Source organism: Salvelinus fontinalis, chromosome 35 (assembly GCF_029448725.1).
Source record: "Salvelinus fontinalis isolate EN_2023a chromosome 35, ASM2944872v1, whole genome shotgun sequence".
Classification (NCBI taxonomy): domain Eukaryota; kingdom Metazoa; phylum Chordata; class Actinopteri; order Salmoniformes; family Salmonidae; genus Salvelinus; species Salvelinus fontinalis.
This window is the reverse complement of record NC_074699.1, coordinates 20,433,835-20,505,923: the sequence shown is the minus strand read 5'-3', so window position 1 is coordinate 20,505,923 and position 72,089 is coordinate 20,433,835. Positions and strand designations below refer to the sequence as shown.

The 72,089-nt window shown below is 41.7% G+C and overlaps 2 protein-coding genes across 3 annotated transcripts; both read left to right on the top strand.

The window, feature by feature from the left end:
* The first annotated feature begins 12,037 nt into the window (after positions 1 to 12,037).
* On the top strand, positions 12,038 to 43,389 carry LOC129834490 (tyrosine-protein kinase Fes/Fps-like). 2 transcript variants are annotated; one of them, XM_055899528.1, is made up of 19 exons: positions 12,038 to 12,265; positions 14,006 to 14,282; positions 15,357 to 15,530; positions 19,946 to 20,042; positions 21,924 to 22,107; positions 24,156 to 24,293; positions 24,405 to 24,524; positions 29,537 to 29,659; positions 31,401 to 31,596; positions 35,737 to 35,814; positions 36,774 to 36,983; positions 37,089 to 37,211; positions 38,451 to 38,504; positions 38,627 to 38,745; positions 38,836 to 38,930; positions 39,027 to 39,150; positions 39,987 to 40,144; positions 40,593 to 40,715; positions 41,366 to 43,389. In XM_055899528.1, the coding sequence occupies exons 2-19, from the start codon at positions 14,058 to 14,060 to the stop codon at positions 41,515 to 41,517; spliced, it is 2,493 nt and encodes an 830-aa protein (XP_055755503.1). In that variant the 5' UTR covers positions 12,038 to 12,265; positions 14,006 to 14,057; the 3' UTR covers positions 41,518 to 43,389. The 2 variants fall into 2 exon arrangements, with proteins under 2 accessions (XP_055755503.1, XP_055755502.1); XM_055899527.1 differs by having other exon boundaries at positions 12,039 to 12,265; positions 14,022 to 14,282.
* A 17,369-nt stretch (positions 43,390 to 60,758) lies between these two features.
* Positions 60,759 to 66,924, top strand: LOC129834489 (ammonium transporter Rh type C-like). Its single transcript, XM_055899526.1, has 11 exons — positions 60,759 to 61,036; positions 61,854 to 62,046; positions 63,019 to 63,169; positions 63,362 to 63,509; positions 63,695 to 63,861; positions 64,031 to 64,168; positions 64,434 to 64,570; positions 64,886 to 65,010; positions 65,149 to 65,222; positions 65,483 to 65,568; positions 65,807 to 66,924. The coding sequence occupies exons 1-11, from the start codon at positions 60,811 to 60,813 to the stop codon at positions 65,844 to 65,846; spliced, it is 1,485 nt and encodes a 494-aa protein (XP_055755501.1). The 5' UTR covers positions 60,759 to 60,810; the 3' UTR covers positions 65,847 to 66,924.
* The last annotated feature ends 5,165 nt before the right edge of the window (positions 66,925 to 72,089 follow it).

Genomic DNA, 72,089 nt, shown 5'->3' with positions numbered 1-72,089 from the left:
CCCAACTCACGCCCTGACCAACTAAAACAAATACATAACAAAGGAAAACAGGTCAGGAACGTGACAACACCAGTCTGTCGGATTTCCGGTCATTCCAATTAATTTAGTACCCCTTGATCTTCAAGAATAGGATTTGGAAATATAGATTAGCCAAATTGTTTTACCTCAGCATAACCCCAAAACTAAGGACTAATTAGCCTACTCTGTTGTTTATGATTTATTGTGATGTCATGGAGAATTGATTAGGCTCATTGCTTTGAGTTGAAAAATAAATGCTGCTCTCGGAATGGCATGCTTTAAACACTCCCGAAAAGCGCTTTTTTGCATGTGAAAAATGGAACCGAGGTAAAGACAGTTTCAAGTTGGATATTCACGCTTTCAAACCTCAATAGCTTTCAAACCACTTGAGCCACAGACTCCAAATTAGTGTCATGATGTTGGAAAAATTGCGCACAACTTTGCACAGGTCTTATTTTCACGATATGGACATTAATTCGCATTCCAAAGCTAATAAACATGGAAATGTGAGCAGCATTTTGTATTCCTAGTTGAATTAGTTAGGGAGCGTAAACAAAGTACAAACGTTTTATACATTCGAAATTCAATAGCTCCTTGGTCATGTGACCTACTTGACTCAAACAAGGTTTAGAATGTACACTGACTATCCTATATTGCACACCCTTTGGCTTGTTCATTTTCATCTCATGTTTTTACATGAATTTTTCAAACTTTAAAATATCAATAGCTCCTTGGTCATGTGACCTACTGACTTCAAACAAGGTTCAGAATGTCCACTCAGTGGGCCTACACATTGCACACGCTTTAGTTTGTCAATTTTCATCTCACTCGATTTTACATTAATTTTTCAAACTCTAAAATTTCAATAGCTCCTTGGTCATGTGACCTGACTTTAAACAAGGTTCAGAATGTATGCTGACTACCCTTATATATTGCACACCCTTGAGTTTGTCCATTTTCATCTCACTCGATTTTACATGAATCTTTCAAACTTTAAAATGTCAATAGCTCCTTGGTCATGTGACCTACTGACCTCAAACAAGGTTCAGAATGTCCACTGACTATGCCTTCATATCGCACACTCTATTGTTTGTCTACTTTCATCTCATGCTATTTGACTTAAATCTGTAAGCCTGAGACCCAGTGGGTGTGGACATTGCTGTACAGTGGACACCCACACTCAGAAGTCATTTGGTGAAAAAGAGAGTATCTGACTGATAGAGCTGTTAACAGTGATTACTATTATCTGTCTGACCCCCTTGTACCCTCAAACCCTTCCAGGATATTACAATCTCACAACGCAGGATATTCGATGGTCCCTACATTCCTTTCTAACAGTCCTCAAGCTTCAATAGGATAGTCAATGACTGTGTAACTGTTGAAATTCAGAGTCAATGTTATCATTTTAGTAAGTCTTCTGGTCGGGCATAAAATGTTGTCTCCAGTTTTTTGCTTTCTCAGGTCCTGCTGAGTGGAAGGTATTGATGCCTTTTCAGTCTAGCTTCAGTTAGGTGTCATTATATTATAAGCGCCACACCACTCCCGTTTCATAACACCCTCAAACCTTCTACCATTTGTCTTCACTCCAAGAACCATGAGGGCCCTCTAGCTGTAGACGCCCCAAGAACCATGACAACTGAGATTCCCATATCCATAGCTTTCTTAGCTTGTAGGTCTAAAAGCGTTTTTGTCCATACTATGTTGAAATATCAAAGACCAAGCTTTTAGTGTGACTCTGGAAAGTCAAAGCCTTGTTTTCCCTGGTACATAAACGTATACTACTAACTAGTTCTGTTTATTTTGACTTTGCAACATAAAAATCTTGTTGGGAGCTGTAAAAACACTTTCACAGATGTATGTTGATAAAGAAATACTACAGCTCAGTGCAATGGTAAATGTTAAGTCAGCTGTGGGATATGGACAGTAGTGGAGGATGTTGTTGTAGTGACAGAGTCATCACTATTTTCAGGACTTTTTTTTATCAGGGTCACAGCACTGGAGAATAACCTGGTTGTGATCCAGATGTACCGGACTCATTTGCCTGAGGGTGGCTCCTAAAATAGTAAATACAGTTATGTATGCTTGTACACTGGTCAACCTTAGGCACTGCATGCAATACTTGCTGTTGTTTGTAATAGTTATTGTCATGTTTTTGTCCACATTTGTTTGGAAATACGTGTAACTGTCCTTTGTAGTTGGCATACAGCTGCATGGTACTGTGACATTAGTTGTCATATTGTCACTAAGCTGGTTGTTGTTAGTCTAAAGCATACTTTACAAAGTTTGTTTAATATTTGCATTTGTCACCCAGCTCTTTGCCTCAAGAGTCCAGTCTGCCTTTCACAGCCCTTATGAAAAGACAACATTGTAATTAATTTGGTGTTCGAACAGAGGTACTTAAAGGAAGGCGCACGGGTAGGCCTCATGAAAAACAATGTTTCATATGCTCTTTTTAATCACAGTAATAGGCAGTGATTTGTCAGTCAGAGTGAGCTTGATAATGTGAAATAATCCTTTTCATAGCATCACTTTCATACACTGTACATTAAGACAAATCCTTCTACGTTGAGTATTAGAAGCAATTTACAGAACCTGATAATGACTTGATTTGAGTGCATTCACAACAAACCACCTGCAGACAACTTACAAAATGCAATAGTGCATTTGAGGGTTCGTTTTTATGATAAATAGTTATGATGCATGGCCTACTATTTGTAACTGGAAAAATGAATTCGCACATCTTTTGTGTAACACAAATGTATAACATTCACACCACAATTACACGTTGAAACTACAGTTCTTTTCCTGTGCAGTGATCAACTTAGATTCTGATAGCTTTTGTATTTCTGAGTGACGTAAAGCTATCGACATAGTGATGAATTAAGTTTTAATGTCATTACAGAACACATAAAACAAAATGATCGAGTTAACACATTAGAAACAGAGCATGTCATGAAACTGGCAAATAAAGATGACAATGGAAAGGGAAATATTGATGATGGCCAGAAATTCAGTCAACACCAACTAGACCATTACTCCAGAGACAGAGGGACAGAATGTGAGGCAGAGGCTCTAGAGGACAGGAAAGATGACATACAAGCACAAAGTGATGAAGAGTACTCCGGAGACAGGGACAGAACAAGTGAGTGATGCTAAAAGAATGACCAGACCAGGGGCAAAGTCATTTTACATTTATATTAAGATGGACAGGTGGAAGAAAATAAAGCCCTTACCAGGTACCTCAAATCTACAACAGATGTGCTTTATTCTGAATTTAATAAGGTCAATCCATGCTGCACCTTGGCATTCAAATACCAGCAAATCAAAGCTAGTCACAGCCGGAAAAAAGACTTGCCTTACTTCTGTACCTCGGCCACCTGCACCTTTCAGTTGTGTAAAGCGTAATACATGTTTAAACAACAAAAAAGGCCTAGCAAATATGTCAACATCATGGTATTCAGATTTGGTGAGGTGACACACCAACGAAGTGGAGAGAAGATGTAGGCCTGTAAGATATAATCGCAGAGGTGCAGTAGCAAAGGCAGCACAAAAAGGTGCAGCTACCACTACAGACAGTTAAAAAACACACATACAGAAGAGATTTTGGCAGGCAACATTACAAGAAGCCCTTCAAAATATATTCTCAAAGTGATTGGGGCTGAAATCAGAAAGAGCACAAGGCTGCACGATGACATGATGCTAGAGCTCATGCTTGCACAAACGGTTTTGAAGGAGTGTGCCACAACTTCAGCTACTACATCTGGATACATGCAGCACCTCCAAGTCGAGCCGTTTGGCATTCACTTGTTCACAGAAGAGGGTTTGAAGATCCTAGTTGAACATCTGAGAAAGCGCAGTCCAGTGACTCTTCATATTGATACCATTGGTGGGGTTGTGTCTAAGATTAGCAATCAAAGTAAAAGAGTTCTGTACTATGCTCTGGTTCTTCCCGGAATGGGCAAGGATAAACCCCCCATCCCCGTATCCGAGATGATTAGTGTTCAGCCCTCTATCCCAACAATAATCTTTTGGTTAATGGAGACAGTATGCAAGGTCTCACAAATGGCAAGCTGCAAGCTGAGACAGGTGGAGGCTGATTTCAGCTGGGCGCTGATTGGAAGTGTATTGCTCTCATTTAACAAAGAGTGCATCACTTCTTATCTAAACAGAGCCCACAGCAGAGTTTCTTTGGAGGAAAAAGAAGATTGCGAAGACTTCACAGTGCTCTGCCCACATACGCCCAGGGATTTGGGAAGAAAACAAATGACAATGGGCTCAAAGAGTATGAAACTTTTTGGTTTGCCTTGTTGCTCAACAGCACCTCTTTCTTCAAGGCACTCAATGCGTTTAGACAAGTGTGTGCTTTTCAAATCACAACATAAAAGTAATCTTGTGGATGAATCACAAAAGCATTTAGATGAGAGTATTGAAGTCCGAGAAGGTGAAAGTGGAGGACGTGATGAGATTGCACTTTTTTCATAACTCATGTCAGCAAAAAATAAAAGAATATGTGGACAATCTCCCTTCACACGTCAATTCACGTCAGTTCTTAATCATTTGCAGAGTCTTCTGCAGGAGACACAGACAGGGCCTAAAAATAGTTTTTTCTGCCATGGGATAATCAATGTAATAATGGACACTTAGATGGCCATTTTCCCCCTATGGAGTGGGATACTGCTGGGTGACCTTACAAGATATTGTAATGTGACCAACACAATATTGCAATCAATGAAGTCACGGGACACCAACTGCTATGTGGAACAATGGTTCTGGATCCTGAAGCACTACATTTTGCAAAAGAAGAAATTCCTCCGTCCAGCTGAATTCATTTTTAAAATGCATGCCACCCTTCAAGGAAGGTATAGGGAGCACATAATAAAACCTTCCAGAATCACTGTACACTAAATCCCCCTACCGCAACAAGTCGTTGGACCAGGAAGAGGAGCAGTGGGCCAAGAGACAAAGAAAAGACTCACCTCACAAGTCCAGGTCAAAGTATTTCCAGCCTCCCAGACAATTACCTGAGCCAAAGAAGAAGGGTAAAAAGAAACCAGCAGGGAAGGCACACCACAAGAAATATGAAAGCAGGGATGAGGCAACATCACTCCAAGACAACAAGGCTGCAGGCCAGGTATGTTTTTTTTTCAAATGTTAAAGGATTGTGATAGTTTGTTTTCAGTTCTTGTTTAAGCGGACAATAACTCTTCTAAATGTGTTTAATTTGCATATTGCAGGTCACAGCTCTGTGGCGAGGAAACAATTGCGAGGTGGTGGTTGCTGTTGTGAGGTCTACAGACAAAAAGTCCTCTTTCCTTCTCCATCATTCAGAGTTTAAAACTCTGCAGCCCCATAAATGGCTTGTGGGTGAGGTAATAAATACTAGTCATAACATGACATAAGCATTTTTCCAATCACAATTCTAAACATATCGTGGGGAAAAAAATCATACAGTATGAAGGATGAACATAGAAGTACATTAGATTATGGGTGGCAGGTAGCCTAGTGGTTAGAGCGTTGGATTAGTAAGCGAAAGGTAGCAAGATCGAATCCCCAAGCTGACAAGGTAAAAATCTGTTGTTCTGCCCCTGAACAAGGCAGTTAACCCACTGTTCCTAGGGCGTCATTGAAAATAAGAATTTGTTCTTAACTGACTTGTCTAGTCAAATAAAGGTAAAAATAAATAAATAAAGATGTGCACCTAACCAAGTCTAAGGACATGTAATATCATTATGTAGTTAATTGGAGTTGAATGTTTCTGATGACGTACACTAATATTTATGGCCATTATTCTGTCACTTTAAAGTAAATAGTGAAGATGTGTCATCACGTAAACACAGTATTGTCAGCAATAACACACTTTTTTGACTACATAACACCTTATGATACTTAATCTCCCTAAAAAGGCATATATATGTGACCATGACCCATTAAATTGCATGTAGCCAGAATATATTAGACAAATAAAAACAAAGGCAAATGTAATTGTTTGTTTTAAATCTTGATTAACAATCCTTCTAACCAACCAATATTCTCTGAAATGTCTATGTATTTTAGTTTATGCTTAATTATTTGCGGAATTTTAAAGGATTAACTATTGATACATTTGTGGGGGGCTTAGTGGCAAGCATGTGAAATTATTTATTTCAGGTGAACTTCGGTAACTACAATGCTGTCATGAGTTTCTTGAATGTGAACCAGAACTACTGGATGTTCATTGTTAGTAAAATCCTTTTTCAAAAATTGATTTAGGTACATTTTTGTGAAGAGGTATGAGGGTTGTGATATGGGTGATTTGGGAAAAAAACGTTCCCAAGGTAAACTGACTATTTCTCAGGCTCAGATATTAGAATATGCATACAATTGACAGATTGGGATAGAAAACACTCTAAAGTTTCCAAAACTGTCAAAATATTGTCTGTGAGTATAACAGAACTGATTTTGCAGGCGATAACCTGAGGAACTCCAACCCGGAAGTGCTTTTTAAATTTATTTTAATCCTTGTTCCATTGCTTGCCCCTCCTCCATTTAAAGGCGTATCAACCAGCTTTAGACATAGTTTCAGGCTTTTATTTTGAAAAATGAGCGAGATTTATCAAAACGCGTCAGTGGATGACCAGGTGTCCTTTGATTGGTTCCTGCGCAGGAGAGATTTGGCTCGACATTTTCTATCTCTGTAGAATTGAACAGTTTACCGTCTGGTTGAAATATGATCGATTATGTATGTTAAAAGCAACCTGAGGATTGATTATAAAAACCTTTGACATGTTTCTACGAACATTACGGATACTTTTTGGAATTTTCGTCTGCCCTTCAGTACCAGAACGAGCTTGTGGTTTTCTGAACATAACGCGCAAACCAAATGCCGATTTTTGGTTATAAAACAAATCTTTATCGAACAAAAAGAACATTTATTGTGTAACTGGGAGTCTCGTGAGTACAAACATCCGAAGATTATCAAAGGTAAGCGATTAATTTTATTGCTTTTCTGATATTCGTGACCAAGCTAATTTAAGGCTAGCTGTTCTAGCAGTGATTGATACACTCACAAACACTTGGATTGCTTTCGCTGTAAAGCATATTTTCTAAATCTGACACCATAGGTGGATTAACAACAAGCTAAGCTGTGTTTTGGTATATTTCACTTGTGATTTCATGATAAATATTTGTAGTATTATTTTTGAATTTGATACTTTTTGGAATAAACAATTTCTGTTAAATTTGTTAATATTACATTTTTATTCATTTTCTGGCCACCATTACTGGTTACATGTTCAGTATATGTATTGACCAGCAAACCCACTGCAGCCTACCTCACTAGCTCACTCTCCATCCCTGCTTTGGACAATTAATAGCATGACTCTCGTACTTTGGCCTTTTCCTTTATGGTTGATATTAACGATGAAAGTAGATATTATCTGTCTCTCTCTTATTGTGTAAATCAAATTTATTTATATAGCCCTTCGCACATCAGCTGATATTTCAAAGTGCTGTACAGAAACCCAGCCTAAAACCCCAAACAGCAAGCAATGCAGGTGTAGAAGCACGGTGGCTAGGAAAAACTCCTTAGAAAGGCCAAAACCTAGGAAGAAACCTAGAGAGGAACCAGCCTATGAGGGGTGGCCAGTCCTCTTCTGGCTGTGCCGGGTGGAGTTTATAACAGAACAGTGTACCGCAGTGTACCAGAACAGTTTCCCCCCACAGTGTATACTGTGGGGGGAAAAAACAGGGACAATAAGTACTTAGAACTACCAATTATTATAGATAAATATTAAAGAAAAGGGTAAACACAACACTGGGCTAAACCCCTAATTGTCAAACTAATATTAATGTACAACAATATAGAAGATACATGACTAGAGGTTATGCAATATGGGTGTATATCCACTGCATGCTTCTTAGGTGTGTAATTGACATGACCAAGGAGCTAGTGAAATTTAAAACTATGAAAAATGTACGTTACTCCATGTGATTTTACAGTACACAAACAAGAGTGTGCAATATATACAGTTGAAGTCGGAAGTTTACATACACTTAGGTTGGAGTCATTAAAACAAATTTTTCAACCACTCCACAAATTTATTTTTAACAAACTATAGTTTGGTAAGTCGGTTACTTTGTGCATGACACAAGTCACTTTTCCAACAATCGTTTACAGACAGATTATCTCATTTATAATTCACTGTATCACAATTCCAGTTGGTTAGAAGTTTATGTACACTAAGTTGACTGTGCCTTTAAACAGCTTGGAAAATTCAAGAAAATTGTCATGGCTTTAGAAGCTTCTGATAGGCTAATTGACATTGTTTGAGTCAATTGGAGGTGTACCTGCGGATGTATTTCAAGGCCTACCTTCAAACTCTGTGCCTCTTCGCTTGACATCATGGGAAAATCAAAAGAAATCAGCCAAGACCTCCGAAAATAATTGTAGACCTCCACAAGTCTGGTTCATCCTTGGGAGCAATTTCCAAACGCCTGAAGGTACCACGTTCATCTGTACAAACAATAGTACGCAAGTATAAACACCATGGGACCACGCAGCCGTCATACCGCTCAGGAAGGAGATGCGTTCTGTCTCTTAGAGATGAACTTACTTTGGTGCGAAAAGTGCAAATCAATCCCAGAACAACAGCAAAGGACCTTGTGAAGATGCTGGAGGAAACAAGTACAAAAGTATCTATATCCACAGTAAAACGGGTCCTATATCGACATAACCTGAAAGGCCGTTCAGCAAGGAAGAAGCCATTGCTCCAAAACCGCCATAAAAAACCCAGACTACGGTTTGCAACTGCACATGGGGACAAAGATCATACATTTTGGAGAAATGTCCTCTGGTCTGATGAAACAAAAATAAAACTGTTTGGCCATAATGACCATTGTTATGTTTGGAGGAAAAAGGGGGAGGCTTGCAAGCCGAAGAACACCATCCCAACTGTGAAGGACGGTGGTGGCAGCATCACGTTGTGGGGGTGCTTTGCTGCAGGAGGGACTGGTGCACTTCACAAAATAGATGGCATCATGAGGGAGGAAAATTATGTGGACATATTGAAGCAACATCTCAAGACATCAGTCAGGAAGTTAAAGTTTGGTCACAAATGGGTCTTTCAAATGGACAATGACCCCAAGCAAACTTCTAAAGTTGTGGCAGGATGGCTTAAGGACAACAAAGTCAAGTTATTGGAGTGGCCATCACAAAGTCCTGACCTCAATCCTATAGAAAATTTGTGGGCAGAACTGAAAAAGCGTGTGCGAGCAAGGAGGGCTACAAAAATGAAATAATCTGTTTGTAAACAATTGTTGGAAAAATTACTTTTGTCATGCACAAAGTAGATGTCCAACCCGACTTACCAAAACTAGTTTGTTAACAAGAAATTTGTGGAGTGGTTGAAAAACGAGTTAATGACTCCAACCTAAGTGTATGTAAACTTCCGACTTCAATTGTAAGTCAGTGATTGTGTTCGTAGCTGTTTGTATGAATTTACATACAATACATGTTAACAGCATGGAGAGAGAGAGAGACTGTTGCTGTACTCCCACGTAAGGCCCCTGCTTCTGGTACCATTGAAGGTCAGTTGTCAGGCAGGCAGCTTGAAGATGTCACCATCCAGGTCCATGCCACAGCATGCAGTGACCTGATAGGGAGATGACAATAAATGGATTATGTACCTTTCATCACCAAAGCCATGTTAGCATTTACTGCACATGTTGCTGAACAATTTAACCCTTTTGTTAGTGTCACAGATATGGAAATTCACATACAGTATTCAGTTCATAGGCATTGATTAATTTTTTTTTTTTTTTTTTCACCTTTATTTAACCAGGTAGGCAAATTGAGAACACGTTCTCATTTACAATTGCGACCTGGCCAAGATAAAGCAAAGCAGTTCGACACATACAACAACACATAGTTACACATGGAGTAAAACCAACATACAGTCAATAATACAGTGAAAATAAGTCTATATACAATATGAGCAAGTGAGGTGAGATAAGGGAGGTGAAGGCAAACAAAATATATATATAAATAAATAAATAAAATATAAAAAGGCCATGGTGGCGAAGTAAATACAATATAGCAAGTAAAAAAATAACACTGAAATGGTTGGTTTGCAGTGGAAGAAGGTGCAAAGTAGAGATATAAATAATGGGGTGCAAAGGAGCAAAATAAATAAATACAGTAGGTAAAGAGGTAGTTGTTTGGGCTAAATTATAGATGGGCTATGTACAGGTGCAGTAATCTATGAGCTGCTCTGACAGCTGGTGCTTAAAGCTAGTGAGGGAGATAAGTGTTTCCAGTTTCAGAGATTTTTGTAGTTCGTTCCAGTCATTGGCAGCAGAGAACTGGAAGGAGAGGCGGCCAAAGGAAGAATTGGTTTTGCGGGTGACCAGAGAGATATACCTGCTGGAGCGCGTGCTACGGGTGGGCGTTGCTATGGTGACCAGCGAGCTGAGATAAGGGGGGACTTTACCTAGCAGGGTCTTGTAGATGACCTGGAGCCAGTGGGTTTGGCGACGAGTGTGAAGCGAGGGCCAGCCAACGAGAGCGTACAGGTCGCAGTGGTGGGTAGTATATGGGGCTTTGGTGACAAAACGGATGGCACTGTGATAGACTGCATCCAATTTATTGAGTAGGGTTTTGGAGGCTATTTTGTAAATGACATCACCGAAGTCGAGGATTGGTAGGATGGTCAGTTTTACAAGGGTATGTTTGGCAGCATGAGTGAAGGATGCTTTGTTGCGGAATAGGAAGCCGATTCTAGATTTAACTTTGGATTGGAGATGCTTGATGTGAGTCTGGAAGGAGAGTTTACAGTCTAACCAGACACCTAGGTATTTGTAGTTGTCCACATATTCTAAGTCAGAGCCGTCCAGAGTAGTGATGCTGGACAGGCGGGCAGGTGCAGGCAGCGATCGGTTGAAGAGCATGCATTTAGTTTTACTTGTATTTAAGAGCAATTGGAGGCCACGGAAGGAGAGTTGTATGGCATTGAAGCTCGCCTGGAGGGTTGTTAACACAGTGTCAAGAGAAGGGCCAGAAGTATACAGAATAGTGTGTATACCTCTAGGGCAGGCCGCAAGTACTTCATGTTTTCAATTGAACCAACCTGGAAGACCAGGTGTATTGAATTTAGGCAATCACTGAACCCAGTTGATCAGTGCTGTGTTCAGCATATAAAAACCTAATAGAACGTTAAATGGAACGGAGCTCTACCGAACGACCAGTTGAAAAAAAGGGAGGGGTTGGGTTGTGGGTTCTAAACGCACAGCTGCCATTTAAGTGTCACTCATTGCTTCAAGCCACACCCACTGAACGGCACAAACGTATCAGTCTGTTCAAAAATGTTTTGCAAACGTTCAAGTGAACTGAACGCAACTCTGGTGTACGGCAATCCAGGAAGAGGTTTGCGTCTCACAGTAGGGATAATGATGTAGGACCTCCCCCTTGTCAATGTAAACTTATCCTAAAATCAGTTCTCTTTGTGAATATGGGCCCTGGCCTGTCAGTAATGTCCCTTCACCCGAAATACAACAAAAAAGTCACCTTTTCCTAGAGAGATTTACACAGTTATCAAAACGTCACGCCAGGGAAAACCTACACGAAATTCCCTTCTAAAATTCCCTATGGGAAAATGAATGGAGGAAAACGATTAGAACAATTTCCCTGTTTGCCCGCTAGGTTTTATGGGTATTATGACTTATACTGTGGTCATTAACAAGTCCTTTTATTTATATTTATGGTGCATTCTTATGCATGTACATTTCATACTAAGACATTTCATTGTGCTGTAGGCTGGTGTTCTGTATGTGTTGCATGTGTTCTACAGCATTTTCAGAAAGTATAATTTTGGATTATGAGTGTCACTAGGGCAAGTACTGTAGGCCAACCGCTGCTCAAGCTAATGATGCGTTCCAATTTAGTCACCTGCTTACCTCAATTATTGTCCCAGTTTATCCACCCAGTTAATGAGACGTTATGTTCTTGAACTGTGCTGTACCAAGCCTTCCGTCCCGAAGAGGACGCAGTCACTCACCTCCCCAGTCAGTCCCGCTGTGGTAGGACAGCGCTAGCTTCCTGCTTTTATGTTTCTGATGCAAGTATGGTCGCGGAGCCAGACCAGTGATATCAGTACTAACTCACTGTAACAGTTTCTGTCGGCACAATTAATGCCTCCTCGATAAGAATCGTCATAGCCTTACATATGCTATAAATCCTTGAAACGTAGGAGTGGACTGCTTGCAATAACCTGAGGTGAGAATGTTTTTTCGGACAACGTAAACTCATAGTACACTACACTGCAGTATACTGTCATTGAACTCTTAATGATAGCCTACATGGGCTATTGATAATGATACAATTTGTATCGGATTCAACAGCAAGCTACACATGCACATCTCCCTATGTAGTTAGATAAAGGATTTTGTGTAATCGAATTTCGATCATGGTAAATTCCTCAGCAGGGCGGGTTTAACATGTTCAGTTGTAGGTTTCGTCAACATATTACTCATCCCTGCTGTATGTACGCAGAACAAATGTATAAATTCAACGTGCAACAATTTCAAAATTTTTACTGCGCAACAGCTAATATAAGGAAATAAGTCAATTTAAATAAACAAATTAGCCCCTAATCTATGGATTTCACATGACTGGGAGTATAGATATGCAGCTCTTAGTCACAGATACCATAACAAAAGAAGGGGCGTGGATCAGAAAACCAGACAGTATCTGGTGTGACCATAATTTGCCTCATGCAGTGGGATACATCTCCTTCAAATAGAGTGTATCAGGCTGTTGATTGTGGCCTGTGGAATGTTGTCCCACTCCTCTTCAATAGCTTTGTGAAGTTGCTGGATATTGGCTTGAACTGGAACATGCTGTCATACACGTTTCTCCAGAGCATCCCAAACATGCTCTATTCGATAACATGTCTGGTGAGTTTGCAGGCCACGGAAGAACTGGGACATTTTCAGCTTCCAGTAATTGTGTACAGATCCTTGCGACATGGTGACATACATTATCATGCTGAAACATGAGGTGATGGCAGCGGATGAATCACATGGCAATGGGCCTCAGGATCTCGTCACCATATCTCTGTGCATTCAAATTTTCCATCAATAAAATGCATTTGTGTTTGTTGTTCATATGCCCATACCATAACCCCACCACCACCATGGGGCACTCTGTTCACAACGTTGACATCAGCAAACCGCTCACCCACATGACGCCATACACGTGGTCTGCGGTTGTTGAGGCCAGTTGGACTTACTGTCAAATTCTCTAAAACAACATTGGAGGCGGCTTATGGTAGATAAATGAACATTCAGTTCTCTGGTTACAGCTCTGCTGGACATTCCTGCAGTCAGCATGCCAATTGCACGCTCCCTCAATTCAAGAGATCTGTGGCATTGGGTTGTGTGACAAAACAGCACATTTTAGAGTGGCCTTTTTTGTCCTTGGCCATCAGGTGTATGGATTATCTTGGCAAAGGAGAGTGGTCATGGATGATGCCAGAGTTCCACAGTAGGCTGTATTATGTTAAGCCTCATGTCCAACTTATTTTAACGTTCTTCTCTGTAATAGTATAATAACTCACTTAGTAAAATTATACTGAAATGAAAAAAACAGTTTAGAGCCATGTCCCACTTCTCAGCACTTCTGTATTTCAAGAGGAAGTGCTGCCTAAATGTTTTCTCCCTTTGAAATAAATCACCCAGAAGTGAAACCCTCCACATGCCACATTTGCTTAGTTACACAAATAAAACTTGTTTAAATAATCAGTTGTGTAATCTTGGAATTAATATTTAAACACCTTGGCCTCACTAAGTTTAACTAATTCAAATGACTCTACAGTCCGGTAAAGAAAGTACACCCAAAGTCCAGAGTCTAGACTGAGGATAAATCCCATGCATTCTCATTCAGTTTTTCTTTTCATCTTCCTGCACCTTATTAGCCAGGTCACGTGTGTGGTTTATTCTCTCGCATCCACTCCAGTGTCTACTGTCTACAGTTTGACTGGGTTCCCACTGCTCTGGATGCAGATCTGATGGGGTTTGGGGAGTACCTGTGGTGTCCCCAGGCCAATGCGGCCCTGATGCGGCTGCAAGACTCAGAGCTACGTCTCATGGAGGTGATGAAGAAGTGGATGAGCCAGCGGTCCAAGAGCGACCGGGAGTTCTCTGTTCAGCTGCACCAGATGGCTGCCATGGTTGAGAAACTGGAGGGGCCCCAGCCTGGGGGAGGACTGGACTACATCAGCCAGCTCAACCAGGTTCTTTACGGGTCCTTCCATTTGATTGACATTTTTTGTTGTTGACCACACCTCTTTTGTTTTGAATGAAACTTTTTATACATATTTACCCATCATAGAAGTGGTCAGAAAGTAACTTTTTGGACCTGAATGCCAAAATATTTAGAAGATAGAAGTGCTCAGTGCTGACCCATTTTGCATACCCCACCCCAACATGAGACATCCATGTCTTCATCACTGGAAAATATAAACGGTTGGGTTTGATAGTGACAGTTGTTTTAAATTATACTGTCAATCTTCCATAGAAAACATATTGAATATAGATCATAGAATAGCCATTCCTATTTAAGTTGACATTCCACGGTGGGTGGATCAGTGGCCATCTTTGTGGTTGTAATAGGAAGTAAAAATGTATATTATATTTCATTGATGTACCATCTAAATTGCAGTGGTCTGGGATATGTCCATTCTATAAATTCTATTTCTATAATTGAAATGACACCCACCCTGTATTCAAAAGTATACTGCTTCTCAACCGATGACGGGCACAATATAAACATCTCAGATTCTGTAAAATAGGGTCTAAGCTACAACATAAGCCAAAACAAAAAAACAGCGTCATTTACTTGTTTGTAGGTAATTGATGTTAAAGGGTTTGACAACCCTGTTTAAATGTTTTAATTATGTCAAACTCAACCGTTTCTCTTTTCCAGTGATTAAGACATGTACAGTATGTCTCATGGTAGGGTGGGGTAGGCAAAATGGGTCAACTTTGAGCACATCCCCTAAATATTTTGGCATTCCGGTCCAAAAAGTCCCTTTCTGACCACTTACTTCTACCATGGGCAAATATGAATGGGAACTTTCATTCAGTGATTGAAATCAAATGGAATGACCCCTACACTATATCACTGGTTTTAGCAAGCTCACTGGTTTAGACATTAGACCACATCCACCCCCAGCTGCAAAGTGGACTTGACATTTCAACAGTATTGATGATTGAGCATGACGTTTGATCAGTATATAGCGATACACAAAGTATTCTCTTTATTAATTCTGTCTCTTTCTCTCTCTCTGGCCTCCTTCCTCTTTCAGTCGTGGGGTGTGTTGGTGGCTCAGACGGAGAGTTTGAGTCGTGTGATGCGGCGGCAGTCTGAGGACCTGCAGGTTGGGCCTCTCAGCAAACTGACCCTGCTGATCAGAGACAAGCAGCAGCTCAGGAAGACCTACGCAGAGCAGTGGAGCCAGCTCAGCCAGGAGCTCAGCAGGGTAAGACACACACACACAAACAGATGAACATATCACTCTGTAAAACTCAATTTGCCCTGATAATTATTACCAGGCACTTTGTAGTCCTCCACCAAACACCTCGTCAGTTTGCTTTCAAAATGGGAAGTAGTTTCCACTTTCACATGCTGGCTTTCAGCTATATGCTTGTGCTGGAGAAATATGCAGTAGCCTACAGTGTTGAAAAAAATCACACAAATTTACTGAGAGTGGTGCTATTTCTGAGTCTTCATATTTTGTTGCATTACAACCTGTAATTTAAATATATATATTTTGGGATTTCAGGTAATGGACATACACAAAATAGTCCAAATTGGTGAAGGGAAATGAAAATAAGTATTTGTTTCAAAAAGTTCAAAAAAATTAAAAACTGAAAAGTGGTGCGTGCATATGTATTCACCCCCTTTGCTATAAAGCCCCTAAATAATAGCTGGTACAACAAATTACCTTCAGCAGTCACATAATTATTTAGATTGTACACAGCTGGACTTTATTTAAGTGTCACATGATCTCAGTATATATACACTTGTCCTTAAAGGCCTCAGAGTCCGCACCACCACTAAGCAAATGGCACCATGAAGAATGAAGATCAAGGAGATCTCCAAACAGTTCAGGGACAAAGTTGTGGAGAAGTAAAGATCAGGGTTGGGTTATAAAAAATATCTGAAACTTTGAACATCCCACGGAGCACCATTAAATCCATTAATAAAAAATGGAAAGAATATGGCACCATAACAAACCTGCCAAGAGAGGGCCATCCACCAAAACTCACGGACCAGGCAAGGAGGGCATTAATCAGAGAGGCAACAAAGAGACCAAAGATAACCCTGAAGGAGCTGCAAAGCTCCACAGCGGAGATTGTAGTATCTGGCCATAGTACCACTTTAAGCCGTACACCTCACAGAGCTGGGCTTTACGGAAGAGTGGCCAGAATAATCCATTGCTTAAAGAAAAAAAGAAGCAAACAGGTTTGGTGTTCGCCAAAGGGCATGTGGGAGACCCCTAAACATATGGAAGAAGGTACTCTGGTCAGATGAGACTAAAATTGAGCTTTTTGGCCATCAAGGATAACGCTATGTCTGGCAAAACCCAACACCTCTCATCACCCCGAGAGCACCATCACCAGATGTTTTTCATCGGCAGGGACTGGGAAACTGGTCAGAATTGAAGGAATGTTGGATGGTACTAAATACAGGGAAATTCTTGAGGGAAGCCTGCTTCAGTCTTCCAGAGATTTGAGACTGGGATGGTTCACCTTCCAGCAGGACAATGACCCTAAGCATACTGCTAAAGCAACACTCGAGTGGTTTAAAGGAAAACATTTAAATGTCTTGGAATGGCCTAGTCAAATCCCAGACCTCAATCCAATTGAGAATCTGTAGTATGACTTAAAGATTGCTGTACACCAAGTTATCTGTTTTTTGTGTTATTTTTTGTTTGTTTCACAATAAAACATATTTTGCATCTTCAAAGTGGGATGTTGTGTAAATCAAATGATACAACCCCCCAAAAAAGCCATTCTAATTCCAGGTTGTAAGGCAACAAAATGGGAAAAATGCCAAGGGGGTGAATACTTTCCCAAGCCACTGTAGCTCATACTGTATTTGGTTTGTTTGTTATGAGTGTTGATGGTTTCTTTGGTTACCACTCTATTTTAGAGACAGTATACATCTCTATGTAGAGCCTTTTGCCACTGATCTTGTCAAACCGGAAATGTACGAATAACAATGATCAAACATCCTGTAGCACAAAGGGATATTACTGTAAGACTATTAATATGACTATTATTAAGGCTTATTGCGCCGAAAGACCTTACGTAGGAATACTGTTATCACCTTAAACAAACAGTCAAAACAGACGGTCACCTTGTACTAATCTCTGTAATATGATGTGCTTCATTTGAAGATCGTGGCATAGGTTGCAAAGAAAGCTGTTTTAAACTTTGGGCTTGAAATAGTTAAATTAATCACAAATGTGTGAATTTAATGCATTCCCTTTTCACCAGTGTGGATATGCAGCAGGCGCTCCTCTTTGAGATGCAGAGCTGCACAGTTATTGTAACTTCATTAACAGACAGCACTCAGTTGAAATGAAAGCCAATGGGCTGTAACTGAGTTTGGCCATTGTTGTCTAATTGAGAATTGCTCTTGCATAGCAAATGCATTTTGATGAACAAAAGCCATCGGGGACTTTAATATGACAATAGTTTTTGCCCTTGCCGTGATTTCTATCATTACCATATTACGGCGAGCAAATTGTGTTCATCTTTAATGAATTCCTGGGTTTATGGGTTGCAGTTTGTACATTTCCTGGGTCAGGTTTTGCCTTAGTACCTTGTACAGTGCACTACAAACAAGTCACAGGCCTAATGCAGACATCCTCTGCACTTTGGTAGTGCAAGGTATAATTAACCTTTTGTGAACTTTTGTGAAGCATCACAGCACAGTTGAAAAATATATGGCAAATAGAAATCAACTGGATGGTGTTCAGAGATAGATGGGAGGGGTTGAGTGGAGTTGAAGGATGGGATTAAAAACAAACAAGATAACTATTGTAAAATATACTGTGTCCGTAAATCAATCAATAAAATGTATTTATAAAACCCTTTTTACATCAGCCAATGTCACAAAGTGCTATACAGAAACCCAGCCAAAAATCCTAAATGGCAAGCAATGCAGATGTAGAAGCATAGTGGCTAGGAAAAACTCCCTAGAAAGGCAGTTATCTAGGTAGAAATTGGAAATGATGCAGACAATTACATTGATGGAAGCTACAATCTATCTGCAATATTAAAGCTGATCTACCCCCTAAAAAATAAAAAATAGTTATAATTAACCTTAGGTCAGTGGTCACCAACCGGTCGAATGGCATTCCTCGTCGATCACCAAACAATTCTGTAAATAAAAGTACGATAAAGCCTTGTTCCTATTTTTTTTTTTTTTTTCGTGCTGTTGGCGGTAGGTGCACTTCATTCAGCAGCCCCAGTCCCGGGAAGGCAAAGTGTTCCCATTTTGAGCCATTTCATGTCTGAAGGTAGAACTCCGCCTACCCGGCGGACCTAGAGAGCAAATCAAGTGCACCGGCGTCTTCACAGCAAAGTTGATAGCGTGAAATTTAAAAACATTTTAAATGATGGCTATGAAGACTCAATTGAGTACAGCAAAGAGCTGCTGTTTTCATGATTAAGTTCTTGTTTAAGTTGTTATTCAGCACTGTCAACACTTTTATAAGCCATAAAATACACTTTCTCCCTACTTCCACTCATGCTACAACCAGCACTGCAGCTGCAATGAATGAGTGTAGAAAATTTTCGATACACTTGCATTGTTGTTGTTATTAGCGGCTTGTGTCTTTTTTAATATCAAGGAATATTTCACTTTCTCTGGTCATAGGAAGAACAACATGAATTGGTACATGAGGCAGAAATAATGCAGTGTGACTTGAGTTTTGCCATCAGCTAGAAGACTGTCCTCTTTTCTAAGTGGAGGGACTGCTGCTCCCTCCCTCTCCTCAGACTGACCATCAGATGCAGGCCATCAGTCCAGTAATAAATATATAATAATATTATGTTCACTCAGCTCACTGCCTCACAAGTACTATAATAAATGATCTATTACCAGCGTGATCATATAACTACATTTTTTAAATATAATTTCAACATTTTCTGAGAAGAACATAATTGGCAGGGCAATTCAAGCATAGCCAATATGCAGTGATAATGTATTGGGCATCCAAGCCTACTGCACAAACATCATTGCTACAGCACTGTTTTTAATTGGTTAATGTTACGTAGGCTTATGTTTTTTAAGTCATGTTTAAAAAAATGTTTTAACATGCATGCTCAACTTGCATTTTGACTCAGAAAGTGATCTTGACTCAGAAAAGGTTGGTGACCACTGCCTTAGATGGTGGCTAATGGAAATGCTAAGGGTAAAGAATTGCAGTCAAACCAGTTTCTGTTACAGGGCCTCTCTGACGTCACCGACCACTTCCTGTGTGCTTCTACCTCTGAGTTGAGAGGTGTTGGGATACAGACCAGTAGGGTCTGGGTCTTGGTCTTTCCTGTCTGGTCTTTCTACTCTCTCTTGTCTGTCTGTGTTGTCTCAGAGGTGGCAAAGCTGGGGTCAAACAAAAGCCTGCATTGTGAAGGCACTCCCGCTTTTAACAAACCTCACCCGTATCACTTGTTTGTACAGTATCACCTCCGCTCCTTTTTAAGTACATTTATGATCCCCTCCTTTCCCTCTCTGATGACGGTGCTGTGTGGTTAGATCACAGGACGAGTAGAAATGTATTTGAGAGAGTGGCTGAATATCTCTCTAGGCATCCCATTTGTTCTTCAATTTATGTACCTTGTTTGGATGAGGTAACATTAATATACCCTTTCCATTTGTCAGGTGACCCAGACGGAGCTGGAGAGGCTGAAGGCCAGCTACAGACAGCTGGTGAGGGATGCAGCGCAGGCAAAGAGGAAGTACCAGGAGGCCAGTAAAGGTGGGGAAGCTCACTCTGTCTGGTGCCGTCTCAATTCTCCAAACAGCACAGAGACACTCTCACTTTGACTGACTGAAAGGATTACATTCTGGACAACAGATGATCATTACCTCCTGATAGTTCTGTTTAGACTACTGGTGTCCTAATGATTCACCAAATCAACACAGTTGATCATATTAGTAGTGAATCTTTGTCATGTGTATTGTTTTTCCATTCTATGCTACATTTGTGTGTGTTCTACTGATATACAGTGGGGAGAACAAGTATTTGATACACTGACGATTTTGCAGTTTTTCCTACTTACAAAGCATGTAGAGGTCTGTGATTTTTATCATAGGTACACTTCAACTGTGAGAGACGGAATCTAAAACTAAAATCCAGAAAATCACATTGTATGATTTTTAAGTAATTAATTTGCATCTTATTGCATGACATAAGTATTTGATACATCAGAAAAGCAGAACTTAATATTTGGTACAGAAACCTTTGTTTGCAATTACAGAGATCATACGTTTCCTGTAGTTCTTGACCAGGTTTGCACACACTGCAGCAGGGATTTTGGCCCACTCCTCCATACAGACCTTCTCCAGATCCTTCAGGTTTCGGGGCTGTCGCTGGGCAATACGGACTTTCAGCTCCCTCCAAAGATTTTCTATTGGGTTCAGGTCTGGAGACTGGCTAGGCCACTCCAGGACCTTGAGATGCTTCTTACGGAGGCACTCCTTAGTTGCCCTGGCTGTGTGTTTCGGGTCGTTGTCATGCTGGAAGACCCAGCCACGACCCATCTTCAATGCTCTTACTGAGGGAAGGAGGTTGTTGGCCAAGATCTCGCAATACATGGCCCCATCCATCCTCCCCTCAATACGGTGCAGTCGTCCTGTCCCCTTTGCAGAAAAGCATCCCCAAAGAATGATGTTTCCACCTCTATGCTTCACGGTTGGGATGGTGTTCTTGGGGTTGTACTCATCCTTCTTCTTCCTCCAAACACGGCGAGTGGAGTTTAGACCAAAAAGCTCTATTTTTGTCGCATCAGAGCCATTGGAGTTCTCCCATTCCTCCTCTGGATCATCCAGATGGTCATTGGCAAACTTCAGACGGGCCTGGACATGCGCTGGCTTGAGCAGGGGGACCTTGCGTGCGCTGCAGGATTTTAATCCATGGCATAGTGTGTTACTAATGGTTTTCTTTGAGACTGTGGTCCCAGCTCTCTTCAGGTTATTGACCAGGTCCTGCCGTGTAGTTCTGGGCTGATCCCTCACCTTCCTCATGATCATTGATGCCCCACGAGGTGAGATCTTGCATGGAGCCCCAGACCGAGGGGGATTGACCGTCATCTTGAACTTCTTCCATTTTCTAATAATTGCGCCAACAGTTGTTGCCTTCTCACCAAGCTGCTTGCCTATTGTCCTGTAGCCCATCCCAGCCTTGTGCAGGTCTACAATTTTAGCCCTGATGTCCTTACAGAGCTCTCTGGTCTTGGCCATTGTGGAGAGGTTGGAGTCTGTTTGATTGAGTGTGTGGACAGGTGTCTTTTATACAGGTAACGAGTTCAAACAGGTGCAGTTAATACAGGTAATGAGTGGAGAACAGAAGGGCTTCTTAAAGAAAAACTAACAGGTCTGTGAGAGCCGGAATTCTTACTTGGTAGGTAATCAAATACTTATGTCATGCAATAAAATGCTTATGAATTACTTAAAAATCATACAATGTGATTTTCTGGATTTTTGTTTTAGATTCCGTCTCTCACAGTTGAAGTGTAGCTATGATAAAAAATTACAGATCTCTACATGCTTTGTAAGTAGGAAACACTGCCGATTTTGCAGGTTATCAAATACTTGTTCTCCCCACTGTATATATATATTGTGTCTTATGTTTGTTTAGATAAAGAGCGTGAGCGTGCAAGGGAGCGCTATGTGAAGGCTACTCTGAGGCTCCATGAGCTTCATAATGAGTATGTGCTGTCAGTCAGAGCAGCCCAGGTGTACCATCAGCACCACTACAGCCAGGCCCAACCTGCCCTGCTCATGGCACTACAGAGCCTACAGCAGGAGATGGTACTCGTACTGTAAGTGTGTGTGTGTGAGGGAAAAGCACAACTCTGTCAGTGAATTCCCAGTCAGTGATTAGATCATATTGCGTGTGTGTCCAGCGTGGTAGGAAAGTACTGTGACTATGGTCATCCCATTGTTACTCTGCATGGTTTTGTATCTCACCTAATATCCTTCCCTTTTGATAAGAATTCAAGCACTCTCATGGGAAGTTTGATATAATCGTTTTTGGCTGTTGTCCAAACCCACGTAATGTAATCAATACTGGCCCTGGAGACCCACAGGGTGTTTCAGCCCAGTACTATACGTACAGTGCCTTCGGAAAGTATTCAGACCCCTTGACTTTTTCTACATTTTGTTACATTACAGCCTTATTCTAAAATTGATTAAATAAAACAATTTCCTCAACAATCTACACACAATACCACATAACGACAAAGCGAAAACAGTTTTTTATACATTTTTGCACAATTTAAACAAAAAACTGAAATACCTTATTTAGATAAATATTCAGACCCTTTGCTATGAGACTCGAAATTGAGCTCGGGTGCATCCTGTTTCCATTGATCTTCCTTGAGATGTTTCTACAACTTGATTGGAGTCCACCTGTGGTATATTCAATTGATTGGACATGATTTGGAAAGGCACACACCTGTCTATATAAGGCCACACAGTTGGCAGTGCATGTCAGAGCAAAAACCAAGCCATGAGGTCGAAGGAATTGTCCGTAGAGCTCTGAGACAGGATTGTGTTGGCACAGATCTGGGGAAGGCTACCAAAACATTTATGCAGCATTGAAGGTCCCCAAGAACACAGTGGCCTCCATCATTCTTAATTGGAAGAAGTTCGGAACCGCCAAGACTCTTCCTAGAGCTGGCCGCCTGTCCAAACTGAGCAATCGGGGGAGAAGGGCCTTGGTCGGGGATGTGACCAAGAACCCGATGGTCACTCTGATAGAGCTCTAGAGTTCCTCTGTGGAGATTGGAGAACATTCCAGAAGGACAACCATCGCTGCAGCACTCCATCAATTAGGCCTTTTATGGTAGAGTGGCCAGACAGAAGCCACTCCTCAGCAAAAGGCACATGACAGCCCGTTTGGAATTTGCCAAAAGGCGCCTAAAGACTCTCAGACCATGAGAAATAAGAAGATTCTCTAGTCTGATGAAACCATGATTGAACTCTTTGGCCTGAATGCCAAGTGTCACGTCTGGAGGAAACCTGGCACCATCCCTACGGTGAAGCGTGATGGCAGCATCATGCTGTGGGGATGTTTTTCAGCAGCAGGGACTGGGAAACTAGTCAGGATCGAGGAAAAGATGAATGGATCAAAGTACAGAGAGATCCTTGATGAAAATGTGCTCTAGAGAGCTCAGGATCTCAAAATGGGGTGAATGTTCACCTTCCAACAGGACAACAACCCTAAGCACACAGCCAAGACAACGCAGGAGTGGCTTCGGGACAAGTCTCTGAATGTCCTTTAGTGGCCCGGCCTTGAACCCAATCGAACATCTCTGGAGATACCTGAAAATAGCTGTGCAGCAACACTCCCCATCCAGCCTGACAGAGCTTGAGAGGATCTGCTGAGAAGAATGGGAGAAACTCCCCAAATACAGGTGTGCCAAGCTTGTAGCGTCATACCTAAGAAGAATCGAGCCTGTAATTGCTGCCAAAGGTGCTTCAACAAAGTACTGAGTAAAGGGTCTGAATACTTATGTAAATGTGATATTTCAGTTTTTTTAATTTTGATGATTTAGCAAAAAATGTCTAAACAATTGTTGCTTTGTCATTATGGTGTATTGTGTGTAGATTGATGAGGGAAAAAACGATGTAATACATTTTAGAATAAGGCTGTAACCTAACAATGTGGAAAAATTTAAGGGGTCTGAATACTTTCCGAAGACACTGTACCTATTTAATAACGGATCATCAAGCCTTTGATTAGATGATGCAGGTGCGTTAGTGCTGAGCTAGAAAAAAGCCTGCACACCCAGTGGGTCCCCAGACCAGGGTTGAATAATGCTGCCCTGACCTCTACCTGACCTTTGACTTTTTCCCTGTAACCCAGGAAGGAGATCCTGCAGGAGTACTATGACATGTCCAGTATGCTCCAACAGGAGGTGGTATCTGTCCACGAGGAGATGTCTACTGCTCTGAAGGCCATAGAGCCACACAAAGAGTACGAGAGCTTCATCCATCAGAACAGGTATTCAGCTGCAAGTTGCTCTGGATAAGAGAATCTGCTAAATGACTCAAATGTAAATATTCTGATCTTAGTGCTGTCAAGAGGCTGAAAAGTTTTACCATGTGTGTTCAGGTCTGTGGGGGAAGTTCCGGTGTGTGTGGAGTTTGACTCTGGTCTTCTGGAGAACACAGATCGACTAAAGACTGGAGAGCTGGAACTAAATGAGCTTACAATGGAGGGGATCCAGCACAGGTTAGTTTATACGCTCATACAGACACAGCGCAATCAAAAAGTATTCAAACCCCTTGACTTTTCCCCATTTTGTTAAGATACAGCCTTATTCTAAAATGTATTCATACATTTTTCCCCTCATCAATCTACATACCATACCCCATAATGACACAATGAAAACAGGTTTTTATTTAAAAAAATCACATTTATAAAAACAGAAATACCTTATTTACATAAGTATTCAGAACCTTTGCTATGAGACTCGAAATTGAGCTCAGGTGCATCCTTTTTCCATTGATCATCCTTGAGATGTTTCTACAACTTGATTGGATTCCACCTGTGGTAAATTTAATTGATTGGACATTATTTGGAAAGGCACACACCTGTCTATACAGTATAAGATCCCACAGTTGACAGTGCATGTCAGAGAAAAACCAAGCCATGAGGTCGAAGAAATTGTCCACAGAACTCTGAGACAGGATTGTGTCGAGGCACAGATCTGGGGAAGGCTACCAAAATATTTCTGCAGCTTTGAAGGTCCCCAAGAACAGTGGCCTCCATCATTCTTAAATGGAAGAAGTTTGGAACCACCAAGACTCTACCCAGAGCTGGCCACTCAGCCAAACTGAGCAATAAGGGAATAAGGGCCTTAGTCAGGGAGGTGACCAAGAACCCGATGGTCACTCTGACAGAGCTCCGGAGTTCCTCTGTGGAGATTGGAGAACCCTCTAGAAGGAGAACCATCTCTGCAGCGCTCCACCAATCAAGCCTTTATGGTAGAATGGCCAGACGGAAGCCACTCCTCAGTAAAAGGCACATAACAGCCCGCTTGGAGTTTGCCAAAAGGCACCTAAAGACTCTCAGATCATGAGAAACAAGATTCTCTGGCCTGATGAAACCAAGATTGAACTCTTTGGCCTGAAGCATGATGGTGGCAGCATCGAGCTGTGGGGATATGTTTCAGCAGCAGGGACTGGGAGACTAGTTAGGATTGAGGGAAAGATGAACGGAGCAAAGTACTGAGAGATCCTTGATGAAAACCTGCTCCAGACCGCTCAGGACCTCTGACTGAGGCGAAGGTTCACCTTCCAACAGGACAACTACCTTAAGCACACAGCCAAAACAATGCAACAGTGGCTTTGGGACAAGTCTGAATGTCCTTGAGTGGCCCAGCCAGAGCCCGGACTTGAACCCGATCGAACATCTCTGGAGAGACCTGAAAATAGCTGTGCAGCGATTCTCCCCATCCAGCCTGACAGAGCTTGAGAGGATCTGCTGAGAAGAATGGGAGAAACTCCCTAAATACAGGTGTGCCAAGCTTGTAGCATCATACCAAGGAAGACTCAAGGCTGTCATCGCTGCCAAAGGTGCTTCAACAGAGTACTGATTAAGGGTCTGAATACTTATGTAAATGTGATATTTCTGTTTACATTTTTTTTTAAATAAATTAGCAAACATTTCGAAAACTTGTTTTTGCTTTGTCATTATGGGGTATTGTGTTTAGATTGATGAGGATACTTTTTTTTAAATCCCTTTTTGAAAAAGTCTGTAATGTAACAAATATACACTGCTCAAAAAAATAAAGGGAACACTTAAACAACACAATGTAACTCCAAGTCAATCACACTTCTGTGAAATCAAACTGTCCACTTAGGAAGCAACACTGATTGACAATAAATTTAACATGCTGTTGTGCAAATGGAATAGACAAAAGGTGGAAATTATAGGCAATTAGTAAGACACCCCCAAAAAAGGAATGGTTCTGCAGGTGGTGACCACAGACCACTTCTCAGTTCCTATGCTTCCTGGCTGATGTTTTGGTCACTTTTGAATGCTGGCGGTGCTTTCACTCTAGTGGTAGCATGAGACGGAGTCTACAACCCACACAAGTGGCTCAGGTAGTGCAGTTCATCCAGGATGGCACATCAATGCGAGCTGTGGCAAAAAGGTTTGCTGTGTCTGTCAGCGTAGTGTCCAGAGCATGGAGGCGCTACCAGGAGACAGGCCAGTACATCAGGAGACGTGGAGGAGGCCGTAGGAGGGCAACAACCCAGCAGCAGGACCGCTACCTCCGCCTTTGTGCAAGGAGGTGCACTGCCAGAGCCCTGCAAAATGACCTCCAGCAGGCCACAAATGTGCATGTGTCTGCTCAAACGGTCAGAAACAGACTCCATGAGGGTGGTATGAGGGCCCGACGTCCACAGGTGGGGGTTGTGCTTACAGCCCAACACCGTGCAGGACGTTTGGCATTTGCCAGAGAACACCAAGATTGGCAAATTCGCCACTGGCGCCCTGTGCTCTTCACAGATGAAAGCAGGTTCACACTGAGCACATGAGCACATGTGACAGACGTGACAGAGTCTGGAGACGCCGTGGAGAACGTTCTGCTGCCTGCAACATCCTCCAGCATGACCGGTTTGGCGGTGGATCAGTCATGGTGTGGGGTGGCATTTCTTTGTGGGGCCGCACAGCCCTCCATGTGCTCGCCAGAGGTAGCCTGACTGCCATTAGGTACCGAGATGAGATCCTCAGACCCCTTGTGAGACCATATGCTGACACATGCACATTTGTGGCCTGCTGGAGGTCATTTTGCAGGGCTCTGGCAGTGCACCTCCTTGCACAAAGGCGGAGGTAGCGGTCCTGCTGCTGGGTTGTTGCCCTCCTACGGTCTCCTCTACGTCTCCTGATGTACTGGCCTGTCTCCTGGTAGCGCCTCCATGCTCTGGACACTACGCTGACAGACACAGCAAACCTTCTTGCCACAGCTCGCATTGATGTGCCATCCTGGATGAGCTGCACTACCTGAGCCACTTGTGTGGGTTGTAGACTCCGTCTCATGCTACCACTAGAGTGAAAGCACCGCCAGCATTCAAAAGTGACCAAAACATCAGCCAGGAAGCATAGGAACTGAGAAGTGGTCTGTGGTCACCACCTGCAGAACCATTCCTTTTTTGGGGGTGTCTTACTAATTGCCTATAATTTCCACCTTTTGTCTATTCCATTTGCACAACAGCATGTTAAATTTATTGTCAATCAGTGTTGCTTCCTAAGTGGACAGTTTGATTTCACAGAAGTGTGATTGACTTGGAGTTACATTGTGTTGTTTAAGTGTTCCCTTTATTTTTTTGAGCAGTGTATAACAAATACATATGTATATATATATGTCATGCCCTGACCTTAGAGATCCTTTTTTTCTCTATTTTGGTTAGGTCAGGGTGTGACTAGGGTGGGTAGTCTAGTTTTTTAATTTCTGTGTTGGCCTGGTATGGTTCCCAATCAGAGGCAGCTGTCTATCGGTGTCTCTGATTGCGGATCATATTTAGGCAGCCTTTTCCCACTGGGTTTTTGTGGGATCTTGTCTAGTTGCCTGCGAGCGCTACATTAGTTTCACGTTTCGTTTTGCGCTTTATTGTTTTCTTTGAGTTTCATCCAATGAACAAACTCTATGCACGCTGCGCCTTGGTCCAATAATTCAACCAACGATCGTGACAATATATATATATATATATATATATACACACACACACACACACACTCTACCGGTCAAAAGTTTTAAAACACCTACTCATTCAAGGGTCTTTATTTTTTTTACTATTTTCTACATTGTAGAATAATAATGAAGACATCAAAACTATGAAATAGCACATATGGAATCATGTAGTAACCAAAAAAGTGGTAAGCAAAGATTTTTTTTTTTTAGCTTCTTCAAAGTAGCTACCCTTTGCCTTGATTACAGCTTTGCAGATTCTTGGTGTTCTCTCAATTAGCTTCACCTAGAATGCTTTTTCAATTGGGTTGAGGTCTGCTGATTGTGGAGGCCAGGTCATCTGATGCAGCACTCCATCATTCTCCTTCTTGGTCAAATAGCCCTTACACAGCCTGGAGATGTGTTAGGTTATTGTACTGTTAAAAAACAAATGGTAGTCCCACTAAGCACAAACCAGATGGGATGGCGTATCTCTGCAGAAACTGTGGTAGCCATGCTGGTTAAGTGTGCCTTGAATTCTAAATAAATTACTGACTGTGTCACCAGCAAAGCACCATCACACTTCCTTCTCCATGCTTCACGGTGGGAACCACACATGCAGAGATCATCCGTTCATTTACTCTGCATCTCAAATTGGGACTCATCAGACCAAAAGACAGATTTCCAACGGTCTAATGTCCATTGCTCGTGTTTCTTGGCCAAGCAAGTCTCTTCTTCTTATTGGTGTCCTTTAGTAGTGGTTTCTTTGCAGCAATTCGACCAGCAATTTGTCTGATTCATGCAGTCTCCTCTGAACAGTTGATGTTGAGATGTCTGTTACTTGAACTCTGTGAAGCACTTATTTGGGCTGCAATTTCTGAGGCTGGTAAATCTAATGAACTATTCTCTTTATCAGAGGTAACTCTGGGTCTTCCTTTCCTGTGGCGGTCCTCATGAGAGCCAGTTTAATCATAGCGCTTGATCGTTTTTGCAACTGCACTTGAAGAAACTTTCACAGTTCTTGAAATTTTCCCGATTAAAATAATGATGGACTGTCTTTTCTCTTTGCTTATTTGAGCTGTTCTTGCCATAATATACCAAATAGGGCTATCTTCTGTATACCACCCCTACTTTGTCACAACACAACTGATTTGGCTCAAACGCATTAAGGAAAGAAATTCCACAAATTAACTTTTATCAAGGCACACCTGTTAATTTAAATGCATTCCAGGTGATTACCTCTTGAAGCTGGTTGAGAGAATGGCAAGAGTGTGCAAAGCTGTTATCAAGGCAATGGGTAAATATATAAAATATATTTAGATTTGTTTAACACTTTTTTTATTACTTCATGATTCCAAATGTGGTATTTCATAGTTTTGATGTCTTCACTATTATTCTACAATGTAGAAAATAGTTTTTTTTAAATACCTGTAATGAGTAGGTGTGTCCAAACTTTTGACTGGTACTATATATATGACACACACACACACACACACAATCTCAACACCAACAACACATTTCACCCCTTTGTCCCCCTTCTCTCCCCATGTCTCTCCCCCTCTACCAGGTTGACTACAGTAGAAGAGGAACTGCTGTCTCTTGCTGGTAATGTGGTTTCCCAACAGGCCTCAGTCAACCAGCTGGAGTTGGAGCTGGAGGCAGAGGAAGAGGGCATCAAACGGGGTCAGAGGTGAGGTGATATCCACATGTACAGGAAGGTCCAACTTTACATGTGTAACGGATGTGAAATGGCTGGCTAGCTAGTTAGTTAGCGGTGGTGCGCGCTAACAGCCTTTCAATCGGTTACATCACTTGCTCTGAGACCTTGAAGTAGGGTTTCCCCTTGCTCTGCAAGGGCCGCGGCTTTTGTGGAGCGATGGGTAACGATGCTTCGTGGGTGACTGTTGTTGATATGTGCAAAGGGTCCCTGGTTCGCGCCCGGGTATGGGGGAGGGGACGGACGTAAAGTTATACTGTTACACAAAGTTATACTGTTACAAGCATACTTGGTAAGCACTTAGGCAGATGTAGTGTAATTAGATAGTACTTACAGCTGTTATACTTGATAATATGATAATTTATCCTGGATTAGCAGAATATAACTCTATTTCTATGGTCTGAACCAGAATAAAGTTGGCTCTGGCTGCACCAAACCACTGTCTTCACCAACACTGACTGGAGTAAAAAAGAGTAATGAATTTTGGCATTGATCTGCATCATATCTTTGCAGTGTGTTGGTATTTTTGCAGTGTGTTGATCTCCTCTCAACGGTCGTGTTCATCTGCAGGCAGTCTCCTATCAGAGTAGTTTAGGCGGCTCTCCTCTCTGCTATGGCTGGCTAAGCTAGCTGCTCTCTGGGGGAAAGACTCACTATGCCTTATGAATATAACATGGTGATATGAGGAGACTTTTCAAGCTTCTCCTCTCATTTGTCTTGGTTTAGATGCCTGTCCGCTGTTATTAGAAGTTACTAATAAGCTCTTAGTGCATAGATGGAGCAGCTGTGTTGCCTGACACTGGCCTGATGTTCACTGGTGCCGAGGGAAACATCCCTCTCCTTAAGGAGTCTTGGGTTTGATGACACACTTTGGAAATCAACAGATACAGACTGAATGCTTCGTGGATTAGTAAATCAATATTTGACCCAAGTGGTGATGTTAGTTAATGTAGCAGTATAATATTTGAAAGTTATGTAAGGAAGAATTTTGTCCACAAATATACCCACATATCTATTATATGTCAAATGTTTATGATTAGTAAATGCCATCATGTATTTAATTTGTTAGATACTCCCTATTAGCTGAAATATATATTTTTAAAAGCCATTTTAGCTGTCGCGCTAGCTGTTCGGTTCGAACAGATTCACAAATCATGGGAATTTGTCACCCTATGAAGACGTCTCCCTACAAGTACACGTGCCTGGGCTGGCCTGCTCCCGCCATGGCTAAAGCCAGTGTGAGAAACGTGCTAACAAACATTTGTGCTTTGAACTAAATAAATACTGCACTCTGACCCACAAAACATCTTCACTTGATTCATGATAGTGTTGTTAGACAAAGTAAGGAAAGTGAACTTTAAAACGTGATGTAGTTTTATTGGAATTTGCAGCTGTTGTTGAGTAATACATCTGCTACCTTCTGGCATGACTTACTGCATCTTTGACCCTACTTCTCCCATATAGAATATCTCAGTTAAACTATACTGTTGGTGAGTGCCCTGCGGAAGTGATATGGCTAAGGTGTAGGAGATGGGCCAGTTATCCAGCATTCTTGTTTAAAACCATCTGGCATGTCAGTTATGCTGTAAACATATTGACAGTGAGGCGACAGTCAATGGAATTGTTGCTATATGTTGTAATGGAAACACATTGTTCCACAGTATCATCACAATGCTTTAATTGCTGAGCTGACAGGCTGCTCCGCTCTCTGCAGGGTTTACCAGTTCAGTAAGAGGCATGCGCTGGAGAAGAGCCGACAGCAGGTGATGCTGTCCCTAGGAGCTAGAACCAGGCTGGAGGCCCAGAGGTTGCTGCTGAAGGGGAAGCTGGAATGGCTGGGATCCAGTGAACCCCCACCTGCCTTAGGGCTGGAAGAGGACCGTATCTCCCTCTCCTCCATCACCTCTAGTGTAGGTCTCCTCTCTCCCTCTCTCTCTCTCAAACACACGCACACACACCCTCTGCATATCTGATCCCTGCCACTCATCTGAAAGAGATACCATGCTTCCTGTGGTTGAGATGATCTCTGTACTTTGCGTCTGTTTCATTGTCTTGTTTCGTATGGGAACCTGACCTGTGATTGCACTCATTGTGTAAGATGTTGTTAAACATGTTGTTATTGGCTCTTGTTCGTTTCTAGTTCTCCATTGTGTGTTCAGAGTTCAGGTTCTACTCATTCATTACAGTGACTTGCAAAAGTATTAACCCCTTGGCGTTTTTCCTATTTTGTTGCATTACAACCTGTAATTTAAATTTATTTTTATTTGGATTTCATGTAATGGACATGCAGAAAATAATCCAGATCGGTGAAGTGAAATGAAAAAAATAACTTGTTTCAAAAAATTATAAAAAAACAAAAGTGGTGCGTGCATATGTATTCACCCCCTTTGCTATGAAGCCCCTAAATGAGATCTGGTGCAACCAATTACCTTCAGAAGTCACATAATTAATTAAATAAAGTCCACCTGTGTGTGTCACCTGATCTGTCACATGATATCAGTGTATATATACACCTGTTCTAAAAGGTCCCATAGTCTGCAACACCACTAAGCAAGGGGCACCAACAAGCAAGAGGCACCATGAAGATCAAGAAGCTCTCCAAACGGGACAGGGACAAAGTTGTGGAGAAGTACAGATCAGGGTTTCGTTATAAAAAAAATATCAGAAACTTTTAACATCCCACGGAGCACCATTAAATCCATTATTAAAAAATTTAAAGAATATGGCACCACATCAAACCTGCCAAGAGAGTGCCGCCCACCAAACTCACAGACCAGGCAAGGAGGGCATTAATCAGAGAGGCAACAAAGAGACCAAAGATAACCCTGAAGGAGCTGCAAAGCTCCACAGCGGAGATTGTAGTATCTGTCCATAGGACCACTTTAAGTCGTACACGCCACAGAGCTGGGCTTTACGGAAGAGAGGCCAGAAAAAAAGCCATTGCTTAAAGAAAAAAAGAAGCCTGGTACTCTGGTCAGATGAGACTAAAATTTAGCTTTTTGGCCATCAAGGATAATGCTATGTCTGACACAAACCCAACACCTCTCATCACCCCGAGAGCACCATCCCCACAGTGAAGTATGGTGGTGGCAGCATCTTGCTGTGGGGATGTTTTTCATCGGCAGGGACTGGGAAACTGGTCAGAATTGAAGGAATGATGGATGGCGCTAAATGCAGGGAAATTCTTGAGGGAAACCTGCTTCAGTCTTCCAGAAATTTGAGACTGGGACGGAAGTTCACCTTCCAGCAGGACAATGACCCTAAGCGTACTGCTAAAGCAAAACTTGAGTAGTTTAAGGGAAAACATTTAAATATCTTGGAATGTCCTAGTCAAATCCCAGACCTCAATCCAATTGAGAATCTGTGGTATGACTTAAAGATTGCTGTACACCAGCAGGAACCCATTCAACTTGAAGGAGCTGGAGCAGTGTTGTCTTGAAGAATGGGCAAAAATCCCAGTGGCTAGATGTGCCAAGCGTATAGAGACATATCCCAAGAGACTTGCAGCTGTAATTGCTGCAAAAGGTGGCTCTACAAAGTATTGACTTTGGGGGGGTGAATAGTTATGCACGCTCAAGTTTTCTGTTTTTTTATCTTATTTCCTGTTTGTTTCACAATAAAAAAGATGTTGCATCTTCAAAGTGGTATGCATGTTGTGTAAATCAAATAATACAAACCCCCCAATGATCTATTTTAATTCCAGGTTGTAAGGCAACAAAATAGGAAATATGCCAAGGGGGTGAATACTTTCGCATGGCACTGTATCAGATGAGATTGTTGTGTACTTTAGTTTGTGAGCTTGGTAGTTTGCTGCTTTCTAAGTTCTACAAATACATCATCACTAAAACATGATCGTACTGTGGGCTTATGAAAATCACTGGGCGATATGTAAAAGCTTTTGAAATCCCATTGTTTTGAAAACGAAAGAAATGATACAAAAGGTTAATTGGTTTGTCGTCCCCTTTATACAGACACACAGTAGTACCAGATGACTAAAGTGAATTGCATTAATGTTCCCACGCAGGTTGTCTTGTAACCCTGGTGTTATGGGCATTTGTAAAATGCCACCATGTAAAAAACCACACAAGCACTAAAATGTGAAGTTCATTGGAGCACATCAAATTTGGTGTCAAATGAAAGCTGAGTCTATTGTTATAAAGGCACCATTTTCCATTCTAAATATTAGGAATAAGCAATAAGGCTGCTAAAGATTGCTAAATAGCCATAATACTGCTAAATGGTTACCTGGACTATCTGCATTGACCCTATCTTGCACTGACTCTATGCACACTTACAATATTATATACACACTATGTATAGACTCACCCATAAACATTACTCTGACAGTCTCACACAAACCCATACACACACACACACACACACACACACACACACACACACACACACACACACACACACACACACACACACACACACGCCAACGCCATACACACATCATTTCACAATCATCATATGCTGCTACTCTGTTCTTTATTTTACTCTTATTGTTATCTATTCTGATGCCTAGTCACGTTACCCTGCCTTCATGTACACATCTACCTCAAATATTTGTAAGTCGCTCTGGATAAGAGCGTCTGCTAAATGACTTAAATGTAAATGTAAATACCTTGTACCCCTGCTCAGTGACATTGTACTGGTACTCCCTTTTATACAGCTTCGTTCTTGTGTTACTATTTGTATTTTTCTTATTTTCTTATTTATAACTGTGCATCGTTGGGAAGAGCTCCTAAGCTAGCTTTTCACAGTAGTCTACGCGTGGCAAATACAAATTGATTTGATTGAGTACAACACAGTAAAGAAAAGTAGAGTATAGGTCAGTACTGTACTTTACAGTATAGTAGAGTTTAGTACACTACAGTAGAGCACACTAGAGTAGAGTACAGTATAATTTATTGTATAGTACTATACTGCACTGAACTCTACTGTGCTAAACTGTGATGTACAAACTTGTGAAACATAGACGTCTATGATTGGTACAGATTTGGTGCGGTCCGGACCAACCAAATTTCATCTTGTTTTGGGGCAGTGCTCATTCGAATAATAGCCAGTATGTAGAATAATACCCAAACATGCAAAGGAAGATATAAAATGTTTCTACCTTTGTGTACCTATTCAGGATACATCCCCATGAAGAGAATGCCATTCAGGATTATGCATTTCTGTATTGTACAGTTCAGGCACCCATGATGTCATTATGTTACCATCACTCTGTTACCGGGTGGTAATCCACTTCACTTACTGTAGTTCAATATCCAAAATACAGATTTTTTTCAAACTCAAGGTATCATGTTATAGCTGACACCCCAATCTGTCTGCAGACATCTTTGAATCTTAATTCGGAGTAGATATTTAAGAGTTTTTGGAAAACGTGGTCACATAAAAAAAACTGAAGGAGATTTTACCGTCATTCTGTTAACAAACTTTACCTCCGTACTGTTCTTCCAGTAAATGTGTTTTTGTAAAATTCAGTGGAAATGTTTAAAAGTACTGCTTGTGCATAGAGTTGTATGACTTGTTTAACTTTGCAATCAATGGTTTTTGTTTGGCATACTTTTAAAGTAAAAAATCTCAGCGTCATTCTGCTGCCGTGGAATTGCCCTTATGTCACCTTACAGTTCAACTAGAAGGCATCTGAACTACAGACTGACTCAACCAGTCTGTTCTGTACTGAGGACAACATATCCTCGTGTCTCGTTCAGACACAACCATCTCTATTGAAACAGAGGCATGGCTGAGGATCTTGGTGCTTTGCATACTTTGCTGTCTGTCATGGTGTTGACTGGAGTGCATTCCTTCACTCATTTTCATAGCGCTGATTTATCCAGATCCACCCTAAAGCAAACAAGTATTTTCTTCTTTTATATTCTCCACTCATCATTTTTGTAATGTTTTGTGATATTCTCTCCTCATCTGTAGATTATGTTAAGTGTTTCTGAGTGCTGTTACATGTTGTTATTATTAACACAGTTACTGGGGGTGATGAGCATTCCTAAAAGAGAGGTTGATGATGGTTGTGCTCTGTGTTTCAGGAGAGGGACGGTCTCAGAAACCTCAGTGTGGACGGCGTCATAAGCCACCTTAGTGGCCTGTTCAAACCCAAATACACGGTTAGTGATGTAACATACAGTGTTCATAAATAGTCACCAATGGTCATACATAGTACACAGTTATGGTCATACCACTGATGCAACATACGCAATCTGTTGTGTTCATACACGGTCAACTATAGTCATTCATTGTCAGTGAGGCATCATTGTGATCACCCCTGTCACAGATGGACCTGTTCGGTTTTCACCCACCTGCTGCCTTTGATTTATCTCTCTCTGTCTATTCAAACAACCCAAGTCAGACAGTCAAACAGTTCCCTTGTCAAACAGCAATTGGCCGTGTTTTCCTTGTAAGCCTAACTGTTCAGAGTAGGACTCCAGTTGCGAAACGCCTTGTTTCTCATCTGGCTTTCCTCTTTATCTATCTTCTCTCTAGAGATGTTTGTTTACAATGTTGTAGGGTGCCTTATCTTGTCATCTGAACAGTAGTATCTTTTTGAATTGGTGCCATGTTGTCTGTAGTAAAAAAAAATGACTAGGTATCCATGTGTGTGGTCTTTAGAGATACATTGTATTGTTTTTGAGCAGTGTGTTTTGTATCTCCTGATCAATGTTGTTGGTAGCTGTATCTTCCTTGTATCTAGTCTCCTTAGCAGTGTATTGTTACCCTGTCTATGTATTCTTCTGTGATGTAGTGGTAACAAAGTTGGTGGGTTAACTCTGATCGCCGGTTGTGGTGAAAAATCTAACCCTTCCTATTCTTTCAATGCATTTTTCCGCAAAAGGTGTGTAAACTGTGTTGACTTGTATACCCTCCACTACACCACTGGATGTACTTTAGTAGTGTTTGTTCCCTTGTGCTGAATCTCATCTAGAGATACACGTGTGAGAGTCATGCATCTCAAACCGCAATAATCTCCCATTGAAATCAATCTATGGTTTATGAATGAGTCTCACAGTGGGCACTGCATGCACCTTACCTGGCCCCTCATTGACCTTGCTGTGTGAACCCCCTCCAGGTGCCCCCTGCCCTGTCCCCAGTCCCAGAGGTAGAGCGCCCCCTGGAGCAGCAGAACTGGTACCACGGAGTCATACCCAGGCTGGAAGTCCAGGAGCTGCTGAGGAGCGATGGAGACTTCCTGGTCAGACAGAGTCAGGGCAAGCAGGAGTATGTCCTCTCTGTCCACTGGGCTGGCTCTTGCAGGCACTTCCTTATCCAGAGCACAGACGTGAGTGTGTGAGTGTGTGAGTGTGTGTGTGAGTGTGTGTGTGTGTGTGTTTACAAAATGACCATGTCTGTACAGTTTGTATAGTTGTAGCGTGTGTGTGTTTAGAATATGTACCGCCTGGATGGAGAGGGATTCCACACCATTCCCATGCTGATGAACCACCTGGTCTCGTCACACCAACACGTCACCAAGAGGTCCGACATTGTCCTGAAGAGACCTGTCCTAAAGGTGTGCTGCACACACACACACACACACACACACACACACACACACACACACACACACACACACACACACACACACACACACACACACACACACACACACACACACAAACAGGTCAACTGTAATCTGTTGTAGATCCTGTTTTACCTTTGCTGAAAAGTCCCTTGTTTTGTTTTATTGTGATTTATTCAAGGTTCCCCAATGCTTTATATGTCTAAGTATTAACGTTAGTAGTTCACTTACCTAAATAAGGATGACATTACACTCCCACATGTTGAGTTATCTTTCTCTAGTAGTTCTGTAATTACATAATGGACTCCTTTATTACCTTTCATTTTTCAGTGAGTTATACTTTTACAGATGAATTACATACAATTTTATCTCACATGGTGTTCTAAATCTGTCCACAGTAAAAACCCTCCGCTGCCCTTCTCATTCTCTGCTGTGGGACATGTGGCTGTTGGTTAATGCTTCCAACAGGTTGAGAATAATGATGTTGCCATCAATTAAGTCTGGGGCCTAGCAAAGTGTAGTTAATGGGCCCCGTGTCTCCGGTCCTGTGTGCTGGTGTTGGGTGGACCTGTGGGTTTAACTTTGTCTGTGGGAGGAGGGAGATGTGTGAGTCAGGGGGTGTTCTTGTATGTATATATGTAGGCCTATGTTTTGTGTGTGTGTGGAATAGCGACTTTGTAGGGTGTGCCTGCATGCGCGCAAGCTTCTATTACACCTCTCCTGAGCATGTTGGGAGTGGATGGGCTCGGAACACACCTGCTCTGCTCACCACTCTGTGTAGCAGCTGTCTCAGCGTTAGGATCCATCAGATTTTAATGAGCTCCCAAGATCCACATACTCATACTTTCTCTCCACCCTCCTGCAGAGTGCTATACATACCACACTCACATGTTCTCTAGAGTCTAGAGCTGCATGCATACTGTACTACCACCATGCTGCCCATCAAAAGGGCTCCAGTGTTTTGCACACACTACAAGGTCTCCATTCTACACACACACACACACACACACACACACACACACACACACACACACACACACACACACACACACACACACACACACACACACACACACACACACACACTGTACACATACACTATTTTACACAATGCAGTTTTAGAAGTTGGTCCGAAATGCTTCTACCAGGCTGCAAAGTCAGTCTACCTATTCAGAAGGAACAGCAGCACTGGTGTCTCTGATTGGTTCCTCTCTATCTCACTCCCTCCAGGACAAGTGGGTTCTGGAACACGATGATGTCATCCTGGGGCAGAGCATTGGCCGGGTGAGCTCACCACCCGTGGAATGTCTGTTTGGAGTTATGAGAGGCTCTGATTGTCAGGTTGGCCTTCTGTTTTTGTTTTAGCCCAGATCCAGATTGAAGCTTGATGTGTGTCTGTTGTCCAGGGTAACTTTGGGGAGGTGTACAGTGGTCGTCTGCTTTCTGACAACACCCCTGTAGCTGTGAAAGCCTGCAGAGAGAACCTGGCCCCAGAACACAAGAACAGGTTCCTTATGGAGGCCAGGTCAGTCTGTTTCTCCCTCTCCCTCTCTCGTTCTCCTTCTCAGTCTCTCTCTCATTCACATTGACCTTGCTGACTCTCTCTGCTGTGCAGGATCCTGAAGCAGTATGACCATCCTAACATAGTGAAGCTGATTGGTGTCTGCACACAGAAACAACCCATCTATATCATTATGGAGCTGGTACAAGGTGAGCCAATCTATCGAGGGCCTTTACACTCTATACACAGCTACTGTACATTCTATCATTACAATGGACTAATAAAGTGTGTGTGTGTTCTGCCAGGGGGAGACTTCCTGTCCTTCCTGCGCTGTGAAGGTCACAACCTGAAGTCAAATATGCTGGTGAAAATGGCAGAGAATGTGGCATCTGGCATGGAGTATCTGGAGAGCAAGAAATGCATCCACCGGTGAGAGGCTAGGGAGATGGATCTAGTCTTCTCATATATTGAGTTGTATGAAGGCTGCCATACAATATGACAAGATTACATTTCCTTTGATTGCACAATTTATTCTAGATGATGGAACAGATTGAGGTTTTTGGGACAGTGAAGTTAACACAGTGTGTAGGGGTTACTGGAGCCTGTAGTGTAGGAATGACCCTAAGAGTGTTAAGCTGCTGTGTCTCTGAGGAGGTAGTAGAGGAGCAGAGGATGTAGGGCTCAGAGTCCTGGCTCCTGGCTCATCAGAGGAGTGCTGGATAATTAACCCAGCAGGAACACACCCAGGCTGGATGCTCCAGCCCCCGTTACCCTCTAACACTCCTTCTAACACTGCATGTCAAACTGCCGCCGCTCACTACTACACCCTGCATCAGGGAGCCCACATATGACAAGAGTGGCTGATTTTCTCTCACTTATTTATCGGCTGTCTATTGCTTCCTTCACTCGCTCTGGCTCTCGCTCTCTTTCTCTCTGGCTCTCGCTCTCTCTCTCTCTCTGGCTCTCGCTCTCTCTCTCTCTCTGGCTCTCTGTCTGTCTCGGTCTGTCTCTCTCTCTCTCTGTCTGTCTCGGTCTGTCTCTCTCTCTCTCATGCTCTCTCTCATGCTCTCTCTCTGGCTCTCTCTCTGGCTCTCGTTCTGTCTCGGTCTCGCTCTCTTTCTCTCTCTCTCACTCTCTCTCACTCACACTCTTTCTTTCTCTCTCTCACACTCTTTCTCTCTCGCTCTCTCTCTTTTTCTCTTTCTCTTTCTCTCTCTCTCTCTCTTTTATTCTCTCTCTCTCTCTTTCTCTCTCTCTCTGTGCAGGGACCTGGCAGCCCGTAACTGTCTGGTGGGAGAACAGAGCAGGGTGAAGATCAGTGACTTTGGGATGTCTCGCGAGCAGCAGGACGGGGTCTACTCTGCCGCGGGGGGCCTCAAACAGATCCCGGTCAAATGGACGGCCCCCGAAGCCCTCAACTATGGTACCTGGCTCTGCCCCGCGGCCACAACACTCACAACCATCCCTCTATCCCCTCCTCTCTTTATTCATGAATCTCTATCTGCATATCCCAAGACTAGAGAACTCACTAAACATGGCAACAACCTGTCAACCCAGACATCATTCCGTACCCTGTGATCAGTGTACTGCTTTTGTATTTCTCTGAAATGTCATCTCTAACAGACACACGCTGAACTGTGCTCTCTGGGGTTGGAGTGCTGGTGAAACATAGAAGAGTTCTGTCAGAAAAAAAGTCAGACCATACCTTTTGGGGCTTAGAGGAAGCTTCATTTCAAAACTCTATCACTACTTTTCTCAGGCTGTGATTGTGCAATAGTGTGCTGTACTACAATTGAATAGGTATGGCATCACTACAGGATCACCATCAAATGTAATTGCTGTCTCAATGCTGCCCCCTGCCTGTGTTTCAGGGAGGTACACCACGGAGAGTGACATGTGGAGTTTTGGAGTTCTCCTATGGGAGATATTCTCCAGGGGAGTCACCCCCTACACCAGCATGTCCAACCAGCAGACACGGGACGAGGTGGAGAAAGGTACAGCGAGTCATTGAGATTTCTAACACGAGTCAGAATTTACTCTGTAGGAGTTTCAAGTTTTAATGTCACATGAACAAGTGCAGTGAAATGCCTTTCTTTCAAACTCAAATATCAACAATGCAATGTAATACTAGACAAAAAATCACGAGAAATATGAGGAACACAATACATATACGTAAGCATATTATATACAGGGTCAATTCCAATACCATGTTTACAATGTGCAGGGATACTGGAGTGATGGAGGTAGATATGTATAGAGGTAAGGTGACTAGGCACCAGGATATAAAATAAACAGAGTAGCAGCAGCTTGTATGTGAGTTGGTGTGCGTGTGTGTCGAGTCAGTATAAATGTATGTGCATATTATGTGTGAGTGAGCAGTGAGTGTGTAAGACTCTCTGAGTGTGCATAAACAGTGCAAAAATAAAAAGGTCAATAAGGATACAAGGTTAACTCAGACAGTCCGTGTAACTAGTTTAGGAGTGGTGATGCAACATTATAGAAGTGTATAGAACAGACGTGACTCTGGGTACAATATGGAGTTAGGTCAGCTCTATACAGGAGTCCAAAACATTACACCCCTCTGGATTAACCCCAGGTGAAGCCAACCTGATGTCCATTCATGTTCTCCTGTCCCGTCTCCTAGGATACCGGATGCTAGCCCCAAACTCCTGTCCTCCAGATGTGTATGCCATTATGTGTCGCTGCTGGCAGTACGACTCCAGGAACCGGCCGTCCTTCAGCGAACTCAGGACCGAACTCAGTGCTTTGTACCACAAAGTGTCCTTACTCAAGTGACTTGTTTGATTCTCTTTTACCTTTTTATATGGAGAAGATGTTGCCTTTATTTAATATACATTGATTATAGAGAACCAGTTGCTATGTGATCTTGAATTGACCATATTTAAGTAGTGATGATCCACCAGCCTGTGAGACCACAGGTAATATAAGTACACAGGACATGTGTGTATTGAAAACATTGGTACCATATTCTACAAAGTATAATATTCTATCTGTTGAATGTTGCTATTGTTTACTGTATTACATTACTGTAAATGTACAAATTGAATGTTCCTTTTATATCAGCTTGAAATAGTTGATGGGATCTTTTTCTCTGTTGTCTTTTTTAATAACAAACAAACAAAAATTTGAACGCAACATGTAAAGTGTTGGTCTCATTTTTCATGAGCTGAAATAAAAGATCCTAGAATTTGTCCATACGCAAAAAAAATGTTTTTCTCTCAAATGTTGTGCAGAAATTTGATTACATCCCTGTTAATGAGCCTTTCTCCTTTGCCCAGATAATTAAATCACCTGACAGGTATGGCATATCAAGAAGCTGAATAAACAGCATGATCATTACAGAGGTGCACCTTGTGCTGGGAACAATAAGGCCACTAAAATGTGCAGTTCTGTCACACAACACAAAGCCACAGATGTATCAAGTTTTGAGGGAGTGCGCAATTGGCATGTTGACTGCATGAATGTCCACCAGAGCTTTTGCCATTTCTCTATCATAAGCGGTCTCCAACGTCGTTTTAGAGAATTTGGAAGGAGATCCAACCGGCCTCACAACTGCAGACCACGTGTAACCGCGCCAGCCCAGGACCTCCAAATCTGTCTTCTTCACTTGTGGGATCGTATGAGACCAGCCATCCAGACAGCTGATGAAACTGTGGGTTTGCACAACCTAAGTTTCAGACAGTTTGTGCAGATATTCTATCTCAGGGAAACTCATCTGCATGCTCGTCATCCTCACCAGGGTCTTGACCTACTGCAGCTTGACGTTGTAACTGACTTCAGTGGGCAAATGCTCAGCTTCAATAGCCACTGGCACCCTGAAGAAGTGTGCTCTTTACGGATGAATCCCAGTTTCAACTGTACCGGGCAGTCGGCAGACCGCGAGTATGGTGTCATGTGGGCGAGCGATTTGCTGATGTCAACGTTCTGAACACTGCCCCATGGTGGCAGTGAGGTTATGGTATGGGCAGGCATAAGCTATGGACAATGAACACAATTGCATTTTATCGATAGCAATTTGAATGCACAGAGATACCGTGACAAGACCCTGATGCCCATTGTCATGCCATCCATCCATCACCTCATGTTTCAGCATGATAATGCACGGCCCCATGTCACAAGGATCTGTACACAATTCCTGGAAGCTGAAAATGTCCCAGTTCTTCCCTGGCCTGCATACTCACCAGATATGTCACCCATTGAGCACATTTGGGTTGCTCTGGAGCGACGTGTTCGACAGCGTGTTCCAAGTTCCCGCCAAAATCAAGCAACTTCGAACACAGCCATTGAAGAAGAGTGGGACAGCATTCCACAGGTCACAATCGACAGCCTGACCAACTCTATACGAAGGAGATGTGTCGCGCTGCATGAGGCAAAGGATGTTCACACCAGATACTGACACATCCCCCTACCTTTTTTTTTTAAGGCGTGACCAACAGATGGATATCTGTATTCCCAGTCAGGCGAAATCCATAGATTAGGGCCTAATTTATTTATTTAAATGTACTGATGTATATGATCTGTAACTCAGTACAATCTTTGAAATTGTTGCATGTTGCGTTTATATTTTTGTTCGGTGTATTTAAATGAATTCAAATCCTCTTATGATGATGCCAGTGTTTTCTACTGCTTTTTAAAAAGTGGCCACTAGAGAGCAGTGCTGTGTGTATGAAAGAGTCATCCACTTCCATTGAGGCTAGTGATGAGACAGCTCATAATGTAGACTACTGTACAGTATGGTATGTGACACACCCTCTGCATGGGACCTTGTCTAAACATTGATACTGGCACTGTCACATTCTCATATTCTGGAACTTTATTTCTAGTGCATTGTGCCGCTCATTTAATTCCATATTCTTAGACTGGCCTTTGTCTACAGGCATCAATATGTTTTTATCCAGATCTTTCATGTCAAGACCTTATATCATTAAGACCTTTCACAACAATTATAAATGACAAGAGGGGAAACAGTAGCCTGTTCCTAGATCTGTTTGTGCATTAGCCAACTTGACACGCAATGATAGTCAGAAGGGTTGGCTAAAGCACATACAGATCTGAGACCAGACTAGCAAAACAGAGGTCTAAAAAGGAGCTAAAAGACAACGGTGATTCCGAAAGGTCTTGATTCCGAAAGGTCAGCAAATCGCATGACAATCAAGTTAAGTGACTTGTGAGCCACTTTCTCATGAGCAACCACCTATTATACAGGAGTGACACCAGAGACCTCTGAGAACATGCTAACCCCTTCTGTGGAATTACACAAACACTGCTACTATTCATTACTTAGAATGAGGTCAATTATAGGGGAACGTCATTGTTAGCCAAATATGTCGCGTTATTCTACCTGTCTAAGCAAGAGTGAGAATGTACTATATCAGTAACCAAATCTGTGGATATTGTGCCTAACATTGGCAATTTGTATTGTATTTTTATTGTACATGTGTATAAGATCAAAAGCATGAAGATTACACAAAAAAATAGAGGTTTATAATCTTGGTAAGCAGTGGTCAGCCCATCTACCGACTGATCCAGGGAAAAGACAGATGAACGTACAGGAGAGTAGCTCAAGTGATTTGGATCCTGTGTTGTAGAAGAATGCAGATGTGTAATATGGCAGTGCTTAATAGCCATTCATCCTCTGCTGATCTAACAGGAGCAATACCTACACAGTCCTGGGGGAGTGGCAGCAATTCACTCATCCCCCATCTTCAGCAAATAGCATGACAGGCAGACAGACAGGTGATAAAGATGTCACATTCTCTGTGATTGTGCAACTAGCCTGATGTTAAAAGCACCTTGCAGTTAAGCATGTTCAGTCACTTTCTGCATCAGCTGAATGTCTTAAGATGAGGGGGCGGCAGATAGCCTAGTGGTTAGAGCGTTGGACTAGTAACCGAAAGGTTGCAAGATCAAATCCCCGAGCCGACAAGGTAAAAATATGTCGTTCTGCCCCTGAACAAGGCAGTTAACCCACTGTTCCTAGGCCGTCAATGAAAATAAGAATTTGTTCTTAACTGACTTGTCTAGTTAAATAAAGGTAAAAATAAAATGAGTGTGTTTGTTCTCTATAGAGAACAACAAACAAAGCAAAACCATCTGATATTTACCTTATTGACTCCAGTGGATGAAAATAAAGTATGGCAACAGCCTTTATCATTTTTCTGTTATAACACCCATTTTCCCTCAAACACGCAGGTAGTCACAGACAGTCATTACTAACTACACAAATGTATATGCATAAACTCAAACTAACTTTGCATTTATGCATGTTCATTTTGTAGTTAATATTCAACTACTAAAGACCTAGAGACACACCACTGAGTGTTGAATGCTGCAATATCAATAATTATCAATACAACTTTACTATAAGTTATATGTTTAGTAGTTAGATATTAACTACAAAAATGAATATGCATAAACACAAAGTTAGTTTGAGTCAAAGATGTTGCAACTACCCATTTAATGTATACAAAGTAGGGCATAATTCACCCTTTGTTCTAAGTGAGATCTAAGGAATGGGCTGGTTTGAAAAGTAGGACCAAACTCACTCTGTTCCAGGAGTTTCCCTCGATTCCTGTAACAGAGTGAATTTGGAACGTTGCCTTTAAAAGCCGCAATGACTATAACTTGGGATTGGATTGAATGCCGGTCTTAATTTGGCCCGAATTTTGTAGACATGAAATGGATTTCTGCAGTTGCAACATATTTGACTCAATGTGTTTATGTAAAATTCATTTTTGTAGTTAATATCTAACTACTAAACATATAACTTATAGTAAAGTTGTATTGATAATTATTGATATTGCAGCATTCAACACTCAGTGGTGTAACATGGCAATACAGTAACATGGCTATAGACCACCGCTATGCTTGAAAATATGGAGTGGTAAAACATAACCCCAAACATAACTCTCTGTATTCAGGTCAATTTTAATGGCGTTGACATTGTTTGCAGTATTACTTTGTCACTAGGTCTTTAGTAGTTGAATATTAACTACAAAATGAACATGCATAAATGCAAAGTTAGTTTGAGTCAAAGATGTTGCAACTGCAGCTTCCTATTTCATGTGTATAAAAGTAGGGCCAAATTCACTCTTTGTTTTAAGTGAGATGTGAGGAATTGGTGTGTGTTGATTCCTGGAACAGAGTGCATTTGGTCTTACATTCCTTGTCTCACTTAAATCAAATAGTGAATGTGGCACTACTTTTGTACACATAAATACTGTATGTAGCTGCAGTTGTTCTAAGTGAGATATAAGGAATGAGACTGTTTTGAGAAAGGACAAAATTCACTCTGTTCCAGAAATCAACACACTTAAAAAAAGAATATGCAGAAACACAAAGTTACTTTGAGTCAAATATGTTGCAACTGCAGCTACATACAGTATTTATGTGTACAAAAGTAGTGCCACATTCACTATTTCATTTAAGTCAGATAAGTAATGTAAGACCAAATGCACTCTGTTCCAGGAATCAACACACACCAATTCCTCACATCTCACTTAAAACAAAGAGCCCTATTTTTATACACATGAAATAGGAAGCTGCAGTTGCAACATCTTTGACTGAAATTAGCTTTGTGTTTAATTATATTCATTGTTGTAGTTAAAGGGGAACTACACTCGCTGAATTGGCCTCGTTTTTTGGCTTGCTCCTCAAGAAATGCTGGAGGCCATGACAGAAGCCAAATGTGAGTTGGCTTGGGGGGTGTGGTTTGATGTGGGTGTTTCTTGTGTGTCCTTGCCACACCCATCTGTCAAAACCTTGCCCGCAGCTGTTTCCCCCACTCAATCACAACAAACAAACTGCCTGCAGGTTGAGTTCAATAACTACAGGCAGATAGATGTATGATGAGATGCCGGATGAAGCGTTGAATAGGTCAGTAGCCTACAGAGTAATATGAGATGAATGCAATTGCTGAATTTATGTAGATATTCTAAACTAAGTGTTTTGGAAACTTTCAAATGTAGTAACAGGTCCATGTACAATAAACAACCGTTTACATAATATCATAGAAGCAGTGTTCTGCTAATATAACAATGTGCACCATTCATTGTCTTTCTCAGGAATTTTGTCTGGTGGTAATAGGGCTACCTTGGCAAACATGTCAGAGTGGTCATAACTTCCTGTGTTGTCCCGTATACAACAGGATTTTCCTGATCCTGGTGTAGAATACACACAAGTTCTCCCTCCCCATAATGACTCATACCATTCAATTAAATAATACAAAACGACAATACAAGTAAAAGTTGTCTAGTAAAATGTTAATGCTGAGTGCCAGGTCTCTGTCCATTCAGCGACGTCAGTATCAAGCCTGTCTGTCGGTCAGGACTCTATCACATCATCTTGCAAGTCTCCAAGTGCTAGCTCCATAGAGCCTCTTGATATCTGACAAACATACACTCACTGACCAGTTCATTAGGTACACCCATCTATGTAGTACTGTGTTGGAACCCCATTGCCTCCAGAACAGCCTGAATTCTTCAGGGCATTCTACAAGGTGTCGGAAACGTTCCACAAGGATGTAAGTCCATACTAACGCTATGGCATCACAGTTTCTGCAGATTGGGCGGGCGTCAGTTCATGCTGTGAACAGCCAGTTCTATATCTTCCCAAAGATGCTCTATTGGGTTGAGGTCTGGGGACTGTGCAGGGCACTCAAGTAAACTGAACACGCTGTCATGTTCCAGGCAATGTTTTTCACTCTTCAATTGTCCAGTGTTGGTGATCGCGTGCCCACTGGAGCCGCTTCTTCTTGTTTTTAGCTGATAGGAGTGGAACCCTGTGTGGTCGTCTGCTGCAATAGCCCATCCGTGACAAGGATTGACGAGTTGTGTGTTCCAAGATGCCATTCTGCACACCACTGTTGTACTGTGCCATTATTTGTCCATTTGTGGCCCGCCTGTTAGATTGCACGATTCTTGCCATTCTCCTTTGACCTTAATTGCCAATCTCCTTCGGCCACCCACAGGACTGCCGCTGACTGGATGTTTTTTGTTTGTCACACCATTCTCAGTAAACCCTAGACACTGTTGTGTGTGAAAAGCCCAGAAGGGAGGATGTTTCTGAGATACTGGATCTGGCACTCCTGACACTGACTTTCATACCGTGCTCAAAGTCGCTTAGGCCACTCATTTTGCCCATTCTAACATTCAATCGAACAGTAACTGAATGCCTCAATGCCTGTCGGCCTGCTTTATATACCAAGCCACTGCCCTGTGACTCACTGTCTGTCGGAGCAATCTGTTCTTGTGAACAAGGTATACTGGCCACTGAGTGTATACTATGTTAAAGTTTGAACAGGTCAAACTAAACCTACCTAATTATAGTCTCCCCATCAACAAACATTGTTGAGCAGGCAAGAGGTGAGGCAGGAGGTAAGGTTTTTGCCAGCGCCCCATTGATGGGCATAACAGCGTAGATCAGCTCCTGGCCCCTCATCAAAGATACTGGTCGGTCATACACAAACACACACACAAAGCACTGATTACATTATCAATGGTGGTTATGATTAGCATGGTGGAACCAACCTGATTGCTGCATTCACCTTTCTATTTCACTTCAGATATAATGGTATGTGAAGTGAAATACAATGGTAAACACAGCGATCAGGCTGGTTCCACCAGGCTAAGTTATGAAGGGGAATTGGGGAAAAACTCTAAACTCTTTTGACCTTTGACCAGGTCAAATGTCACCAACCTGTTTCAAGTGTCATTCCTGTTCCATTTATAGGAATGCGCACAGCTAGGGCATGTCTGCATGATGCTGAGGGTCATCCTCAAAAACAATGTACTTCCTCGTCTTATGAGGTGATGTTGACTGGGAGGGCCCGTGACAGGGTTATTCAATAAATACACTAGTGGTAAATTGCATTTTGTTATAAAGAAAGGACAAAGCTTTTTTTGCACTTCACAACCAAAATGACTTCTCCTTGTATCTGCTTGGCTGGCTAATTAACCAACTAGTTTAATCAAACCGAGTATTTTTTTTAGACACATTTTCACATAACACACATTGCCATTGTTGATGAAGCCGTCTGTGTCACCAGGGCAGTAACTCGGGTCAAGTTAAATCTAGGTCGTCACTAGTTACCACAGGCACAAAGTTATAAACACCGCCTATTTCTACAATTACACTTCTTAGAATGTGATTTTAAACCTAACCCTAACAACACTGCTAACCTTATGCATAACCCTAACCTTAAATTATGACCAGGAAGTTAACTTTTGTACAGAATGACTAGCACCAGATTGTATTAGATTCAGGCCGGTAATGCCGCTATGGTTTGTTGCTCCAGTCCTAGTTCACTGTATTACTGAGACATGTGTTAGGTACCACCATAGCTGCATCCATTATTTAGTTTTGCCCTAGACAATACAGAACACACTTGTATGAGCTACGAATTAACTTTCAAACCCGACTTGTAGGCCATAACTAGCTAACGTTAACTAGCCTATAGCTAGCTAAAAGTGCCTCGCTAGCATTATCAAATGATAACTTTACATAACCAGCAGTATCTAGACAATACACAATAAACTTGTATGAGCCATGAACTAACTAGGTTGTATTATCAAAAAACTAGCTAAACAAAAGTATATGTACTCCTTCACTTCATAAATGTACTCAGATCGCTACAGGCTCAGGGGGCCTGAGAGGGGAAAGCATCTTCCGACATTATTCCCTGCAATGTTTTCAGCCTTGAAATCCTGGAGATAGATCCAAGAACCTTTTAGCCACTTTCATAATGATTTCCAGATTTTTTTGTTAGTTTGTCCTGTACAATGAATCACCTGCACAATAAACGCAACAAAATCAACCTTCTTCAGCAATTAATCTTTCAGGATCTCTCAAGTGACACATCCACAGACTGTTGGGCATCCACTGCCATAGCTTCATCATCTCAACTCGCTGATTTGACAATTTTCACTGTCTCTGCATAGGAGACCTTCTCGACAGCCCTGATCCTTCCTACTTTGACCTCCTTCACCCTAACAGGGCACTCAGGGAACTCTGGAACCTGATTCTCATTACAACTGGAATACCTTGCATCCTCAGACTCTTCAACAATGATATTCCGTTTGCAAACACTTGACAAGTGGCCAATTTTTTTAACATTTATGACATCGAAGCTTTTGTACATAAGCTCGCACTGCATATCTCATATATCCCAGCTTTACATGGGTCAGGAGAAATTCTTCATCTTACTTCAATAATACAGAAATGCTTTCCTCTCTCTTTCCATTCACAGGGCGGGTTAAGCGACGTGGATCAACTATTCCTGGCATGATCACAGTGGTGGAAAAAGTACGCAATTGTCATACTTGAGTAAAAGATATCTTAATAGAAAATTAAGAGAATAGAAAAAAGTAAAAGTGAAAGTCACTCAGTAAAATACTACTTGTGTAAAAGTCTGAAGGTATTTGGTTTAAAATATACTTAAGTATCAAAAGTAAATGTAATTGCTAAAATATACTTAACTATCAAAAGTAAAAGTATAAATAATTTCAAATTCTTTACATTAAGCAAACCAGACGGCACCATTATCTTGTTTTTTAAATTTACGGATAGCCAGGGGCACACTCCAACACCCAGACATAATTTACAAACGAAGCATTTGTGTTCAGTGAGTCAGCCAGATCATATGCAGTAGGGATGACCAGAAATGTTGTCTTGATAAGTGTGTGAATCGGACCGTTTTCCTGTCCTGCTAAGCATTCGAGTACTTTTGGGTGTCTAGGAAAATATATGCAGTAAAAAGTACATTATTCTCTTCAGGAATGTAGTGAATTAAAAGTAAAAGTTGTCAAAAATATAAATAGTAATGTGCAGATACCACCAAAAACAACTTAAGTAGTACTTTAAACTATTTTTACTTAAGTACTTTAGACCAGGGTTTCCCAAACTCCCCTTGGGCGCACGTTGTGAGATTTGTGAGTTTTGCCCAAGCACTACAAAGCTGATTCAAACAGCCAACTCATCATCAAGCTTTGATTATTTCAATCAGCTGTGTAGTGCTAGGGCAAAAATTCTAATGTGCACCTAGTGGGGTCCCCAGGACCGAGTTTGGGAACCCTGCTTAATACCACTGCATGTTCTTTGAGCAGATACAATTTCAAAGCTAGTGCAGTTTGTACAGTTGCAGTTAGGGAGATAGTACATCTAGTACAGATTACATTGCATTGCTAATAAAGATTTTTTAAAGCTAGTACAGCAAAGTGTTGGGAATAGTCGATTTTTAAACATTAGTTGTAAAGGTACCTTATCATTTAATTGACTCAGGGCCTGATTTATAGCTAGTTTTGGTTGGCTTCTCCACTCTATGAGCCTGTCTACTTTACTACCCTACTGGCTGAGCTTTGAACCACAATGTCTTCAGGGCCTGAATGTCACAGGATGACCAGGGTAGGGGTCAACAAAATATCCCAAAACGCTGCTGCAGGAACATTCCAATTCATAAAAGCATGCTTCTTCTATGTGCAATAACTCCAATAATCTCCAAACTTCTCAGAAGCCTATCTTTCCATCCCTCAGCGTTACCTGAGGTTTTTTTGGTCCACATACCATGATGCAGGAAACCTTATGACACTGGCAGGGGTTTTGCGTCAGTCTGTGACATCTTAAAAGTGAGTTATCACATGACTAGCCATTGTGAAGGGTTTCACGTCAGTGAGGTATGATGAAGTGTATCTCTGTTGTAGATCAGTGCTCTCTGTCAGCAGGCTATCAAGAGTGTCAGGCCCTACTATGAGTGAGCGTGGGTCGGTGTCACCCAGAGATAGCTGTCTGTCTCTCATTCCTCTATGCTATCACCTATCTCGTGAATGCATACTGTATGCATACTGTATGTCTCTAAGCATCAACCAAGGTGCACGAACAAAGGAGAAAACTGGAAATGTGAGAGATACTCTGATAACTCTTGGTAAACCTCCGAGCTGTATGGGTTATTAGTGACATCCAGTTATTAATCACCTGGCGATGGATGTATTCTTTGTGTGAGCCAAGGGAGGCTTCACTCCGAGCCAGTATGTCGCTCAGACTGCTGCATCACCATGTATCACATAAATCACATTTGATTGCTTTTTTTACAGTAGAGATGGCATGAGTGATGAGGAGCTTTCTGAGACAAAGGTAAACAATCACTGGGCTTGGGCCTTTTTAAAAATATTTTTTCTTTACTCTTGTTCCTGTTTTCTTTCACTTGGTTTCTATTACTATGGTATAGCAATGCTATAATGCAGAATGAGTGGATTATACATCTTCTCATGCTTTAAATCCCTGACTTAAAGGAACAACCCACTCCAAAACTATACTTTGGTTTTCTTTTCATGAGTCTACTGTTGATACAGTCCCCAAATGTTTTGCATGTTAGCAGTCAAGTTTTAAAGATATTGGACATTCAAGAAGCAAGGTGTCACTTGCCACATCATTATGATGCAAAACGCATAGTGTATTTTCCTTTAAGCCAGCAAGGTGGAAAAATCTGCCATTCTACCCTTGAGCAAGGCAGTTAACCTCCAACAACAACTGCTTCCCGGATGCCGATGACGTGGATTAAGGCAGCCCTCTGCACCTCTCTGATTCAGAGGGTTAAATGGTCCCAGACGCATTTCAGTTGAATGCATTCAGTTATACAACTGACTAGGTATCCCCTCTCCCTTCCCTTCACATCTCCGATGTTGTGTCATTCATATTCACTGTCTCTCTCCTTCACAGCTCAGATGGTCAGGGACCATCTGAGCCTGGTCCCAGATCAATGCTATCATTCCAACTCCTTGTCACGGAAAACAATGAAAGACATGATAATTCAATTAGTATTTGGTAAGAGAGCAAAAATAGACTGGCTAAGTTTAAGGAGAGAGGGCCCTGTTGCTTTACACTGTACATTTTCTCATATCCTCAGACCTCATGTGGTTCTACACCCCTCAGTGGTGTCAGAGATGGTTAATAGTGTTATTGTATTGCGGCATTGGCAGGCAAACCACATTCACTGTTTTGGGCAGAGAGGGCTAAGAAAGCAAAACTCAGAAATTGCCTGAGGTATCTGTGGTGCGCTGTTCTGTGACTCACCTGCCTATTGATTTGCAGCTCTCCATGAGATCTTATGGTACATCACTGGTGGAATGTATCTGTGCCGCAATGACAGTTGAGGACACCACACCATGTAATAGAGAGCCTTGTAGGAATGTAGCTTTGAAGATAATGATCTAACTGACTCCATAATATCCCTTGGTCACATTCTTTCACTGATTAGTTTTGTTTGTGAAACGTTTGTATAACTCACCTTGGCCCAACTGAATGGTTGGTCTTCTGGAGGTACTAGAGGCTAGTGGCTATGTCTGACATTCACTCAAACTTTTAATTAAAACAATCACTGAAAAAACCTGAACTGTCTGTAAGGCATTGCCCTGGTTTAGTCTGTCTCTAATGGTTAATTATTTGAAGGCTGTTCAGGCTCATAACAATGAGGAGGTGAGACCCAGTCATGCAGTTCTTTTTGAATAACGTTGTATTATTCCGAACCATCAGAAAACTCCTTATTAGACAACCTATTAGATATGCAAGGCACTTTTGTCCTCGTAAAATTCATTTATTTTGTTTACAGACAACTTAGGCCTACTCATCCAACATATTTTGTTGAAGTTATATCCCGTAGTTGAGGCCTCAGTGCCAGTCAGGTTGTGCTATCATGCCAATGCCTATGTAGGCTTGATAATGACAGCAGTGAAGTTGGCATTGGCAAGAGCACAAACAGAGATGGGACCAGGCTACCACAGTTGAACACTGAAGATACCACTGTAAAGAGACACCTCAAACCTAATCTGAAATGCAATAAGCAAAATAAAAAATGTATACCACTCTTATTGTTGCTACTACAGCACAATTGACAATCATTACAGCAGTCTTATCATTGTATTTCATGTTGATTACATACAGTACAACATAAATGTAGGTTTTACCTAACAGTTTTTTATGCTTATGTCACTAAGATCTTGTACAGTACCAATATCACGAGTTTGTCTATTAATTCCCTCTGATTATCAACTGTCAAAAACGACAGTAGATGTTAGAATAGCAAAAGAAACGCTCCAGGGCCTTGATCATAGTTAAGATAAGAGTCATCAGCGAGACACCAACTAAGACAGCAACCGACATCATGCTGTGTGTGTGTGTCCATCACGCGTGTTCTTATGATGCCCCATGTGCACGCGTCGCCTGCATACCTAGAAAACACATGCATTTAGGAGGATGTTCTCTTCTAGTACAGGTGCACAGGTCCTTACTGATACAGTGTGATGAGTTCACTAAGGGTTCAATAATACTGTATTTCATCATATATTCAGTAGTTGGCCTATGTGGTTAGCTACGGGTGTGTCACGCTCTGACCGTAGATTGCTTTGTATGTTTCTATTTTTAGTTTGGTCAGGGTGTGATGTGGGTGGGTATTCTATGTTGTAGGTCTAGGTTTTCTATTTCTATGTGTTTGGCCTGGTATGGTTCTCAATCAGAGGCAGCTGTCTATCGTTGTCTCTGATTGAGAGCCATACATAGGTAGCCTGTTTTCACACTTTTGTTTGTGGGTGGTTATTTTCTGGTTAGTGTTTGTTGCACCTGTCAGAACTGTTCGTTGGTCGTTTTGTTGTTTTTGTTCGTGTATTCATCTTGATTAAAAGTAATTATGGATACGTACCACGCTGCATTTTGGTCCTCCTCTCCTTCTCCCGACGACTTTTGTTAGAGTGACTTTAGAAGATGTTGAAATTAATTTTCTATGTTTTTTCATTGACTGATCAATGAAAGTAGAGTTTGGTAGGGGCTCAATCAAGGCACATTTTAACTCAATCATAGTTAAAGTTTGGGCTCTACTCAAAACCACATCAGGGAGTCTCCAAGGTAAACGAAACAACATTGGTCCATATCAAGGTCCAGGTGAGAGTCCTTTTGTTTACTGAACATTTGTTTCAGGATTAGATTACTTGAATTTCTAATTCTCACACTCCTCTATTCTCTCCCTACCCTGAACAAAACTTTAAAATTACAGATTTCATTTATTTTAAATGCAATTTCATTCAATATACTTTGTAAAAATACACATGTAGTAGTAAAATTGTTACCCCACATTATACTGCCAGTTTCCTCTTTGTGCTCTGGCTGTGTACATATAATCCAGACTGATACAGGCCTGCTGTTCAGTGAAGGCAGCGTGGCACATGGAGTTACCGGATGCCCTTATTGCCTCAGATGCACCTCATTACCACTTTGGGCAGATGACTGGACAGATATTGCTCAGTGTGTCTATTTAAATTGATATAGACATAAACAAAACATTTGGTATGTTATCCTGCATGTCTGTGTATGCCAGAAATACCCCTGTTGCCTGCAGTGTTTATTTAAGATCAATCCACACATCACCATCAACACTAGTCAGGGCACCAAGTAGTACACTATCAACCCAAACATCACCATCACCAGGACAATCAAGCCTCTATGTAGGCTGTAAATAATTATATTTTCTATTGCGCTGACCTTAAATTCTATCATAATGCACCAACTAAGTTGCAAGCTATAGGTAGAAGATTTGGTACTGCAATTTGCATAGCCTTGGTACTCATTTCAACATTATTAGGCTACATGAATTATGTCTGCTCAAATGGATTAAGGAAGACCGACATTGTCAAATAGGTACTCGCATGTTAAACAAAAATGATAATTTGTTTGTACAAACATAAATATTTAAATACATGTTAATTCATTCATTACAGACAGTGGATAGGGCAATATCCCCCCCAAGATGCAAATACAGTTCATGGTAACTCAAAGCAGCTAAAGCTGAGGTTGCTGATCCATCAGCTGCTTTCTTAAATTAACACTGCAGGTAGAAGGGGAATGTATTGCATACAACACAGTGCTGTGGGATAACATACCAAATGTGTTGTTTATGGCTGGTGTTCAACCTTCCTAAGTTCTCCCATGTCACCCTGCTCCTCCGCACAGTCCACTGGCTTCCAGTCGAAGCTCGTATGATCGTCAAGACTCTGGTGCTTGCCTACGGAGCATCAAGGGGAACTGCCCCTCCTTACCTTCAGGCTATGCTCAAAACCAACGTCCAAAACCAAGCGCTCCGTTCAGCCACCCTTGGTCTCTCAGCCCTCCCACCTTTAAGGGAGGTTAGCTCCCGCAGCCCAGTCAAAGCTCTTCTCTGTCCTGACACCCCAATGGTGGAACAAGCTTCCCCCTAAAGTTAGGCCAACGTTCCCTGCCACTCTTCCGAAAACCTCTGAAACCCTACCTCTTTGAAGAATATCTTAAATAAGTCTCATGTACCATCTAAACTGCAGTAAAATATATTTTTCATCACAAAAAAATATTGTATTTTCAGCTGTTTGAAGCTGGTGTACAAAACCGAAAGTAAAAGATGCGAAAACGAAACTTAAGCACGGGAAGCATATAAATAGTGCACATGGAACAGATCTATCACTTCTTAGACTTGCTTTCAATGAGACTTACAGATCTATAATTCACATTTCTATGTGAATTTGGTTGGGTCGCCCAAAAAGCCCAAAAAGTTACATATTGCAGCTTTAAATGTTGTATACTGTATATCTGTCTTTTGACTACAAAAAATGTCAACCATGACCTAGAGTATTTGTAGTTTCCCTGACCTTCTCTAATGCAGAATGTTGTTTGTAGCCTGATTCATAGCCTGGTTCCTCTCTAGGTTTCTTCCTAGGTTTTGGCCTTTCTAGGGAGTTTTTCCTAGCCACCGTGCTTCTACACCTGCATTGCTTGCTGTTTGGGGTTTTAGGCTGGGTTTCTGTACAGCACTTTGAGATATCAGCTGATGTAAGAAGGGCTATATAAATACATTTGATTTGATTTGTAATGAATACTGTTGTATCATTTCTGCTTTGTAGCTCCAGGCCGCAGCCAGCGTGTTCTTAGGGCAAGTCGAATTATTCTGTAAGTAAATCTCTGACACTTCTACTTTAGGTGACATTATGAATGGAATAGTGGTCATACAATATCATACGAATTATAGGAAGTACAGTACCAGTCAAAAGTTTGGACACACCTACTAATTTCAGGGTTTTTCTTTATTTGTACTATTTTCTATATTGTAGAATAATAGTGAAGACATCAAAACTATGAAATAACACATGGAATCATGTAGTAACAAAAAGTGTTAAACAAATCAAAATATATTTTATATCTGAGATTCTTCAAAGTAGCCACCCTTTGCCTTGACGACAGCTTTGCACACTCTTGGCATTCTCTTGACCATCTCCACCTGGAATGCTTTTCCAACAGTCTTGAAGGAGTTCCCACATATGCTGAGCACATGTTGGCTGCTTTTCCTTCACTCTGCGGTCCAACTCATCCCAAACCATCTCAATTGGGTTGAGGTCGGGTGATTGTGGAGGCCAGGTCATCTGATCAGCACTCCATCACTCTCTTTCTTGGTCAAATAGCCCTTACACAGCCTGGAGGTGTGTTGGGTCATTGTCCTATTGAAAACAAACAATAGTTCCACTGAGCACAAAACTGATAGGATGGCGTATTGCTGCAGAATGCTGTGGTAGCCATGCTGGTTAAGTGTGCCTTGAATTCTAAATAAACTATCAACAGTGTCACCAGCAAAGCGCCATCACACCTTCTCCTCCATGCATCGCGGTGGGAACCACACATGCGGAGATCATCCGTTCACCTACTCTGCGTCTCACAAAGACATGGCGGTTGGAACTAACAAATTTGGACTCATCAGACCAAAGGAAAGATTTCCACCGGTCGAATGTCCATTGCTCGTGTTTCTTAGATTGCTCAAGTCTCTTCTTATTATTGGTATCCTTTAGTAGTGGTTTCCTTGCAGCAATTCGACCATGAAGGCCTGTTTCACACAGTCTCCTCTGAACAGTTGATGTTGAGATGTGTCTGTTACTTGAACTCGGTGAAGCATTTTTTTGGGCTGCAATTTCTGAGGCTGGTAACGTTATACACCAGAAGTTAATGGGTATCTGTAGGACGAATGTACAGTTGAAGTCGGAAGTTCACATACACTTAAGTTGGAGTCACTAAAACTCGTTTTTCAACTACTCCACAAATTTCTTTTTAACAAACTAAAGTTTTGTCAAGTCAGTTAGGACATCTACTTTGTGCATGACACAAGTAATTTTTCCAACAATTATTTTCATGACAGATTATGTCACTTATAATTCACTGTAAAGTTTCCATACTGTGCCTTTAAACAGCTTGGAAAATTCCAGAAATTCCAGCTAATTGACATAATTTCAGTCAATTGGAGGTGTACCTGTGGATATATTTCAAGGCCTACCTTCAAACTCAGTGCCTCTTTGCTTGACATCATGGGAAAATCAAAGGAAATCAGTCAAGACCTCATAAAATAATTGTAGGCCTCCACAAGTCTGGTTCATCCTTGGGAGCAATTTCCAAACGCCTGAAGGTACCACGTTCATCTGTACAAACAAAAGTACGCAAGTATAAACACCATGGGACCACGCAGCCGTCATACCACTCAGGAAGGAGACGCGTTCTGTCTCCTAGAGATTAACTTACTTTGGTGCGAAAAGTGCAAATCAATCCCAGAACAACAGCAAAGGACCTTGTGAAGATGCTGGAGGAAACAGGTACAAAAGTATCTATATTCACAGTAAAACGAGTCCTATGTCGACATAACCTGAAAGACCGCTCAGTAAGGAAGAAGCCACTGCTCCAAAACCGCCATAAAAAAGCCAGACTACGGTTTGCAACTGCACATGGGGACAAAGATCGTACTTTTTGGAGATATGTCCTCTGGTCTGATGAAACAAAAATAGAACTGTTTGGCCATAATGACCATCGTTATGTTTGGTGGAAAAAGGGGGATGCTTGCAAGCCGAAGAACACCATCCCAACCGTGAAGACAAGTTGGGTGACAGACAGACCACAGAGTGATTGATCAACCATGTGTAAACACAGTCACAAAGCCCAATTATCTTATGTTAACAATCACGCAAGCACCTTGAAAGAAATGCTAAGTAACATGACCTGGCAAGAGATGAACGACGACTGCACCATTAGATATTTAAAGCACTGTCCTTCTGTCACCTCAAACACTGAAGGAGGGACTGGTGCACTTCACAAAATAGATGGCATCATAAAGGAGGAAAATGATGTGGATATATTGAAGCAACATCTCAAGACATTAGTCAGGAAGTTAAAGTTTGGTTGCAAATGGGTCTTCCAAATTGACAATTACACCAAGCACACTTCCAAAGTTGTGGAAAATGGCTTGAGGTCAAAAAAGTCAAGGTATTGGAGTGGCCATCACAAAGCCCTGACCTCAATCCTATAGAAAATGTGTGGGCAGAACTGAAAAAGCGTGTGCGAGCAAGGAGGCCTACAAACCTGACTCAGTTACATCAGCTCTGTCAGGAAAAATGGGCCAAAATGCACCCAACATATTGTGGGAAGCTTGTGGAAGGCTCCTGAAACATTTGACCCAAGTTAAACAATTTAAAGGCAATGCTACCAAATACTGAGTGTATGTAAACTTCTGACCCACTGGGAATGTGATGAAAGAAATATAATCAGAAAAAAATCATTCTCTCTCTACTATTATTCTGACATTTCACATTCTTAAAATAAAGTGGTGATCCTACCTGACCCAAGACAGGGAATGTTTACTAGGATTAAATGTCAGGAAATGTGAAAAACTGAATTTAAATGTATTTGGCTAAGGTGTGTGTAAACTTCTGACTTCAACATTTACATTTACATTTAAGTCATTTAGCAGACGCTCTTATCCAGAGCGACTTACAAATTGGTGCATTCAACTGTATATGGTTGGGTCAGGAGGAGCCAGGGGGCTTTGGGAGGTGCTGAGTAGAGGAGAGTCAATCACATGATTGTGTTCACTGATAATGGTGGACAGCTGTGGATTAGTGAGGAAGAGGGTCGAGGTCAGGTCAGGTCAGGTCAGGTGAGGTGACATTAATAAGGGAGAAGGAACAGTTTATTGCCCGCATCACTTGACGTCCTGCCTAGTAATAAAGATGTAATATTTAGAGGGAAGGAGGAGACTCCTCACAAATTGGGGTATATATACTACCACTGGTGGAAATATGTTTTTGTCTTATGCAGCTGTATGACCCAATGGGTGAATAAACTTGGTTTAAGCTTTACTAATCGTCCTTGAGTTTTACTCGGTTCATTTAGAACCTAACAACATAATATGGACTTGGTCTTTTACCAAATAGGGCTATCTTCTGTATACCCCCCCTACCTTGTCACAACACAACTGATTGGCTCAAACACATTAAGATGGAAAGAAATTCCACAAATTACATTTTAACAAGGCACACCTGTTAATTGAAATGCATTCCAGTTGAGTGTGCAGAGCTGTCATCAAGGCAAAGGATGGCTACTTTGAAGAATCTCAAATATAAAATATATTTTGATTTGTTTAACACTTTTTTGGCTACTAGATAATTCCATATGTGTTATTTCATAGTTTTGATGTCTTCGCTATTAAACTACAATGCAGAAAATAGTAAAAATAAAGAAAAACCCTGGAATGAGTATCTGTGTCCAAACTTTTGACTGGTACTGTGTATCATCACACGTTTTACCCGGTTGTACAATAGCATACAAATTGGATGACTTAACTTATCATACATCTTGGAGGATGTATAGTATTATACTTCTTTCTCTGAGACCAGGTTGCTTGTTGCCCAGTAACAACAAAGGAGATCTCCTCTAACAACAAAAAATGGCAACCATATTTTTTTTTCTTTCGGATTTTCCTCTAACCCCTCCACTGAAACATGTTGTTCGTGACAAACAATCAAATGCACGGGACTCTCTGCTGCCTCGTGCCAGATGTCATCTATCAAGGTGCCAGAGGGCGGGGAGGGAGGGTTTGGCGCTGGGTAGGGCAACAGCTGGCTCACACTGAGGACACACCTCTGTTTTGTCCCATATATACCTGTAGTGATACAGCCTGTAGTTTCAGGGTCACAGCCACACTCAGGGCACGTCAAAGAGCATCACTGTATCAGTACTTACTTAGCCACCACCATGGGGAATTGCAGCCAGGGATGCAAAGACTATTTCTCTCGGCAAAAGAACACCAACATCCGTCTTACACTGCCGGTAGTCTGCTTCGTCTGGCAGATCGCCATGATCATCCTCTTCGGAGTCTTCATCCGCTACGACAAGGAGTCGAACGCACACTGGGTAGAGACCAAGGCCCATGAGAACATCACCAGTGACATAGAGAATGACTTCTACTTCAGATACCCCAGTAAGTACATTCCTAATCACTGGACTGCCTGATGCATCCTTTAGGTTGACAATATACAGTAAATGTATGATTCATGGTTTCATCTTTATTGAAATGATAAAGAATCAGGTTATTAATAAGAAGCATGCTTGCTGTTTGAACAGATGACAACCTTTGATCTCTAGGATGTTTGACAATTTCCCCTGTGAAATCCTCTGGATAACGATCTCAGTCAGTTATTTTGAAAGCATCTATTCATTAATGGACTAATGCAGTAGCAGTCCAAATTTGCCTCCCTAACTTGGGTTAAAACTACGTATCCTCTTTACCACATGTTGGTCAGGTCTTATTTCCAATTTGTCTGATTCTAGCTTGGTTCATATCAGCTTCTGATGGTGCATCTTTGCTGATAGCCAGGTGAATGAGTGACAAGTTAAGTTTACTTGTGATGCTATGTGGCATCTGTTTCCTCTTATAATATGATGTGTTTTGATTTGTCAGGGATTATGTCCTACCTGTAGCTCTGGCGTGTAAACTGACAGGGTGTGTATCCTAAACCTGCTAATCTGGTGATGACATATCCAGTGATGACATATCCAGAATATGTTGAGTTAATTGCTTTAAAACTTTGACCAAATGGTACAGAACAACAAGACTGATTTTTATCAAAAACTATGCAACTACTGAGAGCCCCTTGCATTTGATGCAATAACATGTTGCATTAACTAGTAGGATTTATTTCACACTTTTAATAATTCTCTCGCTCTCCCTCTCTCTCTTTCTCCGTCTCTCTCTTTCTCTATCTCACTCTTTCTCCTTCTAACTCTCCTCTCTCCAGGCTTCCAGGATGTCCATGTGATGATCTTTGTGGGTTTTGGGTTCCTCATGACTTTCTTGAAGAGGTACAGCTTCGGTGCGGTCGGCTTCAACTTCCTCATTGCCTCCTTCGGCCTGCAGTGGGCTCTGCTCATGCAAGGCTGGTTCCACTCTCTAGACCCCCAGACAGGAAAGATCTTCATCGGTATTGAAAGGTATGCAACCGCACTGATGTGCATCTATGAGGCTGCAATTTGTTCAGTAATTAGAGTGAGAACTGATGAGGTATGCACATGCATAGGAGAGGGGAGGAGGCTTAATCAGGGAGTTGCTACTCATACTGAGACAATGGCAGAATGGTTGTAGGAGCAATAGACTGTACCATAATGTACCACTCTCTTAGGGTTAAGCAAGCTGTCACATGGGTTAAGCAGTGATGGGTTAAACCAGGTATGGGCAACAGGCGGCCCGCGGGCATCATATTATTATTATTTAAACTGGGGGGGGACTCAGTAGGGATCTCAATTTACTATTGAGAGATAGAATATACAAGTGCAATTTCAAAATGTGGTTGTGCATCAGCAGTCACTCAATTAGCCCATGTCAGCTACATTTTTTAGATTGGTGAGTTAGTCTAGCGGCCAGCTATCTAGCATGATCATATTACCGACCGGTGTGGGGCCCATCGATAAAAATATTTGCCTCCACCCCATAGCAAAATGTGTAGAATTGCTGCAAACTTGCTTTAGAACAGCAACATTTTCTCTACGTCCCATGCCAAAATGTGCTGTATTGCAGGAAATTGAATTTAAAATGTAAATGTTTTCTCTTCACTGTCATGAGGGGGGTCACCCCCATCACAGTTCCCATCCCTGGGTTCAACTGATGGATGGGTTCTTGTTCTGAGAATCTCAATAACAAGAGGCGGGGAGGTTGTAATCATTTAGGTTGACTTCATCACAAATATCATTATCCTTGAGACTTATCTCCCGGGTTATTCATCTTGAAGGGCAGACTATCATTCCTATCATAGCTGAGAGAAAGACCTGAAGGAGGATTACCTGAAGGAGGATTACTTACTGATCTAGTCATTCAGGTTTTACTACTGTATACATGACTGACTCTCTCACATGACTCTCTAGTAGTAATTTGTCTCCACCCCACCCACCTGTGTCTTCTATCTGCAGTCTGATCAATGCTGACTTCTGTGTGGCGGGCTGTCTCATAGCCTACGGGGCAGTGCTGGGCAAAGTCAGCCCGGTCCAGCTGTTGGTTATGACCCTGTTTGGTGTCACTCTGTTTGCTGTGGAAGAGTACATCATTCTGAACTTACTTCATGTGAGTCCCATTAAGCACTCTCTGGGCGTACAACTATCAAATTAAACACACTGTATTAGCCATGGTTGGATTAATTGAATTCACCCTATAACCCTGATATAGTAACGTATTTATGTAACCTCAATGGCCTGCAGCCACGTAATCACATGGTTTTGTACACCTGGTAACAAACGACTGTTTCTATCCCCACAGGCTAGGGATGCCGGTGGCTCCATGGTTATTCACACCTTTGGAGGTTATTATGGTCTGGCCATCTCTCGGGTCCTTTACCGACCTAATTTACACCAGAGCAAGCGTATGCAGGGCTCTGTGTACCACTCCGATACCTTCGCCATGATCGGTGAGCTAGTTGTTCATTGCATAAACATACGAATGGTTCTGATTTGCACTGTGTGGGTTTCACTCCCTCTGGTGATGGTGACCTATCTTTAATTTGTAGAAGTTTTCTGCATGGAACTGTTGCTGTTTTGAAGTGTGTGTGATGATCGGTGTATTTTAACTGTGTTGTCCCTTCTCTCTCCTCAGGCACACTGTTCCTGTGGATGTTTTGGCCCAGTTTCAACTCGGCCATTACTGACCATGGAGACGGTCAGCACAGGGCAGTCATCAACACCTACCTGGGCCTGGCCGCCACTGTCCTCACCACAGTGGCCATCTCCAGCCTTTCCCAGAAGACTGGCAAGCTCGACATGGTAAGGAACCATCACTATGTGTTTGTGTGTTTGAATATGTGACATTCTCTGTAACTGTGTATTTGTGACACTAACTGATGACCTCTCAGTCTGCATAATCCTCCTCTGCGCTCATCTTATTGACTGACAAGTTTGAGTGTCATGACTGGTGCTCTCTCTTGCTTAACAGGTGCATATCCAGAATTCCACCCTGGCGGGGGGTGTTGCCTTGGGGACAGCGGCTGAGTTTATGATCTCTCCCTACGGAGCTCTGATCGTGGGCTTCTTCTGCGGCATCATCTCTACCATGGGCTACATCTTCATTTCTGTGAGTCTCACCCCTGGCCTCTCACAGCTTGAAGCTACATTGTCTTGTTTTGTAGGCTTAGTAGGTTCTGTCCAAAGAAAGGCATGACAACTATTGCAACTCTTATTTACTTCTTATGAATGATGTTGGGCCACACTCAATAAAGAAGGCATAGCACTCTAAATGGTGGCCTAATATTTGTTGGGCAGATTCCTTTGCCATAAATGGTAATACACTATTTGGGGCTGTTTACAGGTGTGTTAAACTTTTCCCTGTCCCCTCTCAGCCTTTCTTGGAAAAGACACTGAAGATTCAGGACACGTGTGGAATACACAACCTGCACGCCATGCCTGGGGTGATTGGCGGGATAGTTGGAGCCATCACTGCTGCTGCTGCCAGCGAGTCAGTCTACGGAAAGCAGGGGTGAGCCAGGAGGCCCGAGGGCCTAAGGCTACACAGCCAAACCACATGAACCTGAACATGTATCCTTGTTACCAGACAATCAGAACACATATTCCCCCACAACCTCTCATCAACCAATCATATCACACAGTTACTGTATGTCACAGGACATATCTTAAACGATTAATGTCATTTTGCACCAAACAATTTATGTCAGTTACAGTTTAGGCTGTAATCTGACAGTTAGTTGGAAATATACAGAGTCATTAGAAGACTCAACATAAAGCCTAAATATGGGACACAATCTGATTCTGTACATTGTTCTTTTCCGTCCAGGTTGATCAACACGTTTGACTTCACTGGAGACTTTAAGGACAGAACCGTGTTAACTCAGGGTGGATACCAGGCCGCTGGCATGTGTGTGTCCATCGTCTTTGGGGTTGTAGGCGGAGCTATAGTCGGTGAGTTTGGCCGCGACAGCCTAGCATCAGAGATGGGGAGGAGCCATGGGCATATAAAGGGTGACCTAGAGGTGGTATAGGGGGTGACGTATTTGAAGGAAAGGGACTGAAGTTAAACGCTATCGCCTCTGTTCACAGGTTCCATCCTGAAGTTACCCATCTGGGGTGATCCTGCTGATGAGAACTGCTTCGATGATGAGATGTACTGGGAGGTAAAGGAACCAGCTGCTCATCACCTGCGGTTCACAATACAGCCACTAGGTGGTGCCATTGTATTTGATTTAGTCTCACGTGACGACCTACAGACCACCTTTGAGATCTACATTGAATTTTTATGACTAAATGGAGAAAAAAATTAGAAAAAAATATAAACTATAGTAGTCAATAAAACTATTGCATTACATTGACCACACTGAAGACATTTCACACAAGTAGGACAATAAAACCTAAATCACCTATGATTTCTTCACAGCTCCCTGATGAAGAGGAGGAGCATCAGGAGAGCATCCCTCCCATTCTGGAGTACAACAACCACATGATCCACAAGCAGCAAGACCTGTAAGTCCATTCAGCATGCTCTGTTTGACCATGTCACACAAATCGTTAGTGATTTGTTGGATTATAATCAAGGATTAGTTTTAAATACAGTACTTGTTTATAGATAATCCAATCTTTTCTCAAACCATTATGTTCTCTGTTTATTGTAATGACTAATCATTCCACAAGAGAGAGCAGTGTAGGGAAAAATGTGTCTTTTTCTTTCTAAGTCTGTGATGTTTTGCTCTTATCTTAATAGATCTGAGTCCAACTTCTCTGTGGAACACTGTGAAAGCTAAATACAGAGGTGTGAGGACACCACCATCCAAATACGTGCTGCTGGACCACGGAATTACCACGGAAATCCAACAGACAACCACACTCCCCTTAAATGAAGACACCTATACAAGGCACATTAAAACATGCTTTCTTGGATCTTATGTTAAGGTCATTACCTACATTTGAAGCCATTATATACTGTATGTGCCTTCACCCCTCCACCCACCACCCACACCATTAGATCACATACACTTCCTAGATGGTTATGCACTGGCACGGAACGCTGTGTCCGGAATTCTGGTAAAATGCTGATCTATTGAAAGGACCTCTAAGATCTGCACTTAATCCACATTATGTGGACTATAACCTACTACACAAAATGGCCAATCGAGCTTTTCTTGAGCATTGGTATACTGTGTAATATTGTTTTTTATATATATATATATAAAACAATCACACTGTGAAATCTTTGACCACAACCACTGAATTGAATGAGGTTGAGGAAATAATTTTTTTATGAAATCACTTTGACCAATCCTCATTCTGTGGCCTTGTATGTTGTACATTTTCTTCCCATTTTCTTTTCAGATACTTTTTTATTTTAATACAGCTGGTGCATATGTGAAGAGGACAGTAGTTTACTTTTAGTTAAAATTGAATATTTTGTCTTTTGTGCTCTGAAAAACCCCAAAATGGTTTTGCTCTATTTTCACAATGCAGGAGTACCCTTTGAGTCCCCAATGTGATAATTTTCTTTGGTTAAATACTTTAAATGTACTTCTACAACTCATCACTGACTCTTTGTTTGGGATAACGATTTAAACTTTACTTGAACGGTTTTGGTAACATAATGCATTTAAACAGCTTTTAAAGCTTTGTTTATGCAAACACATTTTCATCACCATCTCTATTGATTGAATGTATCCCCTGTCTTCTGAGATGCCCTCTGTCTTCCACCTGTTAATTGTTTTTACTGTACTGTTGTCTGAGTGACAGAAGTTATTTAGATGTTTTATGTAAATCTTATTCTATACTCAAAATCATGTTTATTTAAATGTTGCTACTCATGTGACTTAACAAATAAAATGTGATGTTAGATATACTGTTTGCCTCTTCTCCTTGATAGCTCCACAGTCATGCAAGATGAATGTTAGGATGTGTATATCTGATGTCATGCTCAGTGTGAATGAGAAGATACTGTACATAAGATGTACATACAGACCAGCATGATCAACATGTACTGTAACAGGTGGGACCTTTTGAATGTCCACCACTATGGTGAGGTAATGAAGGTCTAAAATCAATGACCTGCTATCCCTTTAAAAGGCAACTTCAGTCAGCAATTTTGGAGAGGGGAAATGCTTTTCACTGCACACAAAATTACTTTTTCGCAGCAGGTTAGGAAAATTAGCGTAGCACGTTAGGAGACTGAGGTTAAGAAAAAGGATTTGGGTCAGAGTTAGCAAAAACTAACCTGCTTCGAAAATCGCTTTCTATGGAAGCGCCGTGAAAGTGTCCCCCTTTTGGAGAGACTACTACTATGGGGCCTACACCATGTGACCATGTCTGTTTGAGGATGATGAATTGTTTGAAAGTCATGGTAAGTCTATTTCAAATCAGTAATATCATTGAAATTGTTTTGAATATATGAATCCTGTAAATATTGACTGTAGGTGTAACACGATGCTTTGGGACAAACTACAGCTAAGCAGAGTTTGAAAGGAGTTTTATGTAAGTTGAAATGTATCCAATGTCTGTATATTTGCAAGTTTAAATGTGACTAACTGGCATTTTTATGTATCTTCTAGAGGCTTAATACAGCAGCTGTATTTTAACCTTGATAAAATAGTTTTTTAGTCTAAAGCCACTAACCCAAAAGTTTAGCTATTTAATTGTATTGAGTACATTCTTGGTTAGAGTTCAGGTAGTGTCACGGCCGTGAAAAGATGAGGACCAAGGTGCAGCGTGGTGAGCGTTCATACTTTTAATAGTAGATGTCACCAACAAAACAATAAACAATACCAAAACAAACCGTCACGCTTAAGGCAATGTGCCATCAAACAAAGTTAAGTTCCCACAAAGACAGGTGGAAAAAAAGGGATACCTAAGTATGGTTCTCAATCAGAGACAACGATAGACAGCTGCCTCTGATTGAGAACCACACCCGGCCAAACACAAAGAAATAGAAAACATAGAAATAAAGAAACTAGAATGCCCACCCTAGTCACACCCTGGCCTAACCAAAAATAGAGAATAAAAGCCTCTCTATGGCCAGGGCGTGACAGGTAGACCTATCTCTGCCTGTTTTTTGAGTGCTCCAACTTGTTTAACAGGAATTGGTCATTTTTGGGATGTTTTTCTTGGGCTATCCCTATATTATTGGTTAGGCTAGTGCTTCAGTGATAACGTAAAGGTGTGTTTGAAAAGTGTGTTGTGCTCAAGTGTTTTCCTCATAGAAGTGCTGTGAATCACTATTTTCTATTCCAATTACTCTGAGCATGTCACAAGTGTAGAGAGGAGTAGGCAGGAGGCAGTCTCAGGTTTAGAACTACTGAGTTTATTAACGCACATACATATACAGTGGGGAGAACAAGTATTTGATACACTGCCGATTTTGCAGGTTTTCCTACTTACAAAGCATGTAGAGGTCTGTAATTTTTATCACAGGTACACTTCAACTGTGAGAGACGGAATCCAAAATCCAGAAAATCACATTGTATGATTTTTAAGTAATTAATTTGCATTTTATTGCATGACATAAGTATTTGATACATCAGAAAAGCAGAACTTAATACTTTTCCCATTAAAATAACATTGAATTGATCAGAAATACAGTGTACAGCCGTGTCCAAAAGTTTTGAGAATGACACAAATATTAATTTCCACAGAGTTTGCTGCTTCGGTGTCTTTAGATATTTTTGTCAGAAGTTACTATGGAATACTAAGGTATAATTACAAGCATTTCATAAGTGTCAAAGGCTTTTATTGACAATTATATATTTGCAGTGTTGACCCTTCTTTTTCAAGACCTCTGCAATCTGCCCTGGCTTGCTGTCAATCAACTTCTGGGTCACATCCTGACTGATGGCAACCCATTCTCCAATCAATGCTTGGAGTTTGTCATAATTTGTGGGTTTTTGTTTGTCCACCCGCCTCTTGAGGATTGACCACAAGTTCTCAATGGGATTAAGGTCTGGGGAGTTTCCTAGCCATGGAACCACAATATCGATGTTTTGTTCCCTGAGCCACTTAGTTATCACTTTTGCCTTAGGGCAAGGTGCTCCATCATGCTGGAAAAGGCATTGTTCGTCACCAAACTGTTCCTGGATGGTTGGGAGAAGATGCTCTCGGAGGATGTGTTGGTACCATTCTTTATTCATAGCTGTGTTCTTAGACAAAATTGTGAGTGAGCCCACTCCCGTGGCTGAGAAGCAACCCCACACATGAATGGTCTCAGGATGCTTTACTGTTGGCATGACACAGGACTGATGGTAGCGCTCACCTTGTCTTCTCCGGACAAGCTTTTTTCCGGATGCCCCAAACAATTGGAAAGGGGATTCATCAGAGAAAATTACTTTATCCCAGTCCTCAGCAGTCCAATCCCTGTACCTTTTGCAGAATATCACTCTGTCCCTGATGTTTTTCCTGGAGAGAAGTGGCTTCTTTGCTGCCCTTCTTGACACCAGGCCATCCTCCAAAAGTCTTCGCCTCACTGTGCGTGCAGATGCACTCACACCTGCCTGTTGCCATTCCTGAGCAAGCTCTGTACTGGTGGTGCCCCGATCCCGCAGCTGAATCAACTTTAGGAGATGGTCTTGGCGCTTGCTGGACTTTCCTGGGCGCTCCGAAGCCTTCTTCACAACAATTAAGCCGCTCTCCTTGAAGTTCTTGATGATCCGATAAATGGTTGATTTAGGTGCAATCTTACTGGCAGCAATATCCTTGCCTGTGAAGCCCTTTTTGTGCAAAGCAATGATGACGGCACGTGTTTCCTTGCAGGTAAGGAAGAACCATGGTTGACAGAGGAAGCACCACCCTCCTTTTGAAGCTTCCAGTCTGTTATTCGAACTAAATCAGCATGACAGACTGATCTCCAGCCTTGTCCTCGTCAACACTCACACCTGTGTTAACGAGAGAATCACTGACATGATGTCAGCTGGTCCTTTTTTGGCAGGGCTGAAATGCAGTGGAAATGTTTTGGGGGATTCAGTTCATTTGCATGGCAAAGAGGGACTTTGCAATTAATTGCAATTCATCTGATCACTCTTCATAACATTCTAGAGTATATGCATATTGCCATCATACAAACTGAGGCAGCAGACTTTGTGAAAATTTATATTTGTGTCATTCTCAAAACTTTTGGCCACGACTGTAGACATTTTAATGCTGTAAATTACTATTGTAGCTGGAAACTGATGATTTTTAATGGAATATCTACATAGGCGTACAGAGGCCCATTATCAGCAACTATTACTTACTTACTGACTTTATTGTCCCCATGTGGAAATTTTGTTGCGGTGTCATGTACACGTTTAAAGTGGCGTTTAAATACAAAACAAAATTGACAATACAACTTTCATAACAGTTACATAACAATAAAATAAAAAATATAGACTAGCCTACTTGCCTTACTGAGTCGATAGGAACATTAACATTATTTAGGAGGGATATCACACCTGGCACAAATGATTGTCTAGTTCTGTTTTTCCTGCTGAGGGGTGCCCTACATCTGCGCTCAGAGGGGAGTAGTTCAAAGTCCGGGTACAGGGTGTGGCTTGGGTCTGAAATTATTTTGTGAGCCTTGCGGAGGGTCCTGACCTGAAAGATCTCATCCAGGCCTGTCTGTTTGACTCCAAGTACCTTGCTTGCTGTGGTGATAATCCTTCTCAGCATATTTCTCTGGCTGACAGTGGCTTTGCCAAACCAACAAACAATACAAAAAGTTAAAATACTCTCAATGAAAGATTTGTAAAACAGAGTCAGTATAGTACAGTCTACATTAAAAGATCCCAGCTTTTAGAGAAAACCCCCGCAAAGCACCAGTCTCGACGTCAACAGTGAAGAGGCAACTCCGGGATTCTGGCCTTCTAGGCAGAGTTCCTCGGTCCAGTGCCTGTGTTCTTTTGCCCATCTTAATCTGTTCTTTTTAATGGCCAGTCTGAGATATGTCTTTTTCTTTGCAACTCTGCCTAGAAGGCCAGCATCCCGGAGTCACCTCTCACTGTTGACGTTGAGACTGGTGTTTTGCGGGTACTATTTAATGCTGTTGCCAGTTTAGGACTTGTGAGGTGTCTGTTTCTCAAACTGGACACTCTAATGTACTTGTCCTCTTGCTCAGTTGTGAACTGGGGCCTCCCACTCCTCTTTCTATTCTGGTTAGAGCCAGTTTGCGCCGTTCTGTGAAGGGAGTAGTACACAGTGTTGCACGAGATCTTCAGTTTCTTGGCCATTTCTCGCACGGAATAGCCTTCATTTCTTAGAACAAGAATAGACTGACGAGTTCCAGAAGAAAGTCTTTGTTTCTGGCCATTTTGAGCCTGTAATTGAACCCACAAATTCTGATGCTCCACTAGTCTAAGGCCAGTTTTATTGCTTTTTTAACAGTTTTCAGCTGTGCTAACATAATTGCAAAATGGTTTGCTAATGATCAATTAGCCTTTTAAAATGATAAACTTGGATTAGCTAACACAATGTTCCATTAGAACACAGGAGTGATGGTTGCTGAAAATGGGCCTTTGTACGCCTATGTAGATATTCCACTAAAAGCCTTTTCCAGCTACAATAGTAATTTACAACATTAACAATGTCTACACTGTAAATCTGATCAATTTGATGTGCTTTTCTTTAAAAAACAAGGACATTTCTAAGTGACCCCAAACTTTTGAAAGTTAGTGTGTATATACTGTATATAAACTCAGCAAAAAAACAAAAGTCCCTTTTTCAGGACCCTGTCTGTCAAAGATAATTTGTAAAAATCGAAATAACTTCACAGATCTTCATTGTAAAGGGTTTAAAACCTCTCGGGGATATGTGGGACGCTAGCGTCCCAACTTAACAACAGCCAGTGAAATTGCAGGGCGCCAAATTCAAAACAACAGAAATACCATAATTAAAATTCCTCAAACATACAAGTACATACAAGTAGGGCTCACAAATGTCAGAAATAGCGATTAAATTCATCACTAACCTTTGATGATCTTCATCAGATGGCACTCACAGGACTTTATGTTACACAATAAATGTGTGTTTTGTTCGATAAAGTT

What these genes read in the sequence shown, in the direction of transcription:
- LOC129834490 (XM_055899528.1), top strand. Translation starts at nt 14,058, where the DNA reads ATGGGGTTTGGGGAGTACCTGTGGTGTCCCCAGGCCAATGCGGCCCTG. An exon ending in CATTATGGAGCTGGTACAAG is followed by an intron (nt 38,931 to 39,026) that starts GTGAGCCAATCT and finishes GTGTTCTGCCAG; the next exon opens with GGGGAGACTTCCTGTCCTTC. An exon ending in CCCCGAAGCCCTCAACTATG is followed by an intron (nt 40,145 to 40,592) that starts GTACCTGGCTCT and finishes CCTGTGTTTCAG; the next exon opens with GGAGGTACACCACGGAGAGT.
- LOC129834489 (XM_055899526.1), top strand. Translation starts at nt 60,811, where the DNA reads ATGGGGAATTGCAGCCAGGGATGCAAAGACTATTTCTCTCGGCAAAAG. An exon ending in TGGGCTACATCTTCATTTCT is followed by an intron (nt 64,169 to 64,433) that starts GTGAGTCTCACC and finishes GTCCCCTCTCAG; the next exon opens with CCTTTCTTGGAAAAGACACT. An exon ending in TGTAGGCGGAGCTATAGTCG is followed by an intron (nt 65,011 to 65,148) that starts GTGAGTTTGGCC and finishes CTCTGTTCACAG; the next exon opens with GTTCCATCCTGAAGTTACCC.